The sequence below is a fragment of the Quercus suber genome, unplaced genomic scaffold, assembly GCF_002906115.3.
Source record: "Quercus suber isolate HL8 unplaced genomic scaffold, Cork oak 2.0 scaffold_73, whole genome shotgun sequence".
NCBI lineage: Eukaryota > Viridiplantae > Streptophyta > Magnoliopsida > Fagales > Fagaceae > Quercus > Quercus suber.
Genome location: NW_027069538.1, coordinates 429,561 through 501,649, shown reverse-complemented (window position 1 = coordinate 501,649; position 72,089 = coordinate 429,561). Strand labels below are relative to the sequence as shown.

At 35.2% G+C, this 72,089-nt stretch overlaps 5 protein-coding genes across 5 annotated transcripts in view; 2 read left to right on the top strand and 3 right to left on the bottom strand.

The window, feature by feature from the left end:
* Positions 1 to 2,758, bottom strand: part of LOC112005096 (mediator of RNA polymerase II transcription subunit 19a-like) — a 13,896-nt gene extending 11,138 nt beyond the window's left edge. Inside the window, exons 1-2 of the mRNA XM_065773321.1 lie at positions 2,347 to 2,758; positions 594 to 626 (exon numbers count right to left, since the gene is read on the bottom strand). Of these exons, the coding sequence (XP_065629393.1) occupies positions 594 to 624 (31 nt within the window). The 5' untranslated portion in view covers positions 625 to 626; positions 2,347 to 2,758. The remainder of the gene's footprint in view (positions 1 to 593; positions 627 to 2,346) is intronic.
* A 28,475-nt stretch (positions 2,759 to 31,233) lies between these two features.
* On the top strand, positions 31,234 to 36,521 carry LOC112041011 (BAG family molecular chaperone regulator 3). The gene is made up of 4 exons (XM_065773320.1): positions 31,234 to 31,651; positions 32,533 to 32,789; positions 35,738 to 35,884; positions 36,202 to 36,521. The coding sequence occupies exons 1-4, from the start codon at positions 31,414 to 31,416 to the stop codon at positions 36,340 to 36,342; spliced, it is 783 nt and encodes a 260-aa protein (XP_065629392.1). The 5' UTR covers positions 31,234 to 31,413; the 3' UTR covers positions 36,343 to 36,521.
* Positions 36,522 to 38,047: 1,526 nt separating this feature from the next.
* LOC112041012 (protein BREAST CANCER SUSCEPTIBILITY 1 homolog) lies at positions 38,048 to 45,353 on the top strand. The gene is made up of 14 exons (XM_024073933.2): positions 38,048 to 38,257; positions 38,441 to 38,494; positions 38,597 to 38,667; positions 39,262 to 39,375; positions 40,028 to 40,518; positions 40,872 to 40,985; positions 41,098 to 42,084; positions 42,200 to 42,300; positions 42,786 to 42,972; positions 43,070 to 43,167; positions 43,281 to 43,404; positions 43,489 to 43,654; positions 43,882 to 44,000; positions 44,890 to 45,353. Exons 1-14 carry the CDS (start codon positions 38,199 to 38,201, stop codon positions 45,238 to 45,240), a joined length of 3,036 nt encoding a protein of 1,011 aa, XP_023929701.2. The 5' UTR covers positions 38,048 to 38,198; the 3' UTR covers positions 45,241 to 45,353.
* Positions 45,354 to 47,004: 1,651 nt separating this feature from the next.
* LOC112041013 (F-box protein At3g07870) lies at positions 47,005 to 47,559 on the bottom strand. The gene has a single exon (XM_024073935.1). The coding sequence runs from the start codon at positions 47,557 to 47,559 to the stop codon at positions 47,005 to 47,007; it is 555 nt and encodes a 184-aa protein (XP_023929703.1).
* Positions 47,560 to 57,786: 10,227 nt separating this feature from the next.
* Positions 57,787 to 59,719, bottom strand: LOC112004738 (uncharacterized). The gene is made up of 2 exons (XM_024036973.2): positions 59,405 to 59,719; positions 57,787 to 59,006 (listed from the first exon to the last, which is right to left on the bottom strand). The coding sequence occupies exons 1-2, from the start codon at positions 59,490 to 59,492 to the stop codon at positions 58,147 to 58,149; spliced, it is 948 nt and encodes a 315-aa protein (XP_023892741.1). The 5' UTR covers positions 59,493 to 59,719; the 3' UTR covers positions 57,787 to 58,146.
* Positions 59,720 to 72,089: the final 12,370 nt, after the last annotated feature.

Here is a 72,089-nt window from a genome sequence, read left to right as displayed (position 1 = left end):
ATTATCTTTTAAGTCCATGTCACTTGAATTTTTAAGAGCCATCCACCAGGGAATCTAAAGAAAATGAACAACTTATATGTGCAGGAAGAATTGATAGGTCATTTAAAACCTTCAAAACCTTGTTCTCAAAGCAAAGAGAGAAGTACTCAAGCTTCTTTTTTCTTTTTTTTTCTTTTTTCTTTTTTCTTTTTTTTGAGAAATAGAGGAGTACTCAAGCTGATATCAAAAATTTAGTCATTAATTACAGCCTATTTATACCTAGTAGGTATGATCACATATTCTGCCCAGACATAATTAAGAAAGGGGGATGAATAAGATGAAGAATCAATAAAACCTCCACCAGTAAGTATGGCAGAGGCAGTGTTCATCCCATTGTTGCTCTACTGTGGAGGGCATCACAAAATTATCATTTTAAAATAAATTATTTCCACAGTCTCCTCATATTAGTTCTTTTTCAAAAGTTCGGAAAGAAAATACCATATTTATTTTCCAAAAAAAAAAAAAATTATCATATCTAAAGTATTTAATATCAACAGGAATTTAACTATGCAAGTAAAACAAAAAACCAGATAAGCAGCATAATAGCATCTTACCCCTTCCAAACTTTCTACCTTCAAGATCCATTCCTGTAATGTCAGAACAACCAACAGCTTTAGTTCATCAGTCAATATCGCCGAAAAAATATTAAAAGGGAAAACACACATATATACACACACATACGCATATCTACATGATATCAAGTATATGCCAGTCCAAATTCAGCCTAGAAGTCGGATTACTTAAACATGGTCAAATACATTTGAGCATATATATTTCCATGAAATTCTCAGATGGTGAGACTTATAATTCATTTTATGATTGTGCCACCAAAACATCTACCAAATTGGTGTGGAAAAAAAAATTGGTAAATATGTATGTAGATTATATGTAATTAGCTAATAAGCTTAAACCTGACTCTACATGGCTTAACCCATAGATTACTTCTAGATATATCAAAAGTCCTATAAAGTTGGTTTAAATCACCTACAAAAGAAAAGAAAAGAAAAATAGCATGCTTTCTGGTGCTTACACTATCCAGAGGTAGCTTAACCTCCAGTCCTCCACAAATTTGAAGATCAAAATATGAACGACCAATGTCCTTAGTAAAATAATTTCATCAATGTTGAACTACTTCCTAAGTAAAGTTTTTGATAAGTAAATAAATTAATTATGAGCACAAAGGGGCCGAACATCATGAATTCAAGAAAAACAAGAGGATCTGAAAATTATAACAAGTTTGAGGAAAAAAAAAAAAAACAACAACAACATCATAAAGAGTCTTCAAAAGTAGAAGCTTCAACTCTTAAGTTGTTTTCTAACTGCCTGGGTAAAGTTATCATGAAATTATTAGACATATTCAAAACAATCATAATCTAATCCCTTCTTCTGGTGCCACAGAGAAAGAGAATTTGATACCCACATGAACTGACAGGGATAGATGACCATGTAATCAAGGTTTTTCATTAATAATGATTCATACAAAGCTTACCGATAAACAACCCAACACTATAATATAAATATGAAGTACACAAAAATCTATTTCTTAACCTAGGAGAACACTTGAAACAACAACCCTAACAACAAAGAAAAAATTCGATGTTTAGATAGGCTTGATTTCGACTAGTTGGATATCTAAATTACATTAGGCACAATATTGCTATGAGCTAGTAGAAATCATTCAAAGAACCTCTAACTTTAAACACTAGAAATCCTGAAACCCCTTACTCGGTCATCATTTTGTTCAACCTTCATCATCATTCATCACCATCCTATACTAATTCTTCTTGCTTTTTTCTTTAAAAAAGTGTATTAAAATCAGTAAAAGACAACACACATTTCTATTTCTCTACCTACCATGCTTTTTAAAACTAACACAAAAAGTGTCTTGTTTTATTCTTAACCCCCACATATGCCAACGACCAAAGATGTAAATGACACACCTATGAAGTATACAACCATCTCTAACAAAACACTGCCAAGTTCCAACACAATTACACAACCAACCCACATAATAATAAAACCCAAAATCCACAAAAACATGAAAAACCAATTGAATTGCTGAGAATTAATGTTTCTCGTTAACAAACAAACCATTGTAAAAACATATTCCACATACAAGGAAATCAGATAACACACTTATAACATAAACCACAACAATCTATGACTATGAGAATGACCCAACAAAAATTATCGGATACCCATTAAAAAAAGACATGTATATGACCAAACTAAAGCTTCAAAACAAAAACCCAAGTCTCATAGTTCCTGTTATTGGCTTCGACTGATTCTTATAGACATTGCAATTACCTGGGAAAGACACGGTGGAGTGAAAACTGAAACCAGAAATTGTACAGTGGAGAATGAAAATTGGGAGTGGGTTTACAGCGATCGTTGATGGGGATTTTAATGAGAGGGAACGGAAGGTTTCGAATTTGTGAGAGCAGGAAAGTCCTACAGTTACGTTATGAAGAGGAATTGAGGGAAAACCCTAGGCGGTAGCTTTGAATAGTCTAGGAGTGGCTGATGAAAAGAGTGCAAAGGAGTGGCTGCATCAGATTTTGCATGTTGACTGTTCAGAGAGCTCAACACTGTGCTATATTGCTATAATTTGGCTCCTCCAATGCCCAAATTATGCTCCCAGCAGTGGAGCTATATCCATTTTGTTTAGCTCCATATAAACAGTACACATCTATGTGCACGCTCATGAGAGCTGAAAAAAAAAAAAAAAAGTAATATTTAATTCTAGCTGTGAGATTAAAATAATACTGCTCCTTTTTGTTTTTTTCTCATTCTTTTATCTATTTCTCACTCCGTGCCTCTCTCACTCCACGACTCCGTCTGAAGTTTCATCCTCTCCCCAAAACTCTCTCAAGCTCTCATCCTCTCTCAGTCACTGTGCAATCTCACCATCCCGACCAGCCGTCCTCAAGCTCTCATCCTCTTTCTCACTCCAGCCTGACCAGCCGTCCCAAGCCGCTCTCAAAACTCACTGTCACTCTCCTCTCTCACCATCACTCTCTCAAGCTCCCTCATTCCCCACCGCCGGCCCGACCCAGCCGTCCCAAGCCGCCAATCGCCTCAAACCCACGCCGCTAATCAGAGTGCTTGCTCGTGGATATTGGGTACCTGACTGGGAAACCCAGGGAGCTCTCCGACCCACCCCTATTACAGAGATTTGGGTTTTTTTTTTTTCCTGCTGTGGACTGGTGGTGGTTGTGTTTGTGGTTGTGGCTAAGGAAAAAGATTGGAGATTTGGCTTCTTTTTTTTCTTTTTTTTTCCTGCTGTGGACTATTGTTGCTACTGGTACCGGTGGTGGTGGCTGTTGGTTTTTTTTTTTTTTTAGTATAATATATTATTTTATTGTAGTGGTTATATTATCTTATTGTGATGTGTATATTATTTTATTGTATTGAAAGTTAAAATAGAATTATTGCAATAGCATGTATGTAGGTAAAATAAATAAAGTGACTTTTTGTGTAGCTAAATAGCTAAAATTTTTCTTTCATTGCTTGTGGATGCTCTAAAATATTCTTAGAGCATTCTCATCAGCTCTCTCAAAAAAATGTCATTTTGACACATCAAAAACCTACTTTATCATTTTAGCACATTATTTTACAACATACCATTTATCAGATATTCTATTATTCTATTCTAAATATTAAAATAATATATACAATACATTAAAATATCATTAAAAAAAAAATCAAACAATAATATATACTACACAGCCCCCCACCACACCACTGCCCATAGCACCACACCACCACCACTGTCCATAGTAGCCCACCCCTACAACCACCACAATCCACCACTGCGACAACCATAACCAAAACCAAAATCAACCAACTAACCCACTACCATCGACCACCATAGCTAAAATCCAAAATCAACCAAACCACCAAAATCAACATAACACCACCACCACTGCCCATCCGAGCCCACCCATTGCCCAACCCACCATCAACCATAGCAAAAAAAAAACAAAAAAAAACAAAAACCATAGCCAAGACCCACAACCCACAACCCATTCAAACCCAAGCCTCAAACATCGAATCAACAAACCCATACCCACAATGGCAAAACCCAGACCCACGGCGAGCAAAGCCCACCATCATAGGAGAAAATCTCACCCACGACACACGACAAGCAACAGTGGCGAGCCTGGGCGATCTGTCTCTCGGCGTGGCGAGATCAGCAGGGTGAGATCGGTGATGGCAAGATCAGCGTGGCCAGACGGCGATGAGAAATGCCAGAGGAGAGAGAGAGAGAGAGATGGGTAAGATGGGAGAGAGACATCTGATAAGAGGAGAGAGAAAAAAGAATTAAATAAGCCAAAAGTGTTTGGCTTTCTTGTCCATACGCTCTCATATTTGAGAGCGTATTGTAGCATGTCTCAAAATTTTGAGACATTTAGCACAGCTGATAAGAGTCGTTTTTGTGTTTGATGTGCCAAATGTGCCAAATATTTGCATTTGGCATATTTGAGAAAGCTGATGAGAATGCTCTTACACAGTCAAAAACAAAACGTTAAAAAATTTCTTAAAATATCTCTTAAAATAATCCGTCAACTTTTCTAGTTTTAATAACTAGTCTTATAGCGCATACTTTTGAATTTTTTTTTTTTTTTTGGGTCGGGTCATAATTTTGCATTCTTCCTAAGTTGAAGTTTATGTGTTTTTTTTTTTATAAACTTGAAGTTTATATGTTTGTCCAATAACAAAGTGTCAAAAACTATTTTTCTCAAAAATAAAAAAGTGTCATGAAACTAGTTTCAAAAAATAAACAAATTTGCGCATAAAAATATGAATTAAGTGCTATTAGTATTCATTTTTTTTTTAAATGACCTCATGAAACTCCTAATTGTATCAATAGCTTATAAAATAATATTAATGGGCAAGCATTTTTTTTTTTTTTTTTTGAGAAACTAGTGGACAAGCATGTTAACCTCAAATTGAAATGAATAAAAAATTATGATGACTAAACAAAAATAATAATATTTATTCTCATAATATGTTGGGGAGATAGATACATTGAGAAGACTTCTTGACTAATTAATATAACATATAAAGATATACTTTAACTTAAAAGGCTTAAGCCCAATGGACATTTACTCAATTATATTATATTAACTACTCATTCTTCTCATCATTATTTAATTATATTATATTATATTAACTAATCACAATTTCCTCTCTTTTCGCCTCAACCAAGCATTACATAAATGCCAAGGTAACTTTAGGCTACGTATTCCATTTGTCTCAAGGGGGTCTTGATATTGTAACCTAAATTCATGGTTCAGAACTCTTAGATTCAAAATTGCCTTAACAAAGTTTTTTTTTTTTTATATATGTTTAATCATTTAATGCGAATTTGAACCCCTCGAGTTTTGATGATATTTTAAAAGGAATTTCTCCCACGGTCACAAAAAACATAAACGCTGTCTAAACCATGAGTATACAGCAGATGAGGTGCTTCAAGCTCTCCACCAAATGGCACCACTTACTGCACCAGGCCCTAATAGTATGTCCCTTATTTTTTACAAATCATTCTGGCATATTGTTGGTGGTGACGTTGTAGCATTTGTTTTGGCGGCGTTGAACTTGGGTATTATCCCTAAATCCATCAATACCACATCCTTTATCCCAAAAATTCTGAACCATAAGAAAGTTTTAGATTTTAGGCCTATTAGTCTATGCAATATGTTTTATTAGCTTGTAGCTAAGGTTTTGGTTAATCGTCTGAGATTATGGTTTTCCCTTATGTAGTTTCTGACTCTTAAAGTGACTTCCTCTCAGGCCGCCTTATCACTGACAATGCCCATGTGGCTTTTAAGACTCTCCACTATCATAAGCGAAAAACACAAGGGAAGCTAGGGTTCATGGCTCTCAAGCTGGATATGAGCAAAGCATATGACAAGGTGGAATTGATTTTTCTAGAAAAAAGTTATGCGACATTTGAATTTTGGTGTTAGAATGGTGACAACCATCATGTCATGCATCAAGTCCGTTTCCTATTCTGTGCTTCTCAATGGGGAACCTGTTGGCAATATTAAACCAACTAGATGCCTCCAACAAGGTGACCATTTGTCTCCCTATTTGTTCTTGCTTTGTGCTATTGGGTTATAGCGTCTGCTTCACACAGCTAAATTTGAGGGTAGTATTAGAGGTGTTTCTATATGTCAAAATGGTCATCGGGTTTCCCATCTATTTTTTGCTGATGATAGTGTGCTCTTTTGTCAAGCTAAAAAAGCAGAATGCTAGATAATCCTTGACATATTGGTTGTTTATGAAAGAGGCTCTAGTCAGAAGATTAATAAAGAAAAAACCAATTTACTTTTTAGCTCAAATTTTGATCCTAATCTCCAAACTTGTATACAATAGATCTTGGGTGTCCCTTCTATCAGGAATTATGAGAAATACTTGGGTCTTCTAGTTCTTGTTAGCAGAGCTAAGAAACAAAGTTTCATATATATTAAGGAGTGAATTCAAAAGAAGCTTCAGGGTTGGAAGAAGAAGCTTCTATCACAGGCTGGTAGAGAAGTGCTCATCAAATCCATAATCCAAGCCATTCCAACCTATTCCATGAGCTATTTTAAACTCCCAAAATGGTTGATCCAAGAAATTGAGACTTTGATTCGTAAGTTTTGGTAGGGCTACAGTGGCGACAATAGGAAAATTCATTGGGTAAGGTGGGAGCGTATGATGAAGCAAAGGAGGTTGGAGGTATCGGTTTCAAGGAAATAGAAAAGTTTAATGATGCTCTCTTGGCCAAGCAGGTTTAACGTATGATGATTAAGACTCACTTTGTTATAGGGGTTTTAAAGCCAAATTTTTTCCCAACAGTTCAATTCTTGATGCTAAAGATTCTGCCCTTGGATCCTATGCATGGAAATGCATTTTAAGTGCTAGAGATGTTATCAAAGAAAGGGCGGTGTGGCACATTGGTGATGGTCAGTCTGTCTGTATTAGAAAAGACAAGTGGTTGCCAAAGAAAGCTTATAGGAAGGGTAGCTCACCCATTGCTTCTATCCCCCCTGATGCCAAAGATAGTAGCCTTATTGATGCCAACACAGGAAATTGGAAAGCTGATTAGATTAACCAAAGATTCTTGCCCTATGAAGCTGGATTAATTTTGAGCATTCCCCTAATCATCAAACTCCCAACAAACTGCCTAATCTGGTCCCATTCTTCTTCGGGTTGTTTCAGTACCTGTAGTGCATACAAGTTGCTGGTCTCCAATGCTTTGGCCAACAATGCTAGTAGTTCAGATCCTAACCCCCAGAAAATATTTTGGAAAGGCATATGGAAGCTACGAAGGTGAAGCACTTTGTTTGAAGGGCAAGTAACAATGCTCTCCCAACCATGGACAACCTCCTTCGCCACAAGGTTGTCCTCTCTACCACTTGCAACATTTGTAGAAGCCATGTTGAAGACATTGTACATGCAGTTTAAGGCTGTGAGGGAGTTAAGGAGGCATGGCAATTGCTAAGTTGGGCCAATCACACAGAAATCCCCCCTCCCCTAGATTTTACTAACCTTATCTCCAAGTTTTTGTAGGTAAATGATGATTACAGAGTTGAAATTTTTGCTCTCACACCGTGGCTCTTATGGAACAAACGAAATTTGGTGCGTTTGGGCAAACCAGTTCAACCATTGTAGATGCTACCTTCTTTGGCTGGTGGCATGCTTCAAGACTTTATCAATGCACAAGACCTAGTCCTTGTGCCTACTGTGACTTCCTCAACAAACCGATGGTGTCCTTCAAATCCCCAATACTACAAAGCAAACTTTAATGGTGCTGTTTTCAAGTCGAGCAACATTGCTGGTCTACGAGTGGTTATTAGAGATAGTCATGGTGATATCATGGGACCTATGTTAGTTCATGTCCTTCTCCCTCAATCTGTAATAGAGGTGGAGGCCCTTGCTTGTCGTCATGCTGTCTCCTTTATAGTCGACCTTGGTCTTCACGAGGTGATCTTCAAAGGTGACTTGGGAGTATTGATCTAGGAAATCAATGGCAGACTGTCAAGCCCTTCGTTGTATGGACACGTTGTGGACGACATCCTCCATCTAGCTTTGTAGTTGCGATATTATAAATTATGTCAAGTGTCACGAAATTGTAATAAGGTTGCGGATGGTTTCGCTAAGAAATCTCAGGTTGGGTTAGAATTTAAGGTTTGGGTTGATGACTTACCTGGGGACAGTACCCCCTTACTTTGTTTGATGTTCATTAGTTTTTTAATATGTTTTAATAAAAGCCCCAAGTTTGTACCTTAGACTGGTTTCTCAAAAAAAAAAAAAAAAAGAAAGAAAAGAAAAGAAGAAGAAAAATATGAAGAGCTAATAATCAAGATACAACATCATTCTACATTTCTTTTTTTGAGAAAAAACATCATTCTACCTTGATTAAGTGCAATACATAAACTAATGATCTTTAAGACTAATAAAATATGTAATTTAAAACATTGATTTTATAACTGTGGGGGGTGAGGAACTGAAGAGAGAGGATCATAGAACAAAACCTGCCCGAGGGGTAGAACATCCCAACTATATGTCAGGACAGGCTCAGACCAATCTAGGTAAGGTTGTCAGAGAAATCGAGGAGAGCGACACACCTGACAAGCCCAAGGCACAACTGCCTCTCAAAGGACTGGAGATTGATCACCAAGGCCATAAAGCTGAGAGCCAAGGAAGGAAGGAGAGATGTGCAAGTGAAGAACGGAGGAAGCTTCTTATAGACACCTCAGTTTGCATCGGGTAATTATACTTTAGTCCCCAACCCATTGATAAGCTTGACATGTCTACAAAAGATAATTAAAGTTATTTTGATAGTTTGGAAGTGATCACATCTATAATCACTTTGAAAACGATGCTAAAAAATTACCTTTGCTCACTGTTTTAACAATAAGTTTTGATCCATAGAGCATTGAGTGAGGTTTGTTTCATTGAAAAGTAGACATCTTGGGCTTCAATTTTAACCCAAATTTTGTCTAATTTCGATTAATATTGAGTAAGTTATGGTCATTTGAAGTAGAGCCACTAGAACTATCAAAATTAGGGTTTCTAAGGACGCAAGCGTGCACAGCTCCAAACTTATGTACGTAGGCCGAATTCTAGAAGCCTAGAACTTCATTTTTTTAGGGCCCAAAGCCTCCCTCTTTGTTGGGCCCCAGCCCTTAGACCCTTTGGAATGTCTAAAACCCTCTAAATGAGTCTAAAAATCCTAGTTTAAACATATAAATACAACCTTATGGCATTAAACTCAAACCCTAGTAAGAGAGAGTTGATTTTTCACCTAAACTCTTCCAAAACTCTTTTCTAACTCTGATTTTCTGCACACATAGCCACCAAGCACGTTTTTGGTTCTTCAAAACCTCTCTCTATTATTCATTAAGATAGAAACTATTTTCTAATCTTTTTCAAAACCTTTTTTTCAAACAATCTTTTCAAGAACATATTTTTATTTTGAGTTGCGATTACCTGTGAACTGTTGAATACTTTGATTCTCTTGATTATCATTCAATCTTGTTGTGTAGGCACTGAGAGGCCGGTTAAAATATCAACCAATTTATGTTCCATAAGTAAGGTGAGTCTCCCTCCATGACTCTTCCTTAATTTAGGGTTTTATAACTTGTGTTCTTTGTCTTAATTTGATTTATAAGTTATGAATTCTTAGAAATATGTTTGGCTTTGTTGTTGTTGTTGTTTTGTGTGTGTAGGTGTGTCTTATCATGTTTTGATTGAAGAGTTGAATAATTGGATATATTGATGAACATGTTTTGATGTGTTAAGTGTTGTTCTTGTTTGTTGTTAGATCTAATGCATGTTTAGGAATAGATTTTGTTTTGTTTATCTTTATTTTTTTTATCTTTAATATCTTTATTGTTAGTTTAGGTTGTTTGGTTATATATTAGAAGCATGCTAGATTTTGTTTGCTGCTTGCTTTAAAACTGTGTTTTTGGCCGGTATACGTGTGCATACTTATGTATGTGTATGCATACTAGAGGCATGCATACACATACTTATGTATGCGTATGCATACTCATGCCTAGAAACGCAAATTTAGGGTTCTTGATTTTTTATTTGTTTTGTTTTAATCATATGTTTAGGGCTTGTTGAATCTAGTTTTCACATGTTTAGCATTAGGGTTAGTAGAATAATTCATGCTTTGATTGTTGAATTGATAATGAGGGTTTATAACCTTGATGAACCATATGAACATGCATTAATGCATAGGTACTGAGGTGTTATGGTGCAGCGAGGTAAGCAAAGGTAAGTCATGCATATAAATATGAACATGCATCTTTGAATATGATAATTGGTCTCCTTGATTGATGAATACCATGATGCTAGGTTTGAATGATTGAATATACTTGATTAAATGTCTTGTTGATGCTACTACTTTGTAATGTGCTTGCTGCACTTGGATATATATTGTTAGATGAATGGTAGGGTTGTATGCTATGGATGAGCGTGGGATAGGTGCCATGTTGATTGCTAGATGTATGTTAATGTGTGTGTGTGAGTTTAGAATAACATATTAGATGACCATTTGATGGGATTAGGATTTGGAACACAATAAGTGGAGGCCGACCTATGGGTTAGGTGGGGTTGGGTGTCTAACACATGCCCATCCCTATACCTAAAATCCGGACACATACTCTGGTAGTAGATTAGTCCTTCCACGAAATGCGCTATATTTATTGTTCCTAGACTTAATTTAGGTCACGACTCCATTTTTCTCCTCCACGGTCCACTTGGCCGAGGTGTACTCCCCGCTACACCCACACTTCCGGATAAAGTACCCATCACCTTCACAGTACCCTCACATCTTGCAACATATCCTACCACCTCTAGTAAGGCCTTAATGGGACAAGCATCCAAGTGAAGATCAATGGCTGTCCAAGTAGAGGGTTAAGATGCAATCTATGTAGCTATATAAGGGAAATGGACTCCTCTAGAAAAGGGGGATAGAAAAATTGGAGAGAGAAATATAAAGTGTAATCAAGAACTTTGTAATTGAGAAGTTGATATCATATGAACTAGAGCTCCTCTAACCAGCCCGAGGAAGAATTTATTTAGAATCTTTGTTTTTTCTATTGTTACTCCAGCCTAAATCTACTTCCTTAATTGCATATTCTTCTCTTAATCATCTAACGAAACCAGCTAGGCTTGAAAGGTTGGCCTAGATAATCTACCTCTTTAAATTAATTGTACTAGGCCTCCATACAGCCTCATTTTCAGTGAAGTTGGGCTAGGCTGTTAGTTCTACCCCCTAAAATTACCATAAAATCTAAATATAAATCTAGTAAAAACATGGATCAAACATTCTACTCAACACTCTAACTTGCCAACATAGTACTGATCCATGAGACATGAGTGTTAATCGCCACTCTACAATAAACTTTTTTTTTTTATGGGAACATTCTACACTAAACTTGTACAATATTTTGTTTGCTCTATTATTTTTATCATCTAACTTTTCAAGGGTTTTCAGGATTAAAGATGGAAATCAATCCTCTAAATACACTACTCATATGGCTACCAATTTTCTTGTATAAATAAGGACATCCATTCATAAAGGGCTCTCTCTCTCTCTCTCTCTCTCTCTCTCTAATCCTTTGATCTACATCATTCTAAAAAAACATATATCCTATTCACTTCCTTAGAAAATCATTAACCAAAGAGACTCACTATTTCATTCAAAATACCAATGTTTCATTATATCATATGTGAGCACCCTAAGCATGACCAATGAATGCCACCACATTTTCCATACTAATGACTCTCTTAATAGTAGTCCAATATGGATTTGTCCTAGACAAGGATTTGGAAGTAAGTAAGTAACTTGTGGTTTAGACAAAGATGGGAGTTACCATTTCCAAGAATCACTTTGTTGACCCATATGCAAATGTGCAATTCAATTATACTTTAGGTCCCCTAGAGTTAGGGTGTAGGCTCAGGAAGGTGTACACCTTCCTAAGCCTATACCCCAACTCTATGTGAGCTTGGGAGTCCACATGTAGACACCCAAGCCCACCGAGTCCGATGGATTAGTCTCCATTTGTACTATCTAGTCAGTTCATAGGGCTTCTACTAAGTTGGTTCCCTAGCTTCCCTCTTAAGCATGGAAGATCATAATGAAATAATTAAGTTCAAACAAACCTCAAGAATTAATCATCAGAATAGTTTATTACCTAATTATAGGAAATAGAGAATATGATGAGCTCATTCATGAGGAAACATACACTGGATCTACGTCACATATGAGCATATTTATGGAAAGAAAGTAGGGAAAACTAGGGTTTTGGTTTATGGGCAGCCAATTGTGTACATAAGTTGCATACGTATTGTTTCAAGATGCATATGTATCCTAACCAAAAAAAAAAAAAATCCTAAAGGGATTCTAGCCTTTTACCCTTATTTTTTAAAGTATTTGGCAATATGCCCCTGTTTTGAAACTATATAGGTTCATGCCCTTGTTTCAAAACTCGATTATATGAAAATTGAGTTCCAATCAAAAAACTCGATTGGTATAAAATCGAGTTATGCCTAATCAAACTTGAAAAAAAAAAAAAAAAATTGCATGGAATTTTTTATGTTTGATCGGGCATAACCTATAGTTGCATTCGGATAGACCTATAGTGGCATTTAAAAGGGAACTCAAGCTCCATGAACTTGAGTTCCATTCATTTTTTTTTTTTTTTTTAATTTTGATCGGGTATAACTCAATTTTAAACCAATTAAGTTTCAAAATAGGGGCATAGACCTAAATAGTTTGGAAACAGGGGCATATAGCCAAATATTTTTAAAAATAGAGGTAGAAGGCTAGAATCCCCAAAATCCTAATTTTACATCTATATTACTTAAATAAAAAACAATCTGCAATTAAAATAAAAAATGTAGAGAGGGAAAAAAAGGAAAATAAATGCAAGGAAGAAAAAAAAAAACTAAAATACAATGTGGAATTTGATATATATATATATATATATTATAATTAGATAGCTAGGGGAGGTGCGTTTGAAACTTAAATGTTTCTGTTAAAAACACAAGAATATATCAATTAATTGAGTTATAAGGCTCTTAGCTAAAAAAATGAGGGAAACAAACTTATATTATTAAGAAGTCAAGAAAATCTTTTTTTTTTTTTTTTTTTTTTTAAACATGTAGTTAAAAATAAACTTGTATTTTAAATATATGAAAAAAAAAATTAAATGATTTTTTATATTTTATCCCATGCATATTTTTTTGTACAATGTTAAAGCTATCAAATATAAAAATTGGGACCTTTTATGATAGAACCAACAATTAAGCTACAAAATATTTTTAAATTTTAGCATGTAAAGAAAAAAGATATAAAAAAAATAAACATAAACTTATATTCAAACCATATTGAATAATTTTTTACATTCATTCCATATTTACATGTTTTGTGTCTTATGCTATACACATAAAAGAGAAAACTATTTGTTCTCTTTATGCTAAAACTAAAAGTAGGGTTATAAAATATTTAAAAAAAAATCTAACATGTAAAGAAAAAAATTGTTAGATGAGGACAAATAAATAATATGAGATAAGAGTAAAGATTGTTGGAAAAACACATGGAATAACAGATTTGTATCTCATACAAATACACACAGCGGAATATAAACGGATCTACTTCATTCATGATTGATAACATGCATTATGTAAATTTCAGAATGTAAGAACAAGAGAGCGTACATTGGTGTGGTGAAATTCAAAACAAAAGATTAGAAGTACTTAGGAACACTTTTATTCTTTACTCCAATTCCACTTTACGCCTAAGAAGTGTGGTCTCTCAATCAGTTTTCAATGGAGAATAATCGAGTGACTTCTACTCACACATATACATCATTTCACAATGATGTCTCATATTAAAATTTTGTATGTTTCTCCCTTTATATCTAACTGATTATCTAATTGGGCTGGCCTTTTGGGCCTTTCCAATTGGGGTTTAGTGTGTGGCTTGGAGTGGAACCAAAAGGGAACAAATAAGACTCTAGCTTCAATGGGCCTTGGGCTTTTCTATCAACTCTTGACAAGTCCAAAGTTACCATTAATTATATTTGATGATCGCACAAATCAGTAGGCTGAATGTCTCGGGCGTTAGTGATCAAAGAGCTTGATAATTTTGAAAAACAAACACAAAATCAGAGGTGACCGGGGAAGACCGACCAAGAATCCTCCAATGGTAAAGTTAGTATTTCTGGGATTTCAATTTTTGTGGAAGTGTCTGCATGCCTTACCTTCTCATGGATGAATGCTTATATAGCACACGCTTTGGGACAGTTACTCGTTTAGTAACTGCCCCTAACATTGAGGAACTCGAAAGACTCGGAAGTAACTTCCATAACTGTCATGGAAGTTACCTTATTTGGGCTATTCTCCATAACCGTCATTGGAAATTGACTATGGTAATGAACTTTGACCTTAGTGCTCCGTGATAAATGAGGAGCTTGTCCCAAGCAAATATGAGGAGAAGTGTTAGGAACGCAGGGAGGTCGTCCTTTTCATGGACGAGCATATCATAATGCAGCCCATTTGTTCCATTTGTCCTTCTTCCCTTTGGACGACCTCAATGGATGAGTTTGGAGTTGGTACATTATATTGCACCATCAGTTGAGCCTTGTTCGTGAGTCGTCCAAGGAAATGTGGAGTCCTGTGTTGCCCTTGGATGGATGTGCTTATATTTATGACTAGATGTGCCACGTGTCAAACCTTATTGGTGGCTGGTCACGTCGATTGATTTTTTTGAGAGGCATGCCACGTGGCAGCTTTTGGTTTGGTTATGTTGTTTCAGATGCCAAAATGTGCTGCCTATAAATAGTAGAATTCCTCCGTTACCCTTTACATTTCTAAGATTTTCATTCCTGACACTTCTCGTCTAGAGCTTCGTCTAGAGGTTTCTCTGTATCCATAGTCCTCTTCCGTCTAGAGCTAGATATTCATTTCCTTCTCGTCTTTAGGTTTTCCTTTAAGTTTTCCTCAGAATGTCTAAAACTGTTACTTCTTCGTCTAGCAATAGCACAGAAAAGGCTATAGACAAGTATCAATATACAACCAATTACAGTGGTTCTAGTAATAGTAGTCATAGTAGTAAGGGGAGTTCCACGGACGAGAAATATACCTCTGGTGTTCCTGGGTTTCCTTTAGAAGTTTTCCAAGAGCAACTTAGGAAAACCTTTAGTTCCCAAGCTGGTACCCCATCCAATGTCCCTCCATCTAGTCCTTTGGACGAAGAGGAGACCGTCTATAGTTGTGCAGTAGGTATTCTCTCCAAAACGATTGAGCAAAGGCTTAACAACCTTAGGACATGGTACCAAATCCCGGACGAACTTAACCCTAGGTTGCCTATCCGTGGAGAATGGTGCTGCAATCCTCATTTTGAAATAGGCGTTTATGAGGCTTATTTCTTGGGGGGTCTTAGGTTGCCTTTGAATGCATTTGCTAGAGAGTTGTTAGTTAAGTTAGGTTTAGGCATATGTCAATTCAATCCTAATGCATGGAGATTAATTATCTCTATGCAAATTTTGTGGAGAGAAGTATTTGGAAGGGACCGTCCTCTTACTGTGGATGAGTTCCTCTTCTGTTACAAGCCCTCAGAAATAAATTAATCCCTTGGCTTCTACAATTCACAGCTAGGTAAGAGATTGTAGATTAATCAAGTCCCTGGCCTCGTCTGACAGGAATTGGAAGATGGAATTTATCTTCGTCTCTAATTTTGGTCTGGAAACCTTGTAGACGTTGGTAGGGACCCTTTCGCTCCTTACTCTAGGACTTAGGGAACCTTTATCTTGAAATTACGTCCCTCCCTTTTTCATTTTTCTCTTTCCTTTATCTTATTTTTTATTTGTTCTAACCCTTGTATACTATTTGCTTCACAGATGTTAAATGACCATCCTTAAGCAAATTTTACTGTGACCACGTCCATAGGGCTCGCCTCCACGCCAATAGGAATTTTCACTCTTTGGTTACCTTACGTCGTCTTGCCAAGTGGGGACCTGGTCCTGAACCATCAGACAAGGCTATTGCTCACGAGGTCACAACACGAAGAAGTAAGTTTTCATTTAATGGTCTTTTAAACATTCTATATTATATTTTCCTGATCTATTTATAATTTGTCACTTATTGTTATTCTTATTTGCTAGAATTTAGGAATTAANTCTGGCGCTCATGATCTTTTCAAGATATGTAATCACACATACACCTTTTTTTTTTTTTTTGCTAAAATATATATATATATATATACGTATTTTTTTATCTAACTTTCATTTGTTTTTTTTAGGCTATGTCAAAATTTATGGCAACGTCTAGGCAGGCCACAGGATTGGACAAGACGAGGGTCTTATTAGAGACGAGGATTTAGGAGGTGAGGGAAAAATCTAAAAAATGGGCTGAGGTAGCTGCCAAGGCTAAGGAAGAGACAAAAGAGCTAGAAAACTTGATTAAGGAGTTGAAAGCTGATGTAATGGAGAAAGATACTCATCTTGATCTTCTACAGAAAAAGAACAACGAGCTGAGTACTCTTCTCTCCAAGGCGAAAGAAGATGCAGTGGCTGAATTCAAGGCGTCCAAGCAATACACTGATCTTCTGGACACCAATTATGCAACAGTTTTTGAGGATTTTAGAATGGATGCTATGGAAAACTTCCCTGAAGTGGACTTTAGCTCCATTAAGCTTAACCTGGCTGCTACCAGCTCTCTCCTTCAAACCGATTCCAAGAACATCAATGTGGAAGACGACGCTACTACTCAGCCACTTTAGGACAAACCCAACGCTAATGCCCCTTCTTCATAGAGACGAGACTTCTGCATTTAGATTATCCTTGTATTTTATCTTTTCTTTCTTTCCCCCTTCCTTTTTTTTATTTGATCCATTGTTTTGGATCTTTTCATTGTAACCCAAGTACATTTATCTCGTCCATAGTTTTAGGACGAGCTTATAAACAATTGCCTTCTAGGCTTTACTTTGTAAGGGTTTTTGGGCGTTGGTTGTCCACCCTTTAGTTAGTGAATGAATGCTTATTTTCACAATTTTCGTTTGCTATTAAACATATTGTATGGACGAATGTTTTTACATCAATAAATAATTATGCTCAGGATTTTTCACCTTTTCAAGTATAAATCGTCCATGGATGGTGTTCATTTTATTTGCCCTATATAGGCTTAATACAGCACTGCCTCTCGTCCATCGACTTAACGATTTCTTTCTCGTCTCTGGGCAGGTTGCCACATTTTTCTCATCCATTGGTTGGATGAATCAGGTTTTAGCTCATTTATTGTTTAGACGAAAATACCTTAGGTTCATTTTTTCTTTGCTTTATCCTTATTAAAGAAAGCTTATAGATGTTACATCCCTGCGTCTAGAGAATTTACTCGTCCAAATGATTTACTCGTCTTTGACCTTAGCCTTATTGCGAATGAAATTATAGAGAATTTATATATAAATGTATTTGAGAATTCAAACCACATTCACAATATAAATATCGTCTACAAGTATGGCACATGCTTAGAAGCTAATGCCTTATTCATACAAACATTAAATTCTTGACTTTGTCTATAATTAATTTAAAATTAACACTCTTAAGAAATTAAAACATAACATATAATGTTAACACACCCAACAGAAAAACAAATTAACTCCAAGCTCGTCCAAGGTAATGCTCGTCCAGGCTAATGTCTTATTGATAATACCTCTTTAGGTGTTCAACATTCCAAGGATGCTCCAACTTCCTCCTGTTTAGGGTCTCCAAGTAGTAAGATCCCTGCCTTTTGCAATTAATAACCTTGTAGGGTCCTTCCCAATTATGTCCCAATTTCCCATGAGCTAGGTTCTTGGTTGTCAAAGAAACCCTTTTCAAGATGAGATCTCCTATGTTGAGCAACCTTAGTTTTACCATTGCATCATATCGCCTAGTCATGAGGTTTTTGTACCTCGCTGTCCTTTGTTCTGCTTCTGTCCTTACCTCGTCTATTAGATCAAGACTTAAATAGAGTTGTTCCTCATTATCCTTATCATGATACGTCATCACCCCTATGATTGGCCATATGCACTTCTACAGGTATGACTGCTTCACTTCCATAGGTTAGCTTGAAAGGGGTTTCCTCCGTAGGGGTTCTCACCATCGTCCAGTATGCCTATAGAACACCTGGTAGCTCGTCTGGCCATACTCCCTTTGCCCCCTCAAGTCGAGTCTTGATGATCTTCAATAATGTTGGTTTGTTACTTTTACTTGACAGTTTGCTTGAAGGTGGGCGGGTGAGGAGTAATGATTCTGAATTCTGAAGTGCTCATAGAAATTTCTAAAAAGTGTGTTATCAGATTATCATCCATTCTCTGATATCAATACTCTAGGCACTCCAAACCTACATATAATGTCCTTCTAGATAAAGTTCTTGACATTTTGTTGTGTGATCGTTGTTAGGGGTTCTGCTTCCACCCACTTGGTGAAATAGTCTATGTCTACCACCAAAAATTTCATTTGTCTAGTTCCAAGTAGAAAAGGATCCAAGATATGTAATCCCCATTGTGCAAAGGGTTATGGGGCCATCATTGGGGTGAGATATTTTGACGGCTGTCTAGGAATATTACTAAATCGTTGACATTGATCACAGATCTTGACATACGCCTTAGCATCAGTTTAAATAGTTGGCCAATAATATCCTGTACGGACGACCTTGTGGACAAGTGATCTGGCTCTTGAATGGTTGCCGCACACTCTTTCATGTACCTCCCATTATACATAATTTGCCTCGTCCGGAGCTAGACACCTGAGATATGGCTAAGAAAGCCTCTTTTATATAACATCTCGTCCATAAGAACGTACCTGACCAATCTTACCCTAAGTTTTCTAGCCTTGTCTTTCTCTTCAGGAAGTCGTCTGTCCTTCAAGTATGATATAATTGGGGTCATCCAATTTCCTCTGCTCTCCACCTGTTGTACTTCTGGGATATTTATACTTGATATGTATTGAATCTCATCAAACTTGACCATTACTTCATTTGTTGAGGCTTCTTTCGCTAAAGTATCTGCTTCCACGTTCTCCTCCCTTGGGATTTGAACGAAGTCAACTTCCTCAAATCTCTTCATAAGGCGCATCATCCTGTTAAGGTACTTCCTCATTCATTTTTCCTTAGTCTCATATATCCCATTTACTTGGCCCATGATCAACTAAGAATCTCCCGAGATGAGTATTGACTTTACTTCTACAGACTTAGCCAACTCCATCCATTTAAGGAATGCTTCATACTCGACTTCATTATTAGTTGTTTGGCACTGCAAATGAACTTTGTGTTTCAGTTTATCTCCTTATAGGGATTGTAAAACCACACCTATTCCTCCTGCATGCTGTGTAGACAAGCCATCGACATGGACGACCCATTTCTTATTGTTTTCCATCTCATCTGAGTCATTATAATTTGAGGTAAACTCTGCAATGAAATCTGCCAGGGCTTGAGCTTTTATAGCATGCCTTGGTTGATATCTGATGTCAAACTCACTAAGCTCGACAACTTTTTGGATCAGACGTCCTGTAACTTCCAACTTGTTCATTACTTTCTTGAGCGGATGATCAGTCATGACATTGATGACATGAGCTTGGAAGTAATGCCTCAGCTTCCTGGAAGCCGTTATTAATGCAAAAGCCAACTTCTCTATTTGCGAATATCGTCCTTCCGCTCCTCTTAGTGCTCTACTAATATAGTGCACAGGCTTTTGCACCTTGTCTACTTCCCTCACCAATGCTGAACTTATGGCATGTGAGGTGATTGCAAAGTATAAATACAACTCCTCTCCCAACATGGACGGACTTAACAAAGGGGTCATGGTGAAGTACGTCTTCAAATCTTGGAAAGTTTTCTAACACTTGTCCGTCCATTCAAATGCCTTTTTAAGAACATTAAAAAATGGTAAACATTTGTCAGTAGCTTTAGAGACAAACCTGTTAAGAGCAGCAACTCGTCTGATGAGGGACTGAACTTCTTTGATATTTCACGGAAGCTCCATGTCTAGTATCGCCTGAATCTTATTCGGATTTGCTTCAATTCCCCTATGTGAAACCATAAACCCCAGGAATTTTCCTGATGACACTCCGAAAGCACACTTGCTAGGGTTTAAGTTCATGTTGTATTGCCTAAGTGTGTCAAATGTTTCCTGCAGGTCATCTAGATGCTTGGCCTCGTCCAGGCTCTTTACCAGCATGTCATCTACATAGACTTCCACGTTCCGCCCGATCTGTGGACGAAACATATGGTTAACTAACCTTTGGTATGTTGCCCTCGCATTTTTCAAACCAAAGGGCATCACTTTATAATAGAATAAGCCTTAACTGGTGACAAAGGCTGTCTTCTCTTGGTTTGCCTTGTCCATCTTTATCTAATTATATCTAGAGAAAGCATCCATAAAGCTAAGCAACTTGTGACCCGCAGTGGAATCTATCAATTGGTTAATGCGTGGTAACGGGTAACTGTCCTTAGGGCAAGCCTTGTTTAGATCGGTGAAATCCACACACATTTTCCATTTACCGTTTGCTTTCTTGACCATTACTACATTGGCCAACCAGTCTGGATCGTTGCAGTCAACTTCCATACTTCTTCTTTAATAGCATTGTCCCTCTCAGGAGCAAACATCCTCTTCTTTTGTCATATAGGCTTAGAGGTAGTATACACATTCAAACAATGGGTAATGACACTAGGGTTTATACAGTGTCATTACCCGGCATATCCTCATGACTCCAAGCAAACATATCAATGCTATTTTTCAAGAAACGAACGAGATCCTTCTTTGTCTTCTCTTCCAAATTTGCTCCAACTCTGGTACACCTCTCAGGTTGCTTTCGTCCAAGGAAACGTCTTCTAAGGCTTCGGTGGGCTTAGCCACAATTTTCCTTTCTTTAATATTCATCGTCTGAAACTACTCGTCCATGGCCAACATGGCCAAGTAGCACTCTCTTGTTACCAATTGATCTCCCTACACTTGTTCTAACCCATGCTCCGTTTGAAATTTGACTGATAGGTGGTAAGTAGACGTGACTGCTTTCTAATTATTCAAAATTGATCTTCCAATTATAGCATTATAGAAGGACGATCAATCTACTACCAGGAAATTTACGTCCCTGGCTACCTGTTATGGATATACCCCCACTACTACAGGTAATGTGACAATGGCCACAGGCTGCACCTTCATTCCTTCGAAGCCTACCAAGGGTGAGTTCACTGGTCGAAGTTGATCTCGTCCGAGCTTCATTTGTTGGAAGGCAAGATAATACAAAATGTCTGTCGAGCTTCTATTGTCCACCAGCACTCTTCTAGTTGTATAGTCAGCAATGAGCAAAGTGATGACTATGGCATCATCATGAGGGTGATGAACTCTTTCAGCATCCTCATCCGTGAACGTGATAGCTTGTTCTTTGGTTGTCATCGTCCTTGGCGATCGTCTTAAAAGTTAGACGTTTTGCACTACCTTCAGGTATGTCTTCCTTGACTTGGACAACTGACCTGTTGAACTTCTTCCTATGATCACTCTTATTTCTCCAAGTGGGGGTCGTGAGGTCTCTTCCGCCTTCCCTTTCAACTTCTCGTCCTTGTGATCTCGTCCAAGGAAATTCCTCAACTTTCCTTGTCTAATAAGGTTCTCAATCTGTTGCTTTAAATCATAACACTCGTCCGTGTCGTACCCGTGGTCTCTATGGAAGTAACAATACTTATTCCTATTACACTTGTTCGGATCTCCCTTCATTTTCTTCGACCACTTCAAAGAAGGACCATCCTTAATTTGCATAAGAACTTGCTCAAGTGGCATGTTTAATGGAGTGTATTGTTGACTCTACGCTGAAGGGCCTATCTTCTTGTGTCTCGATCTTTCTTATCTTCTGTTCACCCTTTCTTTGGACAAGGACCTTGTTCAAAGTGGCGATTTGCTTCTATCTTGTCAGCTCTCTTTCTCTTCTTAGCTTTTATTGCGTCTTCTGCATTCATAAAGTTTTGGACCAAATGGATGAGTTCAGCCATGGACTGAGGCTTTTTCTTATAAAGCTTGTGGATGAATAAGTCAAAGTTAACCCCATGATAGAAGGCTGCCAATAATAGCTTGTCGTCCACCTCATCTACCGTCAGGGCTTTCCTATTAAAACAAGTGATGAAAGATCGCAGACTTTCATTCTCTCCTTGCTCTATGGTTAACAGGCTGAACGAGGAACGTTTATGCTTTTGCCCTCCAATGAAATTATTAACAAATAACTTACTTAATTCTTCAAAAAAGCTCACTGTACTCGGGGTTATTTTGCTGAACCACACTTGCGCCGGTCCTTTAAGAGTTGTGGGGAAGACTCTACACATAATCTCATCTAGGACCCTTTAAAGGTGCACTGTAGTCTTAAACGTAGCAATATGATCAAATGGGTCACGCGTTCCATCATACGAATCCAATGAAGGCATTTTAAACTTCAGAGGCAATGGATGGCCGTTGATGGAAGCGGCGAAAGGGGAATCTGTTCGGTGGACTAAATCCTCTAAGAGATTTGCTCTTCTCATGTTATCCCTCATCTCCTCCATAACCTTCCTTATCTGGTCCATCTCCCTCTCCAAGTGTAGCACCCTTCTTGATGTGGTACCCTTTGATTGGCTTTCAGGCTTTACATTTCCTCCATCCCCTTGGCTCTGGCCTTGCTCTTCTCTATAGGCTTCACGCCGTTGCCTCTTGAGATTAATCTCCCTTGTCAATTCTTGGTTCTGGCGAGTTAACTCTGCCATAACGGCTGTTATGGATTGTACATGTTGAACAGAGGATGGTTGCATGGTAAGCGCAAATTGACGATCGCGGTGGGAATTACTAGAGGCATCCCTACTCTCTTAATGGCCTGGACTAGAACCCTTGATCTTATCCGAACCATTGCAGCCTTTTGTCGGAGAAAGGAACTATAGAACTTAAAGATGAAATCTAACAGAATCGCAATTTCCCATAGATGGCGCCAACTGATGATCACAGAAATCAATAGGCTGAATGTCTCGGGCGTTAGTGATTAAAGAGCACTTGATAATTGTGGACGACTAAATTTCTTAGTTCGAAATAAATCAAACAAGTAAAATAGTTTCACAAATGTGACTTTGTATTAATGAATATGTGGTACAATTCTCTATGATTACAAAAGAGTGACCCTCTGATTCGATCTCCTTGAAAGATTTGTTGATTGAAATTGTGTTAATGTGATTTTGATTCGAACACTAAATATACTTCAATTTGCTGAAGAATGGATCAAAGATCTTTGAAATAGAATTACAATGAATCTCTGGCTATGAGCTTGTTAGAAATTCTTTGTTCTTCATGTTCTTTGTATGTTCTTCGTGTTCTTGGTGCATTCTTCATCTTCGAAGGTTTGTGGTGGAAGTTCTTCAGTACTTTAGAGGCTTGGCTTTGTAGAGCTTCATTGATTTATGATTTGTTAAGGTTTTTGGAGACTTTTGAACTTGATTTCAATGAAGTTTGAGATCTAGGCAGATAGTTTGGATGATTCTTCTTCGAATGTTCTTCGTATTTGAAGGTTTGTGGTGGAAGTTATTCGGGGCTTTGGAGGCTGGAATTCGTAGAGCTTCACTGATTTGTAGTTTGTTGAAGTTTTTGGAGGCTTTTAAGCTTGATTCCAGTGAACTTTGAGATCTAGAAAGATGATTTGGATGATTTCTCTTCGAATGTTCTTCATATTTGAAGTTGAAGTTCTTAAAGTTCCTGGAGGCTTCAGAGCTTGGTTCCAACAGAGCTTCTAGACTTCTGAACTCAAGATCTCTTCTCCCAAGATGTCTTGGTGTCTTAGTTCTCCTTCGAATCTCCCTAAATGCTTTAAGTGATCGACACGTGGTGGAGTCTGATTGGTGACACATGTCACAGCCTGATTGGTCCGCTTATGTCATCACTTACACGTACTGGACTGATTATGTCATCGCTTACACGTGTGAGACTGCTTATGTCATTACTTACATGCATTGATGCGTGATTGATTTTTGCATGACACTTGGCAAATTTCTATTGGTTTTTGAGTAGTGATAGCAAAACCTAGCAGCAATACGTGGCGCTTTGTAATTGGTTGTATCTTGTGGACTTGGTAGTGACACGTGTCAGTTTGTGATAGGTCGGGAATTTACCCACTCTACAATAATCTTGAAAAAGCAAACACAAAATCGAAGGTGACTGGGGAAGACCGGCCAAGAATCCTCCGATAGTAAAGTTAGTATTTCTGGGATTCCAATTTTTGTGGAAGTGTCTCCATGCCTTATCTTCTCATAGATGAATGCTTATATAGCACACGCTTTGGGACAGTTACTCGTTTAGTAACTACCCCTAACATTGAGGAACTCGGAAGACTCGGAGGTAACTTCCATAACTGTCATGGAAGTTACTTTATTTGGGCTATTCTCCATAACTGTCATTGGAAACTGACTATAGTAATGAAGCTTGACCTTAGTGCTCCGTGATAAATGAGGAGCTCGTCCTAAGCAAATATGAGCAAAAGTGTCAAGAATGCAGGGAGGTCGTCCTTTTCATGGACGACCTCATAGACGGACGAGCATATCATAATGCAGCCCATTTGTTCCATTTGTCCTTCTTCCCTTTGGACGACCTCAATGGACGAGTTTGGAGTTGGTACATTATATTGCACCATCAATATTTAATACCACTATATAAATATAATTGTATTTTATACTTTATTAATAAATTATATCCCAAGACTTTATTATACATGCAACTCCTTCATAAAATATTCGTAGTAATACAAAGTCATGAATGTAGACTGCCACTTTGAAGATTACTACATCTTAATACTTGAGTACCTGGTTTAATCGTTTAAGTTATTTATTTTATATTTATGAAATCCAATTTCATAAATATATACTTTAGTAACTCCTTATTAAAGTGGTTAGACCTAGCACTCTGAATAACCAAACTCATTAAACTTATCTCAATGGAATATTTTATATCTCCATTAAGAGATTATGAATTCCATCTTGAGAATTTATATTCCATCAACACTAAATATGGCTGCCCAACATACTGAGGTTTTGATTGCCACTTTATATCGCACTCCTGATATATCAAAGCAACTTATACCTCATGATCAGGTCTATTATTCTCTTTGGATTAAGAGTTCATGCAAATAGAAGTCGTGAAATTAATTATTAATTTGACAGTTGTAAGGAGAATAATAAATCTCACAGCAGTCCAGTTCAATATGTTTTAACTCTTAAAACATATCAACATATCAACTAGAAGCTTCTACTTCCATGATCAAGACAAATCATCTTAGTTGATATATTATAGTCATTGCAGATGAAATGTCCAATTTCATCACCGACTACGAACCACAATTCTGAGTTTACAAAAACTTGTGATCTATATTTTCTGTTATTAAATCACATACTATACATCTCATGGACTATATGATAATGTCCAAATATTTATGTTATCATTATTTTAAATAATAATAAAACAACTTTATTAATCATAACACTAAATCATACATAATGTCATACATAGCATCATACAATAAGATTTAAGGGTACTAATCCTAACAAAGATATATTTCTAAATCCATGCCGCTTACCACATATCTTGTTTGCAATAATTCATTGCCCTTTTGAGTGAGAATTATTGCAAACACGTAAACTAGGATTGACTCAAACATATGAAGATGAACTTGTCAAAGACCATTTGTATGTGAGTTTGGTTCACATTGTGCAAATAAATAACAGTGATAGCAGCTAGAATAATAGCAACAATTATAAACATAGGTAAATCTTGAGGTACGACATGATTTTCGCCATTCTTTCATTATGAAAAATAAGAATACTATTATTTTTTTTTAATCGGTGCACTTACAATTTCTACATTTCAATAGTCGTGCCTTCAATTATACTTGCAAGCTAGTGCAATTACCATTTCTAGATAAATCTTTATGTTTTTTAATGAGTTGGCAAATCAGCAAAGGTAGCTATTGGATACTATTGTGAAACCCGCAAATGTAGCGGCTGTTTTTGTTATAGCTGTCAACACATGTCTAACAGATCGATTTGAAAGATGAAAAAAAAAATTATTTCCAAATTTCCTTTTTATTACACCATTCTCTACGCATGCATTCTAGCCCTTAAACCTTAAGGTTCATTAAATATGTTCGTTTATTAGAAAAAGAAAAAAAAAAAAACTTATTATTGACTACCACTTTTAAAAATTGTCGTAAATATTACAACAAATGATGTCCAACTAATATACCAAAGAATTCAATCTTCTAATAGTAACATCAAACTATAAAAACATCAACTGGAATTTAATTACTTGTTAATGAATTTTAAAAAATATGTTTAACATTAACATGTGCTTAAATATAAACTTGTTCCGATCAAAAAAAAAAAAAAACATAAACTTGTATTTTAAATATACGTCAAAAATTAGAAAATTTTTTAAATTCATTCCATATGTACATCCATTTTTGTATTATGCTATAGGCATAAAAGAGGATATGGAGACCTTTTACATTGGAACCAAAATTTTAGCTACAAAATATTGTTTAAAATCTAACAAGTAAAGATAAAGGTTCTAAGAAGATTAAAAAATAAATAAAAAAGGGATAAAACTATACATTTTTTAATATAACTTGTAAATAATAATTAAAAAAGAAAGGAAATGGAAAAGGAAATTGAAAGGGATAAGATTAGTAGATGAAAAAGCCTATATTGCCTGTATCAAAACTCTAAAATATTTATCGATTCAAGCTCTAAAATTTTGAATAGTGTCCAGCATTAGATTTCAAATATGAAAACATTCCAATAACACACAAAGAATGCAAGGAATGAAGTGTTAGTGTATGGTCATTATAGGTGATCACACCATAATTTGGTGCGCCTTCATGTATGAAAATTGCAAGTACTTTACCCGGTGGATGTTGTTACTTCACACAATGCTATATTTATTCAACAAAGAGTTATATATTTTGGATAGGGTTATTACTCTTGATAGAGATATATTTGTTCACTATTGATGCTCTATCCCCTCGTTCCAAATTATTGGTCCTTTATTTTATTTGAGATGTTCAAAATTATAGTCATCTTTGAAAAGTCAATGAATAAATTTCCTAACTTACCCTTTTACTTTATTTAAAATTTCAATGCCATTCTTTTACTAAAGTTTAAGTTATTGAAAGTAATTTTTGAAACTTTTATTTTTTATTTTTAACAAAAGACACTCCAATAAATGATATTCCTTTCCAATTTTGGATATTTTAAACATAACTAATAATTTAGGAGGATAGGGGAGTATATCCTCTGCCAAATTGTGTCTAGTAATATATAAATACTAAAAAGTCTCTTTGTCTTTTGTGTAGGTCCTGTAGGACCTAAAATGTTACATCTATGACCACGACTCTCATGAGACTCTCATCCTTAGTCACCATCAATGTTATCAGAGCCAATTAATGGTTGGTTTTGAATAAGAAACAAAATTCCCCACCACCCTCCTATTCCATCCACCCACCCATTCCAAAAATTTGTTAAAAATAATTTTTGAGACCACTAAGAGACTTCTTGGATCGGTGATGTCAAGTTCATACTATAATTATCATCTTGCCATTGCAACAGCGGATGAAAAAACATCATAAGTCACCATTAGAGGTGTTCCTTTTATCAGTGATATACACCAACTACATGAAGATACGTTTTAGAGGATAAATATTGGCAAGGTTTCAAGAACAAGCAAGACTGGAAGAAAATAATCCGCAAGTATCATCAATAATGATTTAATGAAGTAAGAATGAAGAAGATAACAATTTTCCAATTTTTTTGATTGAATCGGATCTTGAAGAAGGATCTGAGATTTTTTTTTTTTTTCCCTTCTGCTGCATGCATTGGAGAGTGAAGTAACTAGAGCACAAGCATTGGGGTGTAAAGCTCCCGAAATTGCTATTTTAGGAACTGAGAACCCAAAAAAGTGATCCAACTTGGTATGTATATCTAAAAAAATTTAGCATACGTGAATGGTAGATACTTATATTTACAAACTACTGTCCACAAGTTTGTAAATACAAAATAATATAATTTATTCTCTCTCTCTCTCTTAGGGATAATTGAATTGTTTATATTATTTAATGCAGTAGTTTATATTATTTTAATAAGTTATATGTAAAAGTAGAAATTAGAATGTTTGGTGATTTGTAAAATGGGATAGTAAGCACTAGTATCCGAAGATCCCAAAAAAAAAAAAAAAAAAAAATAAAAAAAAAAAAAGCATATATTACATCTTCAAACACCACTTATCTATTTTATCAACCCATTTTACAATACACTTTACATCTTAGTTTTTATTTTTATATAGAACCCAATAAAATAATATAAACTACCTAATAAAATAATAAAAGATATCATATATACAAGAATAAAAAGACTATGAGAGATTAAAATATTATATTTTTGTTTACAAACCTATGAATAGTATGGTTGCATATATGCAACCTTACTGTAACAAGGATGGAAAAAGTTTTGGCTTTGCATACCTGGATGGAGCATGATTTTAAGGTTTTAGGGGGGAAATAGCAACTGGAGGGTTTTTACACACTTCCAATGCTAGTGTTAAAATAGATAAAGTAAGTTTTTAGGATGTAAAATAGAGACTGTTATGCATCCCCAGATGTTAGTGCTAAAAAAATTTAGCATATGTGAATAGTAGATACTTATATTGTGTCACCTGTACAATATGTCTAATTATTTATTATATATTATGTAATTTTGACATAATAGTAAATTCATACAAATTGCTTTATCCATCCTCTTACTTTTTTCATAAACCAAACAAATGTATTTTCTATCATTTCGTGAGTTCCAATTAGATTAATTGGTAAAGTTTTTTAATGGTTGAATAAGAAATTTAAAATTTAATTATCGCCTACATAAAAAAATAATTTGTGTTTTAGTTTGATTATAAAGAATATAATTATCAGAAAAAACATACGCCATAAGTTAAAACTCGATAAAAAAACAAAAGAATTTTCTTTCATTTCATATTTTGATTTTTTTATTTTCTTTTTTGTGGTAAACTTACTTTTGATTTCACCCCTACTAACTTCAGGCTGTTAAAACCTTGCTAACATCGGCATTTTTAAAGTCAACAAACACATTAATGTCAAAGAGTTCATCACTTTCTGATTTCACAGTGCTAACTGCAGGCTGTTAAACCTTAATTATCCATTCCTAACAAAATCACAACTCTAAGCAACATTATGCTTGCTGTGATGCTATCAACACTCCCTACACCCTACGATCAATTTATTTTTTTATATTATTATTTATTTTTTTTTCTGATTTTAGCAAACGAAGCAAAATTGGTACAACGGTACAAGTACAATTACCATTCTCAATTCTCAACCTGGAGAATGATGATTACTAAAATACATTAATTAGTTAATCTCTTTCCATTTTTCTTGGTTACCAAACAACCTTTTTTACCATCGATGGTAATGATTGTTACCTTTGACTATTTTGGAGGGAAAATAATGATGTACTTACTTTATGCTTAAATGACCATAGTACCCACGTTAGAGATTGAAGTGATTTCAATAAAGCTAGGGATAGTGGGATACAACAACATTTCAAAATTAAAATACACACATGAGCCCACCACAGCATGTATTTTAATTTTTTTTTAATGCTAATTTGGAAATGTCATAAATTGTTGTGAATTTTTTATGTGTCATGACTCATTGTGTTTATGAGCATAAATAATAAGGTTTTGGCGATATTGTGCGTGTTGACTTGACAGGAGAGGTGAAGAAGGTTCTAACAGATGAGACAGGATTACAGCCAGATGAACAGAGAGTAATGTTTAGAGGGAAAGAGCGAGAGAATGGCCATTACTTGGACATGTGCGGAGTCAAAGACCGTTCCAAACTTGTACTAATCCAGGACCCTTCAAGCATCGAGCGAAGATTCATTGAGATGCGTAGAAATGCCAAAATCCAAAATGCTTATCGTGCCATCTCGGACGTGTCCATGGAGGTCGATAGGCTGGCGGAACAAGTAAGCAAAATCTCATTTCCTTTTTGCATTATATTTTATTTTTTTAAAAGTTTGCACTATATATATTTATTTATTTATAGTGTGGTATATTTTTGTGCTTTAGTAAATAATTTTGGAAAACTAAAATTTTTAAATTCTATAGTTTAGGAGTGTAACTCATTAAGTGATGAAATGGTGTAATTTTAAATTTAATAAATTAAACTTTGAGATATCAAAAAATAATAAATAAAACTATAAGATCATATTCAACCTCAAACACAAAATCATTTTACTTAAATGAGTTAATATTTTGATTTAAAAGATATATTAAGATTTAATTTGTTACTTTTTAAAATTTTAAATTTAATTTGTTATATCCCATCAACTAATAATTTAAAATTATTTTCCTTAAAAAAAAAAAATTATCTTTATCTCAGGCCTAAGGAAATTATGCTTCATTATGAACCATGATACTCGGCAAAAAAAAAAAAAAAAAACTAGTTAATCATTCATTGTTTCACTTTCTACTTGTAAATTCAAGAGACGATTGTATGTCTTTTTTAATGTTTATATAAATTTAACTTTATTTTTTCAACCTAGTTTAAAATAATTTGTTANTATCAACACTCCCTACACCCTACGATCAAATGACACCCATTTCACCCAACGGCTGTGATAATCCTATCATGCCCAAACCCTCATCTGAAAATCACATATCACTCTGTATAGTATGACCCACAAATAACTTAACTTATAAACCTTTTTTTCCATTTTCAATTCCTCCCCATATGAAAATGAAACCTATTAATTAACTTAAAGTCTTAAACCAACAACCACTAAACACCACAAAAAAAAAAAAAAAAAAAAAAAAAATCCCCATCTCACCAAAGACCGAAACAGTCATCACCCAATTGAAACCGGCCACGTGTACAAGTAACACTTCTCTCGGATCCTTCCTTAGACTGTCGGCAACCTCTCTCTGCTTAGCTGTCACTGCAAACAATCTCACACGCACAAACACGTGGTGCTCTTCCCATTGGTCAATCATTTTCCAAGTCATTTTTCCATGTGTTTCTAAGCAAAAAAAAAAAAAAACTTCTCTTCTTTTTTTTTTTTTTTCCTTAAAGAAAGAACATTTATAAAACCCCACATCCCACGTTAAAACTCTAGTTTGTGTCGGCAGAGAACACCACCACACTCATTCATTCATGCCTTAGATATTTTTCCTTTCATACTTCCTAGAACAACTAAAAAAAAGAGAAACACAGTTTGGGAAAATATTTTCCGGGAAATTAAAATCTCTGGGGTTTCTTATTGGACCTGACAATGATGAAGAAAAGGTCAAATGGGTACGGTAAAATGAGCGAGAGCTCAACCGCAACCACGACCTCTATGCCTAGAATTGAAGAAGAAGAAGTTGAGTGGGAGATGAGGCCAGGTGGAATGTTGGTCCAGAAAAGAAGCGACAATGTTAAGGACCTTCCAGCAGCTCCAAATGTACGGCTTCGTGTTGCTTATGGTGCCCTCCGCTACGAGATCTCGGTCAATTCTAGTGCCACTTTCGGTAAGATCAGCTCCACCGATCTGTCTTTGTTATTTATTTATTTATTTTTTCTCTTAAAGTCGTTATTGTTTTGTGTTTGGCTGCTGAGAAAGTAGAGGAAAGGAAATGACAAGAGTGAAAACATATATAATTCAACAGTTAGAAAGTGATATCAATTATATTCAATTTCATGATCAGTTTATAATTTTTTAAAATTAATTTTGTTATAGGCTTGACATTTTCCATATGATAATGTGTGATATTACTGTTTTTGATTAATCACGTTATGGAAAAGAAAAGGTAGGTTTGGAACGAAAAAGTAAGCTTAATATTTATAATTACGACTACGTGGGGTTTGTTGCATGGTTATTGCAATTAAAGATCTATTTCTTCTTTTCTCTTCTTGAATTTATTTTTTTATATTATTATTTATTTTTTTTTCTGATTTTAGCAAACGAAGCAAAATTGGTACAACGGTACAAGTACAATTACCATTCTCAATTCTCAACCTGGAGAATGATGATTACTAAAATAACATTAATTAGTTAATCTCTTTCCATTTTTCTTGGTTACCAAACAACCTTTTTTACCATCGATGGTAATGATTGTTACCTTTGACTATTTTGGAGGGAAAATAATGATGTACTTACTTTATGCTTAAATGACCATAGTACCCACGTTAGAGATTGAAGGTGATTTCAATAAAGCTAGGGATAGTGGGATACAACAACATTTCAAAATTAAAATACACACATGAGCCCACCACAGCATGTATTTTAATTTTTTTTTAATGCTAATTTGGAAATGTCATAAATTGTTGTGAATTTTTTATGTGTCATGACTCATTGTGTTTATGAGCATAATAATAAGTTTTGGCGATATTGTGCGTGTTGACTTGACAGGAGAGGTGAAGAAGGTTCTAACAGATGAGACAGGATTACAGCCAGATGAACAGAGAGTAATGTTTAGAGGGAAAGAGCGAGAGAATGGCCATTACTTGGACATGTGCGGAGTCAAAGACCGTTCCAAACTTGTACTAATCCAGGACCCTTCAAGCATCGAGCGAAGATTCATTGAGATGCGTAGAAATGCCAAAATCCAAAATGCTTATCGTGCCATCTCGGACGTGTCCATGGAGGTCGATAAGCTGGCGGAACAAGTAAGCAAAATCTCATTTCCTTTTTGCATTATATTTTATTTTTTTAAAAGTTTGCACTATATATACTTATTTATTTATAGTGTGGTATATTTTTGTGCTTTAGTAAATAATTTTGGAAAACTAAAATTTTTAAATTCTATAGTTTAGGAGTGTAACTCATTAAGTGATGAAATGGTGTAATTTTAAATTTAATAAATTAAACTTTGAGATATCAAAAAATAATAAATAAAACTATAAGATCATATTCAACCTCAAACACAAAATCATTTTACTTAAATGAGTTAATATTTTGATTTAAAAGATATATTAAGATTTAATTTGTTACTTTTTAAAATTTAAAATTTAATTTGTTATATCCCATCAACTAATAATTTAAAATATATTTTCCTTAAAAAAAAAAAATTATCTTTTTAAGGATTCCTCATATTACCAAGTAAATAAATCATTTATATAATATTAAATATTTTTTTAAATTATGTTTTTAAGACACTCCTTAAAGACTTTTTTTTTTAAGTCAAATTAAACAGAAATATTAAAAAAAATGAAAAAGCAAGTGCATTTTTACCTTTTAAAGAACATCAACATGTTAGTAATACAAAATTTTTTACAAATTTTTTATATGAATAGTATCAATAATAGGTCTATAAAATTTAAAAATGATGTTATTTTAATTATAAATTGAAACATTAATAAATTTTTGAAAAAAAAGTTAAAAATAAGAAAAACATAAGTTACAACTCATAATTAATCCTTTCAATATTCCAACAACAAGTGGATCCAATACACACCCTATTTTTCAATAAAGTGTACACTACTATATGTAGTGTATGATTGGTGATTGACTGATTATTGGCTTTGTTTGTGGCTGGTGAATATGGGCCGTTAGATGTGTGGACTGTGGAATTGTGGGATTTAGCTGGAGCGTGATGTGGGGTCTTACATGATAATTGGGCATAGAATCTTAACAGGCAAGTTGCGTTTTGGGGTGGGGCCCACTCATTCATTTGGTGTAGCAATTAGGCTGTGGCCTGGCCTGTGGGGCAGTGTCCCCGGCCACCGGTTGCATTGTTGGACTATAATTATTAAAAAACGGAGAGTGAAAAATCGGGTATGGTCCCATGGACCACACGGCACCAGTCTCCAATCTCATTCCTAAGTTTGGATGGTACTGGACTGGACCACCATGTCTGCTTATAATCGAGACTTTTTTTTCAGATTGTCATTATTGTCATTTGCCAGGTATCAGCTGATTTTCTAATGGGTTGCGTGGCTAGTCTTATTGTTCCTGTACATTGGATGTGACCACGAGAGTTCACGTGTCGGTTTGGTGTCATGTTCAATGCACATGAGCATTGAATGGAAGTTTCGCCGTTTTCTAATTTCATTAGCTTTTAAGGCACTAATTTGGTTGCACCTTGCATCTTTAGCTGTGTGTTCCTTAGCTAACTTATGGATTATTGATATCCGTGACTAATAAGAGTAAGAGTCACGTCATTTATCATATCTCTTGAAGCAAGTTGTATTATAAAGAAGTGTTAGATCTATATAATAATCAATAATAACTTATTAACTTAACAATGGCGACAAATATTAAGTTGGTATAAAGCTTTAATATTCATTTAAATCATTGTTATATAATATGATAGATTCATAATGTCTCGTTTTAAAATTAGATATTACACATTTTTAATATTATTGTTAAGAGTTTGGGTAAGATTTTCTTCTAAACAATAACCCTTAATATAAAAGATATAAAAATTAGTGTAATGAACTTGTTCCAAGAACCTTCGATTATATGTTGTAACAAAAGAAACCAGTTGAAATAGTTTGTTTTGTAGAGAACATTACCATATTTACACGCATACTTTTTTTTTTTGGCTGAATACATGCATATGTACTTAACAAACCATCCCAAATCAACTCATTACTAGGGGGGAAAAAAAAAAAACAAACTCCCAATGGTAATTTCTTTCCATTCACCACCTCTCTCTCTCTCTCTCTCCACAAACCGACTTTTGTTGACTCTCTCTTACTTTTTTTTCCTCCTTCCAAACGGCTTTTATGCTCTAACCAGGCATATTTTCACTTAATCTTTCAAGTGGATTCTGAATTTGGGCTTTCAAATGGGGTATGTTTTTTTGGGGTATGTTTTTTTGAATGAATGTTTTGTTCATAACTATTTAAAATTGTAAGGAACATTAAGACGGTTTTTTTGACTTATTTTATGATTGAAACCAAACAAGAAATATTTCGGTTGTTTCATTCATAAAGGAATAGAAATTGTAACTATGGTTCCATTAGGACCACTATTCTCTTACCCATGTTTTTTTTTTTTTTTTTTCAAGAACAAAGAAATAGAAAAAAAAGGAAAAGGATAATCAGGTACGAGTACTTGTTAATAACACTTGCTTACAGAAAGAGTGGCTGAATGAATCTGATTTGTTGTACATTACTAGTTAATACCGGTAACTTATGGTCGGAGTAGCTCAGTGGGATCTGATTTACTGTAAGTATTTAATCGATTTGATGTTTGCTCTGAATGCGACCTGCATTGCACGAGTAATTAATCTTCAGTACTCGTCAATGTTCCCTGTAGAAAGTAGAAAAATGGCATTTACATTAGTCAGTCCATAATGAGGTTGTTGCATAGAGTTTGAAAGAATGGAACTAATTCTGGAGACTACAGCACTCTTAATATTCACTGTTCTCCGTATAAAGTAGAAACATAGCATTAATCTTGATGTTCAATGTTCCCTGCACAAAGTAGAAAGTTAGAAATATTGCATTTACATTAGCCAGACCATAAATGAGGTGGTTTCATTAAGTTTGAAAGATTATTCAGAAGGTTGTTTGAAGTTTATGTCATATCATGACTTAATATGCTTTCTCTTATTGATAAGAAAATCATTTGTTAACCATATGAAAATAATTACTTTTCTCTTCAATAGGTCTCTGCCATTGAAAAGTCCATCTCAAATGGGGTTAAGGTACCGGAAGTTCAGATCACGACATTAATTGAGATGCTTATGAGACAAGCAATCAAGCTAGATAGCATTTCTGCAGAAGGAGATGCTTCTGCTCAGAAGAATTTGCAGGTAGTTACCATATCATATTATATTTTGCTTCTTTCTCCTCTGCATACTACTTCCACAATGGTACTAATCATATTATTGTCCTTCTCTCTTGTTCCCTAAAGAGATAATATTGCACTGCCTTTAGTAATATACATAGATATGCTAATTCACCTTACCTTAATGCCTTGCTTCACTGCTATGTTTCAATCTGGTGTGAATTGTGTGATCTTCTATATTGTTACCTGAAATGCACAAGTTTAGTTGTTCATTGACATCAGTAGTGCTACATATTATGCCCTGTATATAGGTAGCTGATATTAATGATATTCATTTTGCAGGGTAAGAGAGTGCAAAAGTGTGTTGAAAGCCTTGATGTGCTGAAGATATCAAACGCAAAAGTAAAGCCTGTTATTGTCACGACCAAGTGGGAGACATTTGATCCTCCGCCTTCGGCACCCCAATGGGAATTTTTTGATTGATCTCTCCCCAATGTTTTTATTTCTTTCTCTTCCTTAATTCACTGGAATGTACTTATCTTGGGAGGAATATAAGCGAGCCGCTTGCTACATTACTTGTACTTACTAGCCCATCCCTCCTCCCTATCAACTTTGCCCATAAGCATTGGTTGTGATATATACATAATAAATTCTTTTTGTCACTCTTGGTCCTCTACAAGTAACTACTAGCTATCCATGCAATTATATGTTAATAAGATTAATAGTAGGTTCTAGTTACCTTAAATGATAAAGTATGTTGCTCTTGAATAAGGGACTACGATTCAAATTCGACATATATAAAAAACCAATTAGTATTTTAGCTTGATGATAAAAAAAATAATCATTAAGGGGCGGACGCCTTAAGTTCAAATTCTATCATATATATAGAAAATCATAAAATTCAACCTTAAATTTAGTAAAATATAACTTCTAAGTTATATGAGAGTGTGAATTGTTGGAAAATATAGCAATATAAATAAGTTTTAATTCAACAAAGTAAACCTTAAAAAATTAGCAATAAAAAAAATAAATAGATAGAGTTAAAAAGATTTCACAAATTATAGAATCATGCAAATAACATGTCTTTAAAGGTTGATTTGTGTTACCCGAAGTAAAACTCAATGCGAATGACTCTCTTGGCTGAACAATCATCCAAGATTAGAATATAGTAATTTCTTCAAGTTGGACGCACACCCAAGCAAGAGGAACAAAGAACAACCTTATTTGTCTTTTCTTAAAACCAAAAATTAGAAGCTGAAATTTTTGTGGAAAATAGTAGAAAAATAGGAGTGGAACAAAGGGAGAGAGATGTAATTGTGAGGAGCTGAAAAATTCTGAAGAGAAAAAAGTGGAACAAAGGGTTTTATAAGCCAACACGGGGAAGACTAGTGGGCCATCTAATGGGCTAGACCTCCAACAATTATTGTGTAGATTTGATGGCCAACGGGTGGCTAAGTCACTAACTAATCGGCTAAGCCAAATTTGGGCTAAAAGAAAGAAAGGGGAAAACCTCCAACGGTCATTGTGCAAATTTGGCGCCCAATAGGATAAAAAAAGAAAGGGAAAAGGATAAGGCCTAAGAAAGATATAACAAATCCAAGTTTAAGTCAACACCTAATCCATTATATTCTAAGTTAACATTTAAGTTGTGCAATAGTTTATAAACACAGAAGAAGACTCATCTCTAACCAATATATATTTTTTGTGCAAGTGTTTGAAACACAACCCACTTCAACATGAATATATTGGTATGGTTTTCTCAATTTTCTTTAAGTTATCGTAATTTTTATGATTTTTAATTATCTATTAGAAAAAAAAAAATCCAAAAAAGTGATCCAAAAATCTCATACACGTTTCAAGGGCTTGTCCTCAACTCCTATAGGCTATAGAAGGCTGGCCCAAAAAAAAAAAAATCCCAAAATCATATGTCACCTCCATACATGATTAAATGTAAACCACAACGAGTTTAAAAATATAAGGAAAACAAAAAAAAGGTTTTGAAAAGCATACTATTTTAACTGATTATAATATTGCAATTTTGCAAATGCAAATTTCCCATATTTAAAAGTTGTTCTGTTTTCAAAACCCCCCCTATAGTTTACTAATTTACCTTTTTACCAGCCAACAGCAAAATGAGGCGCGTTAACTTGAGAGGTTTTGGCGGGTCAATAAAAATTCAAAAAGCAATTAGAATCATTTTTGTGAACAAAATAAAAGCTCCCCATCGGCGTTTCATTCATTTCTCTGACCTAAAATCTTTCAATTTTTGCATTCTCTAAACTAAGACTCTTCTTCTTCTTCTTCTTCCTTAACTCTCTGTCTCTCATCGGAGCAAAAAAATGGGTGATCCGACGGCCCACCTGGAAAAAATGGGCAGAGAACTCAAGTGCCCCATTTGGTATATCCACTCTCTTTTTTCTTTACCAATGCCCAAACCCTTAATAATATTATTGTTGTTTTTCAAAATTTTCTGAGTAGCCAAACAGACACTTTTTTAAATTCTTAATTTTAATTAGTGTATTTTGTGGATATCTCAATTTGGGATCCCATAGGCTGAATTATCTCGCGTGTTATTTTGCAGCTTGAGTTTGCTAAACTCCGCGGCTTCACTTACATGCAATCATGTGTTCTGCAAGTGAGTTCAATCTTTCTGGTACAGTTCAAATGGGTTCAATTTATTTATTTGGTTAAATTAATTGAAGCTAATATTTTTTTTTTTTTTTCTGATTGTTTTCAGTTCGTGCATTTCGAAATCGATGAAATCGGGCTCCACTTGTCCGGTTTGTAAAGTCCCATATCGGCGTAGAGGTATGAGACTCATGACTTTTCAGTTTTATCACAAGGGCAGTTTTATAGTTTTAGTCATTTAATGTCATGAACATGATCTGTTTGTGTAAAGTACCATAATGATTTTGGGGAACATGTTGGCTTTGTGGCTAATTAGAGATAGAACAATAAGATGGGAATGTGGAAAATTAGATATGGTTTAGCATTAAGCCAATATAGCCCATGGAGATGAGTAAAAGTTCTTGGATGTTGATAGATTATCCAATTTTGCAAAAGCTTAAGCTGTTAGAAATCGGTGAATGCAATTTTTAAATGGGAGGTAGAGTGGAGAAAATTTTCAAACTCATGATCATCTACTTTGGTACAATTATAAATTACTAATTGTTTCAAAATTTTAAGATGTTAGAAAATTTTGGATTTTATTAGTTAACCATTATGCTTTTGTTGGTAACATTTGGTTAGCAGTTTGGAAGCATTGGATGTGTAATATTACAAAACTTTGTTTTTGTTGGTTGTGTTTTTAAAGTTATATTATATGGCCTTTTCCACTGGCTTCAGTGCTGCTGTATTTGTTGTTCGGTTGTGTTTAGTGCTTATGAATAATTTTTGGTGCAGAGGTTCGTCCTGCTCCTCACATGGATAACCTAGTGAGCATCTACAAAAGCATGGAAGTTGCTTCAGGAATCAATATATTTGTCACTCAGAATGCATCTTCAAATAAATTATCAGGTTGAATTTCAGCACACACGTGGCATATGAATAATGCAAAGTATACATTGGAATCATTCAGCTGCTATTGGATTGAATAATAGAGTGTAGGGATTTAAACTTTAAAGACATTGACATCGTCCAGATGCATACAGATGCGTTAAATTTTACATGCATGGATGGTTTCTATCACTGAAACTCACATATGTATATCTTATATCTTTTGGCAATATGTTTCTTAGTTGGACACTGTTCATTGTTCCTGTGCTTTCTTTTGCCATAAAAACTCTCTGATTCTTCATTTTCATGAGCTATGAAGATTGTCACTATGTTTTAAGTATGGCACACCATTTGGACCATGTGACATATTCTCCCAAAAAGAAATGGTTGGAGGGTCAGTTTACAATTCAATCCCACAGGAGTGTGAGTTCTACTTACATATGAAATATCTTGCGAAATGATAATGAAGGCGTTAATGCAAAAGGAGACTTATTTTTACAAAAGAACAATATGAGATTCATGCAAATTTTTGCAGTATATACTAGTCCAAACATCAGTTTGTTGCCTTGTACAATACAAGTCAGATATACTTATTCTGTCACCCATAAAATTCAATTAATATGCTGTTTTTTTTTCTTCTTTGTTGTTGTTGTACCATTTTCTTATGTTGCAGATAGAGAAAAGCAAGCTGAAGGTGATGACAACCATGGTGAACAAGTTATGATAGGAAATTGCCAGGATATTGCAGAGAAACAAAATACCTTGAAAGGAAAAGGGTCAAGAAAAACATTTAAATCCAACATGAAAAACACTAGTTCTTTCTCTGTGAAACCTTCATTTCCAACCAAGAAAAGGGTTCAGGTGCCACAGTGTCCTCTTTCAGAAACCCCAACAAGGCTCTCAAAGTTTGAAGGTCAATTGAGTGAAATTGCCAAAGAAGATCCTAAAAGAAGTTCAACCACTTCAAAGGAGAACTCTGCTCTAAATGACAAGGGAGAACCAGTGCTTTTACCTTTCTTTTGGTTGAGAGAGGATGACAATGCAGAAAAGTCAAGTCAGCATACTGATGAGAGTCACTTCATGGATCTGCCACAGCTAGATGCTCCTGCCTTCAGTGATATTAAAGACTCAGATGATGAAAACCCTTCCAATTTGACCCCAACTGTGAGTACTTAGTTTATTATGAGATTGGGAAACGTTATGAGTAATATTGTTTAACTAACTTGGCAAAATATTATCAGTACTTATTATGTCTGATAAATTCTAAGTAGACTGGTTCTTGATTTTGAAAAACTCTCTTAGATTTTCTCAAATTTGAAAAATTAGCCTATTTGTTCTTCCTGTAATTCCTAGTGAAACTATCTCTGTATGTGATTTGTCATGGATTGTGCTATCTCCAAACTAAAACAGGTTGATTTGATCAAGTTATTTGCAGTGTATGAAGTTTCTTCACCATATTAGCTTCGATTGTTTGATTCCATATTTTTGTTTTCTTATGTTTTGCTAATATAATGTAGGGGGGATTGCATGGAAAATGCTCCACTGTTTCAGATCTTTTTGATAGTGAGATGTTTGAATGGACACAAAGACCTTGCTCTCCTGAACTTTGTTCAAGTCCTTTCAAGACACAGGTATTGGTATCATTGTTTGCAGCAGTACATTTTACCTCATACATTTGTTCTTTCTCTTAAGACCTCTTTCTTGAGTCATTAGTCTCTTACTAAAATTAGAAGTGAAAAGCAGGTTGCAAATGTGGAAGAAATTAATGGAATTCAAGAAAATGAGGTAGATGTAGCCTTACAAGGTGTGACTGCTGGTGAAGAACAAAGCACTGAAAATGCAAAATGCGTGAATTCTAAACAAGGAAGTGTTACTGCAGATGAGCTGTCCAATGCGTCCTCTCCCAGAACTAAAAGTTCCAACGATCAAAACGAGAGCAATAAATCTAACAAGGGTTGTAAGATTGGGAAGGCAAGTGAAATGACCCGAAAGAAGCCTGCCAAAAGACATACAGATTCAGATTTTGAAATTTATGTTGATTTGAATAAAGCATCAGAAAATTATATCCAAGAGCCAACTCATGATAATAAAAACAGTTTAAAGTTAGATGAGACAAGGAAAAGGAGAAAGAAGACTTGTTTTGGTACCAGTGCAATTAAAGCAACACCTAAAAATGTTCATGCTGTTTCTGTGGGAACAGAAACTCTGAAGCATGGTAAAGAAAGCATGGCAACCGAGACCCCTGCTTCAATAGGTAAGAAAGAAGGCAGTGATGAAAATTCCACCTTGAAGAATGCTAGAAAAGGGCGTAAGAAGATTGATTGCTTAATAAGGTCTGAGAAACAGAAGCTTGATTCTGTGAAGGACAACATGCTTGAAGAAATATCTAATATTGAAAACCATAAAAATAAGCATAAAATCCCAGAATTGGCCCCTGTATCTAAGTCTGATGCTCGAGAATTGAGATGTAGGAAAAAGATGAAAGCTTCTGCTGATGGCATTTTAAAGGATGATTTGGTCAATGACAGCCAAAAAGGTCATACTTATGTTTCTGCAAAGGAAACCCAAATGAGTGAAAAGACTCTATGCAATCCTGATGTCAAAGTTCAGGATGATTCATCAGTGGTGCAGAAGCTACCTTCTCGGATAAATGAAGTAGTCTTACGGAAATGTGAGACTGTTTCTAAAAAGTTTCAATGTGCTTTCTGTCTTTCTTCAGAAGAATCAAAGGTATCCTGTACTCCCTCGATTTTTTTTGGCCACATGATTGCCCTTTTTGTCCTTATATCTACTTTAATTTATTTTGATCAATTAACCAGCAATTCTATTTGCAAACCAAATGCAGGCTTCGGGAGAACTAGTGCACTACTATAATGGTAGGCCTGTTGTTGCCGATCACAATGGAGGATCTAAGGTCATACACTCACATAGGAATTGTACTGAATGGTACTAAAGATCCTTCACATTACCAAAAGAATTGATTTCAAATTTCTGTCTTTGCTTGTTTCCATGGTGCTGTCTTTTTGTTTAGTACTTATGAGTCTGTGTGGGGGTTAGATGAATTGCCATCTTGGAGCAAATAATAGCTTCTTGGATTAGTTAAATCTTTTAAGTTGCATGGCTCTTGATTAGAAAAGAAAAATCCAAAGTAGTTTTTGAAATTATTTGTTTAATAAATTTATTATCTGCTGTCTATGCCAAATATGCTAGTGAAAAATCTCAGGTTGTTAGGATGAGGATAAGCTATTCAAGTGTTTATTTATTACTTGTTACTACTGAGATGAACTTCAATAGGGTTATGTGGTTTTTTACCATGACTAGTGTTATGATAAGATCAATCTTAAAAACTTGGTTCTCTAGTTTAATGTCCAAATATTTTATGACTTTAATGTTGTCAATCCTATTAAAGGTATTCAAAACTATAAATGCAGGGCCCCTAATGTCTATTTTGAAGATGATATTGCAATTAATCTAGAAGCTGAATTAACTAGAAGTCGGAGAATTAAGTGTTGTTGCTGTGGAAATAAGGGGGCGGCACTTGGCTGTTATGAGAAGAGCTGTCGCAAGAGTTTCCATGTTCCTTGTGCAAAGTTGATCCATCAATGTCGATGGGACACTGTAAGTGAAATACAGATTCAAGTGCTATTTAATATTTTGTACGAAACATTTTTGTTCAAATTTTTTATTTTATTTTATTCCTTGTCTCTTGAAATAGGATAACTTCGTCATGTTATGCCCTCTTCATGCCTCTTCTAAGCTTCCCAGTGAAAGCCCTGAATCTCAAGGAAGGAGGAAGGAATGCACTCTTAAAGGGTACCTTTTCCATTAAGTGTTCAGTAACAGACACAAATGCACCCCACTCTCTGATTTTGGCATTACATCAGAGCATTTCTTACAATTTCTCCTTTTATGACTTTTCTTTTTAGGCGATTATCTCAATGTGATCTTGTTGCAAGTAAAAGTGATGACATTACTGGTAGAAACTGGAATTCTTGTGGATCCCAAAAGAAATTGTTTCTCTGCTGTTCAGCTATCACAACTCCAGAGAGGGTAAAACAGAATCTGCTTATATTGTTTATTTATTTTGTGAAAGAAATCTGATTTCCAGTATTTCCTTGATGGCTGGAATTGCAGGAAACTGTTTTTGAATTTGAGAGATTATCGGGAGTTACAGTTTTGAAAAAGTGGGATTCGTGTGTCACCCATGTTATTGCATCAACCGATGAAAATGGGGCATGTAAAAGAACCCTCAAAGTATTGATGGGTATCTTGGAGGGAAAGTGGATACTGAATATGGAGTGTAAGTACTATTCAGAAACCTTTTGGTAAATGAGTGTAAGGACTATACCTTCCTTTCAGAGTGTATTCCCTTTAAGAATTAGACTTCTATATTTTTACAGAGCATAAAGCATGATATGTTTTGGAGCAATCTACACAAATATTTTTTGCTGAGTCATAGATACAGACGTGTTTTACGTATATAATATAGATGTGCTTATGCTTCCTTCTGTGTATGTGTCTGTACAGGGATTAAGGCTTGCATGAAGGTCATGCAAATTGTTGATGAGGAGCCTTATGAAATTACTGTTGACATTCATGGGATCAGAGATGGCCCTCGACTTGGAAGACTAAGATTGCTCAACAAGGTTGGTTGCTTCTTGCCCTAAACTGTAATGGCGATGATAGTTCCTTAGACACTCCTCTAGAAGATGTAAATCTCCTGTAATTTTCATAAATTAACAGCATGTAAGCATACTCTAATTGTGATTCATCTAAAATAGCTTTTGTCTTGTTCTTCATTGGCCATCTTTAACACTCCATGTTCTAACAATGAGGAGGTTTTTACTCTTAACTTTTAATTTACTTAGTACTAAAACTTAATGGCTTGTTTGGAAGTTTAGAGAGGGAGGAGAGTAGAGGGGAGTAGAGGGAAGGGGAGTAGTGGGGAGGAGAGTAGAGGAGAATGATTCATCTCCACCTTATTTGAATGTTTTTAAAATTAGTAAGGGGGAAGGGATTAATTAGCCCTTCCCCTTGTGTAATTTTGTTAATATAATAAGGGTAAATTAGGTAATTTACTTAGTCAATAGTTTATGTACTCTACTCCCCCTCCAAATCTCTCCAATTTGGGGGAATTAAAATTGGGGGGTTAGAGGGAGTCCAAACCCCTCCAAACTTCTCCAAACTCCTCCAAACTCCTCCTCCTCATCCTTTAAAAAACTTCCAAATAAGGTAATTGTATTACTCTCCCTCCCTCTACTTTACTTCCCCTCCTTTTTTAAACATCCAAACATGCCATAAGTCTGGGAGGATTCTTATTATTTAAAGACATTCATATGGTTATTGTGTTCACTGTTCATCCCTCTAAGATGCAAATAATTCTGAAATTAGTTACCACTTGCATTTAAACTGATTTACATGATTGAGCATCTAATCAATAAAATGAGAAGTGTGTGCATTTGCACAAGTCCGTACCTGGTTGTGTGCAAAAAATGTGAACTTGCATCTTTTATTGATAAACACTTTTACATGCAGCAACCAAAGCTTTTCGATGGGTGTAAGTTCTATTTCATGGGAGATTTTACACCCGAATACAAGGGATACCTACAAGACCTTGTAATTGCTGCTGGAGGAACAATTCTGCATAGAAAACCTATTTCAGAGGTTCAAAAAGCCACGTTATCTGGCTCCTCAACATGTCAAACCTTCATAATTTACAGTATTGAGCTGCCAGATGAATATGATCCTAGCAAGAAAACTACCACTATCAACCGCAGGCAGTTTGATGCAGAGGCCCTGGCAAGTTCAACTGGAGCCAAAGTAGCCAGCAATTCATGGGTTTTGAACTCAATAGCAGCCTGCCATTTGCAAAATCTCGCCGAGTAAAAACCTCTTCCAATTCCAGGAGCCTTGTACATGTTTAAGAAGCTTATTCCGAACTTTATATATATCCTTTTCTTTCAAAATTTTGTTGACTTTATATATCTTCTTTCTTACAATGCTTGTAATCCCTTGCATTCGCACAAATGCATTTGAGATAAAGTGCAATTAGATACATGTTAAAGGTTGCACCTAACTTCGAATGTTAGTTGGTAGAGCATGTAACTTCGAATGTTAGTTAGTTATTAAACAAAATGTAGTTTGTTGATTTAGTTGGCTTTTACTTGACATAACTTTTGGTATTGTGATGCAATGAATTTATTAAATATCTGATATTTTTTTAAAAAAAGTTAGAAAATTGAGTTTTTATAAAATATATTGATAAGGAAAAATCTTTTATTTAGGACTTCATAAAATTTTCATTGAAGTTTGAATTTGAATTAATAGTAAGTTTTGGTAAGAATATTTGGTATAGTTTGGTTTTGTTTCAAATGGGTTGGAAGTAGTTATGAATGGATTTGAATTCATAAGTTTAAATTGTTTGGAAGTATTTTTAAAATGGAGGGATACTTGGCATAAAATTAGAGTATGAAAAATTTAATTGCAATGACATTTGACACAAAATAAGTCTAATTAGAATTTAATTTAAAACTGATGGGAAAAAACACATTAGTTGAAATTGGGTTTAATGAGGGATAAAAGATTTTTATCCATGAGTAAACATCTAAGTAAGGTTACTTAATTTTACTTTATTATTTTCTTTTTCATTCTTTTCACTTGCATAAATGCATTCCATTTTTTTATGATCATTTCATACCATTCATTTTTCATTCGCTTATAAATTTCTAAATGAAGCCTAAATGAGCATTGGGCAAAGGAATTAGATACTAATTATAACAGGGTTTGACTTACTTTCAGTACTTTTTAAAAATGAATTTCCTTTTATTTTAATGAGAGATTGTCACATTATTTACTAACTAAATAAAATGTAGAGATCTAAACTTACAACCATTTGTCATTGTATATTTAAAACAAAAGAATATGTCAAGTTAAAATAGTACTAGAACTAAGCAAAACCCATCATAACACACAAGCAAAACCCCAATTACGTGTGAACGAAGCATATGAAATCAATCATCTTGCATTTAATTTAAAATATTTCTAATTAATTGATAAATAATTTGACTCTGAAAAGACAGCAACACAAGGAGAAAAACAAAAGCCTCAAATCATTACTCTCAATGAAAACTAGAAATTGATAGTGGGCTACCCATGAAAATTAAGACATTCGTTTCAAGACCAATTCCTGGAATTGGGATGTTCCTTAGCACACCAGTCTCTAGGTTATAGGAAAGAAGATTTTCATTTTTCCTTAATAGTATTTGGCCAAGCTTGCATAGCCCTATAACTTCAACTAGTACACCACGACGATATTGCCTCTCAATTTGGGATTTTAGATCAATTTTGTATTCTTTGACCCATTCTTTCTTTTCATATTCCTTCATTACCCATATGTCAATGTGTATTAAAGTATTCAACCATAGCCGAGTGATCAACTATAGCCAAGTTTCCTCCTAGATCAAGCAAATATCCAAGGCAATCATATTTGGGTGGAGAAATCAAGCCAAATTCTTCCTTCCTAACATCAAAAGAAGCAATATTCCCAATGGCACCATTATATTTACGAGGTCCTTCCCAATGAAGAGCTCCGCATGCAAATATAGGCTTTCCAACTAAACGGCAAGGAGGACCTTTGCTAAGAGGCCTCCATTAGCTTGTACCAAGAGTGTAAACTTCAGCACCCAACTTGTAGCATGGTTTTTCATCAACACTTTCGCGTAAGAAAACTGCAACAACAACAATGTTGTATGTGTTCTTTTGATGATCGAACCAGAATCCATATTTTCTACTGCCTAGCTTAGGAGAGGCTGAAGATGGTGGCAGTGGTAGAACTTGTTGCCTTAGAGGATTAAACAAAACCAAGAATCTATCATCATAACTTTTTGAAAGGCAAAGCAAACCATTGCAACAATCCTCTAGGTAGCATGTCATTGATTTTGTGAACTTTGCAACTAAATTCAAGTCAGCGTTCAAGAAGACCCCAACATTTGTAACTTTTGCATCTATTGGTTTTTCGTTTTGGGTGTGATGATCGAGAAGTAGGATTTTGGGTTCTTCAACACAACGAGAATGGTGCATGTAAGCAAGGTATGGATCATCAATGATATTGCGCCATTGTTGAGAGACGGATCTGAATTTGAGAAGTGACTTGATGGGTAGTCGTGAAAAGATTTCGAAGAGGACATCTGAGGGAAACTTCACCATGCTTGTTTACCATGCAGTCGGTGTAGAATGCATGAGTTTGAGAAGGAAGACGGTGCTAATCTAAACTTTCGCTAGAGGTAAAAATATACCGAAGTTACTAACAATGTATTCGATGGATTGAAGGAAATATTAGGGCTGTTTGGTTAGGGTATTTAAACAATAAATTTTAGTGTTTAAACAACAATAATACTTTCTTAAGCAAACAGTCCTAAAAAGTTACCATGACTGTTGAGTAGAGTTGTGGTGTGCTTTTGTGTTAGAATCTCTTTCTCTCTCCCCTGTGTATGTTTGTTTCTCAAAAAAAAAAAAAACTAATAATACTTTTGATAGATATTTCTATAATACTTAAACACGTATGAAAATTGAACAATAATAATTAAACACTATTATCAAACGGGCCCTTATATAGTAACATAACAATATTTGGAATTTTGAGAGTTCTGATATGATTCTAATACAAATAAAAAAAATCTCCTTAGAATTTAATTATTTTTGAGTTCAAACGTGACTCAATTTTATGGTGGAACTGGCCTACACGATTCAAATTATTCAATATAGTCTTTTAATGTGATTCGGATACGACTATCTCCTTAGAGCATTAGCATTGGAAAATGCTAATGCTACTCTATTTTACCATTCCAAAACCTCACTTTATCATTATAAAGTCCAATTTTACAATTCCTCCTACATCCCAAACTTCTATTTCACTCTTTTACTCATTAAAATATTATTTTTTAACCTTTCTTTATTATTTATTTCCAACCGTTTTTTCCTGGGCTTTTCAACAGTCTCACACACACACACACATAGCCACACACAGAGCAAACCCATTCAAACCCACACACAGAGCAAACCCATTCAAACCCACACACAGAGCCACACACAGAGCAAACCCACACACACAACATCCCATCACCATACACACACCAATCAAAAAAATCATCATCGGAGCAAACCCATTCAAATCCATTCAAAAAAAATCATCATCGGAGCAAACTCATTCAAAATAAATATCCCCAAAGCCACCGGAGCAAACCCATTCAAAAAAAATCATCACCGGAGCAAACCCATTCAAATCCATTCAAACAAAATCATCACCGGAGCAAACCCATTAAAAAAAATCATCACCGGAGCCACCGGAGCAAACCCATTCAAAAAAAATATCCCCAAAGCCACCATCAGAGCTCGCCATCAACTGATCCCAGCCCACCGATCCAAACCCAGCTCGCCGATCCACGCTAATTCAACCTCAAAAATCCAAAACCCAGCACCGGTGCACTGAGAGAGAGGCCGTGCGATGAGAGATGAGAGAGAGGCCGTGGGAGATGGGTGAGAAATTTCGGCAATGAAGCTTCAGAGATAAGAGACCAGATGGAGAAATAGAGAAGGAAGAGAGAGCAGAGAACAGAAAAAATGAGAGGGATGAGAGAGAAATTTCGGGTATAAAAAGGAGTAAAATATTAATTTTTTTTTGCAATACTGTGAACAGTGCAATTCTATGTTTAGAATTGCACTGTAGCACTATTGCAAAAAAAATTGCAATAGTGTTGTTTGCAATCCTCTGATGCAGTTGGTTTTAAGACCAAAAATGCTAAATATCTCTTAGATATGGCTTTAGCCAATGCTAATGCTCTTAGGTTAGTTCGGCTATTTCCCTGATCGTACGTGCCACATCGGTGGGTTGGTCCAAGCTTAGGGGTTGGCTTTTATGTGTCTGTGATTCACTCCTTCAATTTGGGCTGCTTATGGGGGTTGGGTTAGAACTTAGAAATATATATATTTTTTCTTGAATATTAGTTGGGCTTTTTTTTTCTTAAGTTGGGCCTAAAGACATTTAAAAAAAAAAAAAAAAAAACTATTACCGTACACTTCTACACATTTTTTTGCCACAACAGTTTTATTATGAGAGATGAAAAAAATAATGGTTCCATGTGATAATGACAATCAATATATATATTTTTTTTTGGAGAGTGAAAAGTGTAAATATTATTAATGCAAGTAAGCCAAATAAGCTTGTACAAAGGATTGAATGCGTTGTGGAACATCTTCCATCTACACTAAAAAAACTGGTATACTAATAGCATATCTAGTCAGACTATGTGCTACAAAGTTCCCTTTTTTTTTTTTAGTATGAGAGTAAAGCAATTTTTCAAATTTTTGGGAAAATAACCTCACATCCTCCAGTAGCAGACCTGTTGGAGATAATGGTTGTTTAACCTCTCTCAAAGCTTTTGTAACAGCCAAGGAGTCCCCTCAAGGATAGCCCGCCTCACACCCATCTCACTAGCGAAGTCCAGAGTTGTTGCTGCCACCATTGCTATAACCTCCATTGCACTACAACCTCCAGTGCATGAGCCTAAAACCAACCCGTTCATATCCCGGACCACCACACCTATTCCTGACTTGTTTTCCATTGAAAATACCGCGTTGTCGAAGTTTATTTTGACCAAATTCACTGGAGGAGGTGTTCAATGAGACTGAGAGCTTTGACTTTGATTCTATACCTGAGGTTCGGTGTCCCGGAGCTTGGAACAATAGTCATTCAAGGAGAGTTTTGAGACCTCGGCCACTTGGTGAAGCGTTGTTGTAGGTGCTCGTACACGGACTTGGTTTCATTGGTTCCAAACTGTCTAGGCTGTAAATGCGAAAGCTCCAGCTGCTTACCTTCCTCAACTAACCACAATACCAAGTGCTTGAATTTAGTGAAATCAACTGAGCTACGGAAATCCCATAAGGTCCGATCTGCCCAAACGATATCAACCTCTACGTAGGACCACAACGCATGCAACGGATCCTCAATAGCATCTTTGCACTGTTCGCATATGGGGTCAGTGATAATGGTTCTTCTCACCAAAGCTTGCTTTGTCGGCATGGCATTGCAATAGGCCCTCCATATAAAGGTCTTTACCTTCTGAGGCACACGCATAGCCTAAATGGTCTTCCATAACTATTTGTCCCTGAGTAGTGGTACCTTGTCTGTATCCATCAGCACTGCTTCTTCATTGAGGAATCTGTAGCCCGTTTTACAGCTATACTTGCCATCACTTAAATAAGGCCAGTATAGCACATCCTCCTTTACTGTTCAGCTTAGTGGTATTTTTTTAATCAACTCAGCATCTTTCTCCACAAAAAGACCATTCCCTAAGTCCGTATGCCACTGCCTTGTGTTTTGATCAATTAGGCAGCTCACTGTATTGTGTTCAAAGTCTTCAATAGGGCATATGGGTAAAAGCGGAGGATGTTTTCTTGGTAGCCACCGGTGCTGCCATATGTTTATTTTCTCACCGTTTCCAATCCTCCATCTTGAACCCCTTTGGATGATATCCCTCCCTACCAAAATACTCTTCCAAGCGTAAGACCCCATCCTTGAATCTAAAGCTTCCATGATTGTTGTTTTGGGGAAAAAACGTGCCTTGAACACCTTGTAAAAGAGAGAGGTTTGGTTGTGCAAAAGTCTCTAGTCCTGTTTTGCTAGCAACAAGTCATTAAACATATTTAGATCTCTAAACCCCATTCCACCAATTGTCTTGGACTTTGTCATATCTTCTCACCTCACCCAATGAATTTTTCTTCGGTCTCCTTGTTGCTCCCACCATAATTTCTTAATTAAAACTTCAATTTCATTGCACAAGCCAATGGGTAGTTTAAAACATCCCATTGTATAGGTGAGAATAGCTTGAATAACTGTTGGGGTTTATGTCCTACAATCCAATTTATGGGCATGTTATAAATAATTAAATAGTTTAATTATATGAGACTATCTATTTATGATCTAATGGGACATTATCTTAGTCCTCGAGATGCATAGTATGTGATTTATGTGAAAAGTCACAAAAGATATAAATTACAAGTTCTTTGTAAACTCAGAATTTTAGTTCGTAGATGGTGATGAAATTGGGTATTTCATCTGCGAAGATTATAACATACCAACTAAGATGATTTGTCTTGATCATGGAAGTGGAGACCTTTAGTTGATATGTTGATATGTTTTAAGAGTTAAGACATATTGAATTGGACCGCTGTGAGATTTATTATTCTTCTAACGACTATCAAATGAATAATAAATCTCACGACTTCTATTTACGTCAACTTTAAATCCTGAGAGAATAATGGACCTGATCATGAGATGTATGTTGCTTTGATATATCAGGAGTGAGATCTATAAGTTACGGTCAAAACCTCAGTATGTTGGGCAGCCACATTTATTGTTGATGAAACATATATTCTCAAGATGAAATTCATAATCTCTTAATAGAGATATAAAATATTCTCTTGAGATAAGTTTAATGAGTTTGGTTATTTAGAGTGTTGGACTCAACCACTTTAGTAAGGAGTTACTAAAGTATATACTTATGAAATTGGATTTCATAAATATATGATGAAAAATATAAAGGATTAAACTGGGTACTCAAGGATTAAGATGTAATAATCTTCAAAGTGGCAGTCAATATTTATGACTTTGTATTACTACGAATATTTTAATGAAGGGGTTGTATGTATAATAAAGTCTTGGAATATAATTAATAAGGTCTAGAGTGCAATTATATTCTTATAGTGGTATTGAATATAATTAATGGTAACTTTGGACTTGTCAAGAGTTGACAGAAAAGTCCAAGGCCCATTGGAGCTAGAGTCTTATTTATTCCCTTTGGTCCTATCTCAAGCCACAAACTAAAACCCAATTGGGTAGGCCCAAAAGGCTAACCCAATTAGATAATCAGTTTTTATTTAATAAGAGTTATTAAAAAAAGAAACTACTAGAGTATTTAAAAATGTACATATCAGAAAAGAAACCAGTTTTTCTCCACAAGGAGAAGAAGAAGGATTTTTTCTTTGAGAATCTATGTACAAAAGACTGATTGAGAGACCGCATATCCTGGGCACCATGTGGAATTGAGATGAAGATTAAAGGTATTCTCAAGTTTTGGTTTTAAATTTCACAGCATCAAGGTATGCTTTCTATTATTTGTTCTAGAATTCAAGGTTACATGTTATCTCTCATGAATGAAGTTGATCCATGTTTGTTGCTTTCGTTGTGTGTTTTGTATGAGATACAAAACCAGACTATCTAATAATAATTGGCTTCAACAAAACTTCCCTACCCTTTTGAGATAGTAATTTTCCTTCCAACCTTTGCAATTTTCTCCACATCCTCTCCTTGATGTAGTTAAAGCTTGTTTTTTTTTACTTTTACCCACAAAGGAAGGGAGACCCAAATACCGCTCATATTGCTTAATTTCTAGAACATCTAAGGCCACCATAATCTCATGCTTCTCTTCGGTGGAGGTGCACTTGCTGAAAAATAAAGATGTTTTGCTCCTATTAACCTTTTGTCTCGAAGCTGCTTCATACATCTCCAAAATCTCCAACACCTTGTCACATTCTTCCATAGTTGCTTTGCAAAAGAGAAGACTATCGTTTGCGAAGAGCAAATGAGTTAGTTTGGGTCCTCTCCTACAAAGAGAAAAACCATGTATGTCACCATTACTTTCCGCTCTCTTTATAAGTCCATTCAGCCCTTTAGTACAAAGCAAGAATAGAAAAGGGGATAGTGGGTCACCCTGTCTAATCCCACAGGTAGGTTGAATCAAACCACATGGTTCACCATTTACTAGGACCAAGTAGGAAACTATTTTCATACAACCCATAATCAACTGCACCCACCTTTCCTTAAACCCCAATTTCCTCATGAGTTGTTCAAGGAAATTCCAATCTACCTGATCATAAACCTTACTCATAACTAGTTTAATTGTCATAAAACCATGAGTTCTAGACTTACAATTTGGTAAGCTATGTCGGGTCTTAAATGCCACCAGGATGTTATCAGATATCAACCTATCTTTTGTGAAGACTGTTTGGTGTTCCATTATAATGTGTGGGATTAATTTTTTCAACTGATTTGCAAGGACTTTTGAATAGATCTTATAAAGAACATTACAAAGGCTAATTGGGCGATATTGGTGAGCATGTTCAGGATTATGAATTTTGAGAATGAGAGCAATAAATGTATGATTTAGAGGAGTGGGTAAGATACTTGAATTTAGCCATGTTAAAATGGAAGAAGTGATGTCTTGACCAACTGTGCCCCAAAAGTGCTGGTAAAAAAGTGGTGGCATTCCATCCGGTCCAGGAGCCTTGAGGGGTGCCATTTGCTTTATGGCAGTAGCTACTTCTTATTCACTAAATTCATGGCCTAACATATTATTCATATTCTCATCAATAATTGTAGGGACACATGACAACACCTCCTGATACCCATTCGGCTCACTTGAAGAAAAAAGGGCCTTGAAGTAGTCAACCAACACTCCAGCAATATCACTTTGCTGGACACGCCAATTACCTTCCTCATAACTAATACCCTCCACCTTATTTCTTCTATACCTTTTTGTTGCACGAGCTTGTAAATATTTTGTGTTGCTATCCCCATTCCTTACCCAAAGTAATCTTGACCTTTGAGCCCACATAGTAGACTTCCTATCCAGCAACACATCAATCTCTTTCTTTAGCTGTCTAACCCAAAAATTATTCCCATTGGCCATGGCTGCTTCTTCAGCTTTTACTAGAAGCTCCTTCAATCGGACCAATTCTCTTCGTACATTTCCAAATTTTTGTCCCACCAAATCAAATCCTTCCCACATTTATCAACTTTGGCCAAAACATCTCCATTAAACCCGAAAGCTCCGTCACCTTTCCATGCCGAAAAAACTACCTCCTCACACCCCCTATTTGACAACCACATCTTCTCAAATCAGAATAGTTTCTTCTGCAAAGGAGGATCCAATCTTGATAGTACAATATGGAGAGGAATATGGTTTGATGAATCACACCTCAAGTGATGAACTTTTGTACTTGGGAATTTTAAAAACCAACTACTAGTAGCCAAGCGCCTATCAAGTCATTCCCAAATTGAATTACCATTCTCGAAATGCCTACTCCAAGTGTATTTTGAACCCTCATAACCCAAGTCTATAAAACCACAATAATCAATAACTTCTTTGAACAACTACATTTGGGTATGTGATCGCGTCGCACCACCCAATTTTTCATCTTGTCTGAGTATTTCATTAAAATCACCACAACACAACCATGGACTCTCCCTTCTTAAGCTCAAATTCCGAAGTTTTTCCCATGCCTCATTCCTTTTTGTTGTTTCAGGTTCACCATAAAAACAAGTGAAACACCACTCGCTTTCCATATCTTTATTTATTATTGCATCTATATAGTACTTATCCGACCCTTTAACTGACAAATTGATTGAAGATCTCCAATAAAGAACCAGACCACCACTTCTGCCCACTCTTGAAACCACCCATCTATGATCAAAATTAATATTTCTTTGAATGAATTCTAGCCTTGCATTGTCTGTAAGTGTCTCAGCTAAAAACACTATAAAATGATCTTTTGCCTGTACAAGTTCTACGAGCTCTCTTCCTGTATGCAGGTTCCCAAGTCTGCGACAGTTCCACACTAGGCAACTCATTGATGCTGGCGGGGCTAACTGTTAGCCTCCGCCAATATAAGATTTGTTTGAACATCATCTAGCAAAGCTTGAATACGTTTAGCAGGCAACCCAAACTTTTCTTCAGCTCTTTCAGCAGTTCTTTTCTGACCGGAGATTCTCTGCCCTTGCCCTTTACTTTGAATAACATTGGTGCTTTCTCTAGGTCTTCATGTCCATCCAGGAAGGATACATCTATTTTGGCTTGGCGATGAAACCCTAGTTGCATTAGGAGGTGCACATGACTTGCTTAGTGTCTCATGAGAATCACTTAACTCCTCACGTGTTTGAGCATTATTGGAAACCTCAGCCGACTCAAATTCCCCAACCCTACACAACTTCTCATTAAAATCATTAAATGCTGGATCCAAATTATTAGGCTCCAATAAATCTCCTACAATCGTGGGATTCGTTGGACATGATGAGGTTGTATTGGTTTTTGGTGCTGACTTAACTCCAATAAATTTGTTACGCATTGATGGGGCAATAACTGACTTCGCATAATGTCCCTCCCCCTCATTTACTTTCTCCGGTTTGTCTATCTCGTCAGATTGTGGTGGTTGGCCTGAATTCCGGTCTGGAGTTGCGGTGGAGTTGGCCTTCTTTTTCTCGGCATAGTAACCAGAGACTTGAACTACGTTCCTCCTTGTCACTACAAATGGTGGAGCTCTAAGGTATGGGCCAAAAGCTCTCTATTCAGCCTACAAAATTCCTTCACTCTCAATCCAGAGGTCGCAATCCCTGTCATCGTGTGTTAGATGACCACACCAATAATAGATGTTGGGTAATCTCTCGTGCTTGAAAGAAACCCACACTTCTTTCCCATTGTTTAGAGAGATAAGGTGACCACGGCACAAAGTCAGAGAAAGATCAATGGAGACCTGAAGTCGTATGAAATTCCCAGCATCAAACACTATGGTATCCGATGGTTTTGTGACCTCTCCAACCACCTCACATATTTTGATCCCTGCTTCAAAACTCATGTACTTCAGCGGAATGCCATGAACCTGAACCCAGAGAGTAGTTCTATCGAACTTAATGTCCTGTGAAGGTGCGCTACCATCGTATCTCTCCATTACATTACTACCAAGTGCTTATCAAAGCTCCAAGGTTCGCTCATCAGAATTCTGTCAACATCGCTCTTATTATCAATCGTGAATAGAAGTTTATGGTCACCAAACCTCTGGATTTTAAAACCGTTTCTAGCCCTCCATAAAGGCGTAAATGTTGATAGCCCTCTTTGTCAAAAACTTTGTAGCTATGGAATACTCTGTTGTACTATGATCAGTTGTAAGCTTACATCCCGGCCTTCTCTCTCCGAGAGAGTTAGCCGTTTCCAAGATTGTGCCAGATTGTCCATAGTGTTAATTGCCTCAACTATTTCCCAAATCCCCTAAAAGAGAAACCAACAAACCTAGGAAAAGCCTTGCTATTCCAAGGATACTACTAAACACCTTCAGTGAAGGGACGATCAATTCTACTCTGTGAAGGAGATGAAGAGCACTTACTCCCTAGGACAGAGAGAAACTTTTGCTAAATAATCGTGTCAAAGTGTATGTGAAAATAGGTGCCATTAATATTATTGAAAAGAAAAACTCTTTTACGACTTAGGAAATTAATTGTGAACATTATTCACAAAATCTATGATGTCTAATAGAGGTCGGACGATACAATTTATCCCTATTTCATTATAAAGAGTTTGTACAGAAACTACTAGGTTTGTGGATGTCAATTATGTAGAGAATCTTGATTCAATGAGTTCCATTACATATTGTGTGTTTATGTTTGTTGGTGGTCCAATTTACATGAAGTCTAAGCTCCATGAAACAATTATTCTATCCCACCACAAAGGCATAATGTTATGATTTAGGCAAAGGGAGGAGATAAGCATACATCAGATAATGAGTGAACTGATAGGAATTGATGGCTATCTGATTAATTGTTATTTCAAGTTGTGGATTAGGATGAGTTGTTAGGATTGTTATTTGTTGATTAGGATGAGTTGGTTAGGATTAGTCAGTTTGAGCATTGCTTGGGCTTGATCTACGTTACTCCATATATGTTGAAGAGATAGAGCGTAGTGTACTCCACCCATTAAGAGAGTGGATGGTACGTAGTATTTGATGTTAGGTATCATATGATTCTTATGACGACATCTACACGCTATCTTTATGATGGTTTAAGAAAATAAAAGCTAAAGGTGAAGATTTGTTATGGTATGATTTGTTCTTGTGTTCAAATTGCATAGCAAAGTTTTCTCTTTTCGGCAGCTCGTGAATGTGGGCATCTTCTGAAAAAAAAAAAAAAAAAAAAAAAAAAACACGTCATCCTTATCCCTACATGTACTTTACTTTTGTTTTCTCCTGGAGTTCAACAAACCCATATTTACAGTGCAGTTACAAAATCTAACTCTTAGGAAGAATGGCTTGAATTGGAGCCCAAACAGCTAAGGATATGGTCCATATGGATGTTGGAGTTATGTCCTGCTTTTGAGCTCCAATTGCCCTAAAAATGGTTTGCAGTTCCACATGCAGGTACTGTATTAAAATGCTTACTTTGTCATTTAGTATTTAGAACCCCTATAATTATAGTTATCTACCATATAAATCTACACTGCTTTGAGATCATAAAGAAAAGTGTATGGATTCCAGGCAGTGAAATAACAGTAATTTAGGAGTTTGAAATTTGGTAATTCTTTGAAGAGCAAGTGAAGAAACTAGAGAGCTTCCTGGAAAAGCAATATCAAGTGCCCATCTAGAAGAATTAAGAAGGGCTTTGTTAATTTCCCTTCAAGAAGACAGGGAAAGAGAAGAAAATTTTGGAATTATACAACTTTCTAGGGAACTATATCAGGTATACAGTGAACTTAATCTAGAAACCTGAACTAGTCAATTGCACATTAACAACAATGTGCCATGAGTCTCCTTTGACACCTTACAGTTGCTTCCTTCTTATTTTCTATAATTCCAAGGTAAATACTAGTGTTTTTTCCCCTGTTTCGAAGACTTATAGAAAAAAAAAAAAAAAAAAAAAAAAAAACCAAACCAGGCATGCCTGGTTTTTATAGCGGATAATAATACCCTTTCTTCTCATGCTAGAACAGAAGGCTTACTGGCATTGATCCCAGCTTTCGGTTTGACACAATCACTCTTCTTTTTGTGACCGTACTTTGTTATTTTCATATTAAAGCCCTCAAACAAGTGCTCTAATGCTGAAATCTCCTCTTCAACATTATCCACTGGTTGTTTATTCTTTGAGGAGGCCATTCGTTGCTTCAAGCTGCATATTCTATCAAGGCCAGCTTTAACTTCCATCCCCATTTCTTCCATTGCTGCAAGAATAGCAATGCTTTCTTCTTTTGTATCTTTAAACTTTCTCTTTAAGGATCGATACGCATCAAGTGACTTGAGTAATTTCTCTGCCAGCGTCTTGTTTCGCTCTAGAAGAGATGCATTCCCCTGAGCCTCCATCCCGCCAGACTTCTTCTCTTTGTGTTCTTCTTTGCAAGTTTGCAATTTGCCTAATAAAATCTCATTTTGCGCTTTAAGATCATTAGTAAGTTCCTCCATGCCATTCAATTCTTGGACCTTTCTTGCAAGCTCTGATGCAATAATATCCTTCTCCTTTCCCAAACTTGAACACATTACTTCAAGGTTCTTTTGTGCTGCCAAGCTTGCATTGAGTTCTTTTCTTAACCTTTCTTTCTCATCAGTTACTGGATCTTGTGACTTTTTGTCCTTTGGAGCATTATGCTTAACATCTGTGTGGCACCGCCTAAGCTCCTTTTTCTTTCCAGAAGATTGAAAATTTTCAACCCGGGATTTAACATCATCAATGATTTTTATCATTCCGGCCACCCTATGCAGCATGCGTTCGTCATTGTCTTTTGTGCTTGCCTCATTATGATCTTGGATTAGTTTTAGTAGTAGCTTAACATTCGTTGAAACACCTAAAACATTGTAGGGGATCATATAAACAACATTTAGTTACTCCAATCTATCGTGGAAAAAAAAAAAAAAAGACTAACTAATATATTTTATATTGTTTCTTTGTATATGAAGAAGTAAGATGGACAAATATATACTTTTTCATCCATTTAATGAATGTTAAAGAATCACAAATGATAATGGAAACGATTAAAGTAATTTCATCTTTTTTTTTTTTTTTTTTTTTTAAAATTTTTTTGTTTATTATAAATTTGCATCGTAGTCATGATGAATGCGGTGATAGCTAGGTTTCTGCAATGATGTATGTTTTGGATTTACATAGCACAAAATTCTGCAAAATTCAATACCAAGAAATATCTATATACAAAAAAAGAAAAAGAAAAAGAAAAGAAGAAATCACCTTCTAAACTACATTCTTCTGGATTTTCGTTATAATTTGTCGAAGGTGGTACTAGGTCCGGTGATGAAAATGCTCGAGACCAATTCATATTCTTACAGAAGATGAAGGAAAAAGGATCTGTGAGAGAAAAACCTGTGGCCTAAGATATAACCACTAATTAGGAAATGGAAGATAATGATGAATATACAGAAGAAAAGGGTATGTATAATTAGAGTTTACTATCACTCTAACATGTATTGTGAGATCCAAGAAAGAGAGATTGCTTTTGCACTCTCTCTTTCTCTTTTCTTCTCTCTTACTTTCTGACTTTCTCTGTTCCTGCCTGTCATATTCTATATGTTTAGTTATTTCTGGTTGTAATCAAGCGCAATTATTGGTGGTAGTTTGACTTTATTATTGGCTCTCGTTGCTTCTGACTTTTTTTTTTATTACAAAGTGATTGGATCCTCTATTGTGGATATTGTTTGTATTAAACGTGATCCGTAATTTTGCTTGTAAAGTTAGCACCCATTTGAGATTCGTTCTACTTTTAATTAGAAATACATGTGTCATATACCTTTATACATGATATTTATTTATTTATAAAGAATTTCGACCTATTATATGTATTTGTGATGATTTTGGTGTAGGCCGAGATTGAATCTTAGATTTTTTATTCAAAGATAAGAGACTTATCAATTGAACTAACTGGTAGCCACAATGTACATGATAAGTTAATACAAAAAATGCATATTAATCTTAGCTTTTCCATAGTAGGAGTAGTCCATTATGTGTTTATTTGATTAAACTCTAAATTGCATATAAATCATTGCAGTCTTTACAAATTTTCACCATATTCAAAATGTTGATTATCATATGAACAAGATCATTATGCTGAGATGATCTTTTTCTTTTGGTATGATTAGCTGTATAACAACTTTTTTAAAGAAACTATGGTTGACGAAAACCTTTTATTTAACTAGCACTTTTTAATGTTTTTAACAGAGGTATTTAAGATTCAAATATTTAATCTTATTATTGAAACTAATGATTTAAAAAAAAAAAAAAAAAAAACCACCTATGGTATGTTAATCTTGTATTAAATGTTAGTATAGAACTCATCAGAGTATTAAACTATGTTGGGCACATAGTACCTAACATGTTTGGCCACTTAGTTTCCAAGTCCTATGCCAATAGATTCATGGCATCTTTGACCAGATTTAAAATCAAATCTGGGATTTAGCCCCCAATCCGGCCATGCATGTGGGGGTCAAGCGCAACACACGCTCCTGGATGTGGATTCTAGGTCTGTAGTTGTATTCCTTGCTTTAATTTCATTGAAAATTAAATTAGCTAAACTACAAATTGACACCTCCCCATAGGCTTATTTATCCCTATTTGAATGAGGGGCTGAACTAAAATTTTGTATGAAGTACAAACTCTCTAATATGTTTTGTTCAAAGTACAAACCCTCTAATATCAGCATTTATTATTGACAACCACTATCGATCGCAGTAAATAACAGAACATTTGACAGGTTAGCGTAAATTGCAGCAATTATAGTAGATTAAAGCCTACATGATTATTCTAACTTCAAATCAAGCAGGAAATTAGATCAAACATAAACAAACACTTAAATCTTGCATCAGGCTTCATTAATATTTAATTTAATAAGATCGCAAATGCGAGGGAATGTGCAGAATAGCTGTGCAAAGGATTTATATATAATTAGTTAGGCAACGCTTGAAACTATAAGGGAAATTAGACATCTCGAGTTTTAGAAACTCGAGTTCCATGCAAAAAAATTTTTAGTTTTATCTCCCATATAGTGGCGTTTTTAAGTCCTATAGTGACGTTTTAAAGCCATATAGCGGTATTTTCCTACAAAAATTTTTCATTAGTTTTCAAAACCAGGTTCAGGGAGCCCTATAGTGGCGTTTTTAAGCCCTATGCTGACGTTTTAAATCCCTATAGCGGCGTTTTTCTGCTAAATTATTCTATAACTCCATTTTTAAGTCCTAGAGTACCGTTTTTCGAACTCAAGTCTTTAAAACTCAATTTTCATGTGCATTTTTTTTACAGATCAAGACTTAAAAACTTGATTTTTATCTTGAAACTCGAGTTTTAGACACTCGAGATGCTAGTTTTCAATATTCTTTTGCGAAGTGACAACTAACTAAATTTTTTAATATTTATTGTTATTTAGAAAAAAAATTCTGCAAATGCGAAAGGAACTTTGCAAACATCATTCACAAGTTTCTTACTAACGATTTTGGTTGTTTTGATTTTATTGGATTTTCATAGAAGCTTTTTTTTTTTAAAAAAAAAAAATGTAAAACAACAGAACTGGATATTATTGATAAGGAGTGCTTAATTAATAAGTGGATACACTGACCTATATATGATTTACAAAATTAAGCTAAGGATGCCATTCAATCAATGAAATGTATCATAGTCAAATAGAAAACTTAAGTGAATTTCCTTTAAACAGCTAGCATGCCAGATCTCTATGGATATGGGCAAATCCAAAGGACATGAGCGACTGATTCATGTATTTTTTTTTTTAATAAAAGAAAAATGCTTAGGGGAATGGAGCAACTCTTACGCACCTAAGGCAACTGCGAAAGAGGTGGGCACCATCGCACTCACTAATAAAGGTGGGGACACTCGAACTCAAGACCTGAGTCTTGTTGGCCCAAATCCCTTATCACTAGGCCATTTGCTATGTTGGTGTTGATGCTCGTTTTTGCAAATTCATACCCATAAGCTCATGAGGAAGAAAGCTCCATACAAAGAAAAGCCCAAAGGCCCACCAAGAAGACTGAAGAGCAAGAAAGGAAAAAAGAAAACAGAAAAGAAACAAAAGCCTAGACTTATACCTAGGCTGAGAGAGAAATGCATGGGAAAGTGATCTGTAACAAAATACAGATCTATTGCAAAATACAAATCTTCAGTAGAATGACTTTGGCAGAATAAGGCAAATTGGGTCTAATACCCTTTTGATCCTATAAACACTACTTGGCCCTCAAAGGCCCAAATCCTTTTGTATAAAAGGATAGGAATGAAAACTAATATGAAAAAATATGATAGAAAGAAACAAGGAATGGTTAGCAGAAGGAACTGCGTGAAGGAAAAAAAAAGTCAAGTAAAAGGAAATGACAAACATTGTAGGAAACGTATGAAGAAATAAGAGAAGGCCAATGGCAGAAAAAATGTGAAGGAGAAAGAAAACAAAATCGGAAAAAGACAAAAGAAAATAAGGAAAGCCCAAGAGCCCATACCCTCTTCCACAAAGAATAAACACGGGCAGAAGAGATACATAGCAGGATGAAACAAAATCAATTTGCAATGGTAGAAACATCGTGGGAATAAAAGAAGACAAAAACAGAAGATAGTGGAGTAAGCACACAAGGGTCGGAGCACCACCAACTTGTATTTAGCCAATACAAGGGAGGTGGGCTCACGATCAAGGGATTGAGAGGGTCTGGTTTGGTGGTGGGGGGGGGGGGAGAGAGTCTATTTTGGGTTTCAAGCTAGAGTTTCTTTCAGGAAAATGCCTTGTTGGGATGACATTTTGCCCAAAAGAGGTAGTAGATGGTTGGACCATGTGATGCACGCCATAGAGTTAGGTAGTGAGAGACCCAAGTCCTTATCCATTCAGGCAAGGAGGGAATGACTTATAGCAAGAACAAACAAAGAGAGATTTTGTCATGGAATGAATAGTGGAAGAAAGAGAATGCATTGAGTTTACCCAGTAGTGGTAGTGGTTAGGCAACCAATGGGTTGGTGGGTAGTCTTGAAGGGATGTCCACAACAAGCTAAAAACAGTTGGTAAAGCCCTAGGGGTAAAAGGGAGAAATCCCATGGAATCAGCCCATTATAAAGAGGGGCAGTAGCCATAAATGAAAGGGGGAAAAAAGAGGGAGAAAAAAAGGGACCCAAGGGAAGAAAGTAGTGAAAATTGAGAGCGAAGTTACTGAGAAAAAAAGGGGAAGAAAGAAAGTGGTAAAAAAAAAGGAGAAAACACAACAAAAATAGAGGCATGCATCAATAAACTATCTTTTCCCTTCTTTAGTAGCAAACCCACTCTATGGAATCCTAAAAGCAGTAACGAGTAGCCATTTAGGCCCATTCCCCAAAATGTATAACTTTAATGGCAGAAGCCTATAACAAAGTTGTTCAAGTTGGGGTATGGGTTCCTTCTTGGTTCACTTCTTGCGAGAAGATTCAATATTTTATCTTTTTCATGAATATTTACATTTGTTCTATTGTAGCACATTTTTTCATCATATTTGCTACACCATTTGTCCTGCTGCGGTATCTTTATTTGCTATATTGGTTATTCTACTGTAACACATTTTTATCATATTTGTCGTATTAGTTGTTATGCTAGCTAAACCTTTTATGCTAAAGCTTTCATTTTTTTTCTTTGTTATTACGTGCATTTCTTTTGATACGAATTAATCATTATTCTGCCATACGTATGTGTAAACATTGTAGTTCATATTCTGTAAAATATATTTTATATATGTATATGTGAATACGTATAAGTATATATGCGAATATATGTATGTATATTTTTGAGAATATGCTAACCCATGTAAACTAACATTCGCTTGATGGGTATTTTCTTTGGGTTTTAGACTTTGTGTGTAGAAAGTGGAGAAGTATTTCTATAGTAGAAAATGAAGAGTAATCATTTATGTTGCAGAAAAGTGTAGAAAACTTTACTGCACAGCAGAAAGTTAAGGAAAGTTAGTTTCGTAACAGAAGTTGGAAAAATGTTCCTTTTCAATAGAGATTGAGAAAGGTCACTCACGCTGCTAAAAAGTGCGAAAAATTTATTGCATAGCAAAAAGTTAAAAAAAGTCAATTCTGAGGCAGAAACTGGGTAAATGTTCCTTTCGCGGTAGAAACATGGAATAAGCCTAGGTTGTAGCATCATCTATTGGACTTTGGACTCAATATTTGCTCACAAACTGGCAGCGGCAGAATGGGACCTTGGAGCCCATTTTGCGGAAGTGTCAGCCCCAACTTCCTTCATAGAAAAAGCCTAGACTAAACGTTGTTTAATAATCAAGACACGTGTCTAAGGTACAGGAAGTGTAAAAACAACTCTCAACAATTAGAAGCTACAGATTAAAATTTCATGTTCTTAAAAAAAAAAAAAAAAAAGAACTTGTCAAAATATAATTCTCCTAAAGTCATCTTCATCAAAAAGGTCCATTATAAAAAATTCTTGCCATGAATTCGTAGTCATGAGTGGAATCATTGGGATGCCGCAAGTTTCTAATCCGTCCAGCATATCTTATTCCTAAATTTCCTGACAGGGAAAGGGTGACATTGAAACATTTCCTTATGTCAAGTTATTCAAGGTGAGGACAACCATCAAGTATGGCTTGCAAGCCATCATCATCATACTCCTCATCACCCTCTATACCACAGCTAGTTCCATTTTAATTATTTCAAAAGAGGACTGTTAGGACATATGTGTTTTCACTTGTTAAGAACATATGTCACTTATTTATGTAAATTGGCTAATCCTTTGACAAAACGCACTCTACTTGTAATTGGGTAGTTCTAGGTGTTTTTAATACTTCAAGAAACAATGTTTTAAGATTAAATGTTGAAGTCATCAAGTCTGTCCAAGAAAAACAAGCTGCAGTGCAAAATCATTAAAGCTCGACACTTGCTCGATAGCTCCTCGACACCTGCTATCTGTCGAGATTTATAAAATCAGATTTTCTGATATGATTTCTTGGGATCCGTGAATATGTTTTTGGGCCTTCTTTTCTCCTAACCCTAAACATATAAAAGGATTGTTTTAAGAGACGTCAAACTGTACACAAGTTGCACAAGCATTGAGCAAACTCTGTTCAAGCAATTTGTGATCAATGATGAAGTTCTTGACCTAGTTCATCTTTTCTGAAGAAGTTGCTGTGTATTTGCACCAAAGGGTTTTATGACCAAGCATCTTCCTGATCTTCATCGTGCAGGATGAACTGAAGAACTTTGCAGCCAACCTCTCCTTCTAAGTTGGTGTTTGAAGTCGCATACTAGGATCCGCACATTGGTTAGTCACGTACTGGGGAGCCGTGCATCAAAAGGGGGAACTGTCACTACAGATCAAGTCCAATTGGGTATTGGGGTAAGGGTTCAACTGTAAGTTGGTAAGGTACTTGAGATTCTTTTACTTGTAACCGCTTGATTTGATAATAGTGGAGTTTTGGGAGTGGTGACCTGAAAATCACCTGGTGGGGTTTTTGCCGCAAGGGTTTTCCTCATTCGTAAACAAATCACCATGTCTTTTAATTTTCGCTGCATATTTAGTTTTTGGTGATTTGTTTGTGCTTCCACGCATTTGCATGATAAATTGATTGATTAATAACTTTGCTAATAAATTAATTAGTTTAATCACAATGGGTCATTCAGTTTGTGGCCTATCAAGGACAACAGCGTCTCAAAGCTTCCACAATTTCTTTTGACAATGAAGAAATTGCCATGTCTAGCTCCTCCAATAATGGAAGCTTTGCAGCCACTTCACTCAATTTCTCATTCGTAATGTAATAGCAACATACAAGACGAAGGCGACTTAGTTGACTTGTACTACAAAGACACCAAAAATGAGATAAAGATTAATGAACCAGCAGTCATAAACAGATAAGTAAATACAAAAATATGGAAGAATTTTGCACCTGTAAATTCAATATTGGAGACAAATAGCTTGAACCCACCACATAGATTGTGAACTGCAGCGACCCATGAGGGTACCAACGTATTGGTGTGTTGTTTATTTTCTATTGTACACACAAAAAAATGTTCAAAGAGTAAGAAAGTCAGCGGACGCATGGTCACAAGTACTTGGATTGATAGCTTCAAGCTTCCTACCTGAATTTGAGGGAATTCTAGCTTGAACCAGCAGTCATAAACAGATAAGTAAATACAAAAATATGGAAGAATTTTGCACCTGTAAATTCAATATTGGAGACAAATAGCTTGAACCCACCACATAGATTGTGAACTGCAGCGACCCATGAGGGTACCAACGTATTGGTGTGTTGTTTATTTTCTATTGTACACACAAAAAAATGTTCAAAGAGTAAGAAAGTCAGCGGACGCATGGTCACAAGTACTTGGATTGATAGCTTCAAGCTTCCTACCTGAATTTGAGGGAATTCTAGCATTTTGCTCTTAATTTTTTTTTATTTGGCAATTTACCCATATTTCAAAACTATATAGAGATATGCCCCTGTTTCGATACTCGATTACCTTAAAATCGAGTTTAAATGAAATACTAGATTCGTAGAAAATCGAGTTATGCCTAATCAAACTTAAAAAAATAAAAAAAAATAAAAAATAAAAAATTGCATGGAACTTGAGTTCCATGCAAATTTTTTTTATAAGTGTGATTGCCCCATATGCAAGGAGGCCTATAGTGACGTTTTTAATCCCTATAGTGACGTTTTTAAGCCCTATAGCGGCATTTTATTGCAAAAATTTTTCATAAGTCTCATTGCCCCATACCAAGTTTAGGGAGCCCTATAGTGGTGTTTTTAAGCCATATAGTGGTGTTTTTAAGCCATATAGTGGCGTTTTTAAGCCTTATAGTGACGTTTTGAAACTCGATTTCCCTAATTTTGAGTTCCATGCAATTTTTTTTTTTTTTTTTTGATCGGGCATACTCGATTTTCTACGAATTGAGTATTTCATTGAAACTTGATTTTAAGGTAATCGAGTATCGAAACAAGGGCATATCCCTATATAGTTTCCAAATAGGGGCAAATTGCTAAAAAAAAAAAAAAAAATTAAGGGCAAAAGCCCATTTTGTCCCTGAATTTGAAGCTATCAATCCAAGTACTTGCGACCATGTGTTCGCTGACAGCATAAGCAAGCTTAACCAAATATCAAAAGCAACCAAACTATTCCAAGTTTGTAACTACTCTATAGAGAGGTAGTTTGATCGGTCAATTTTATTGAAGTCACACGACAAATTGTTGGATATGAAAATAATTTGTCAATTGATAATTGGTTACCCCCTAAAAAAATGATAATTTGTTCAATGTGCATTAGTTGTCCCCAAAAAAAAAAAAAAAAAAGAGGTTCGATGTGGTTGTAACAAACCATATAACCACCACATACCTTTGGCGTAATGGTTACTCTACAAGTATAAATAATTGTGAGATTTGGGAGGATAGAAAATACCAAAATAGATGCTGAGTTGGTATTACCGAAACATAGTATACTTTCTCCATTTATAGGGCGGTAAATGTGGTCTAGGAGGGAAATTTGTAGTCTCCTACTCTCCTCCTAATATAATACTTTATTTTATTTTATTTTTTCTATATTTTTTTGCTAAATTCATTAAAGAACTAAAAAGACACATTTCCAATTTTATCATTATGCTCAAGCCCTATTAATGAAGAGATATACCCAAAAAAAAAAAAAAAGGGATTATATATATATATAAACTTTTTTTTGCTAAATTCATTAAAGAACTAAAAAGACACATTTCCAATTTTATCATTATGCTCAAGCCCTATTAATGAAGAGATATACCCAAAAAAAAAAAAAAAGGGATTATATATATATATATAAACTATTATTCAGCGAAGAAAACTTAATACTTCTTGGAGTTCAAATTCTTTACGTAATAATTTATTCATTTACATAACATTAGTCCATAAATGTTAAAGATTTAAATGTTATTATGACATTTCAATCTTTAAGACGTCAAGGCACCCTCATGTGCTCATTGATACGTTGGTGGACCTCTATGATATCAATGATAGGCGTTTTAAAATCAAAGGTGACCTATCATTTACGTTTAGTTTGGAGGATGTTCTCTTCATAATTGGCTTGCCTATCGATGGCTAGCCAGTTATCGGTACAAAAGTGAATAGTTCAAATTTCTGTAATATATATGTTTGTTTATTTAGACCCCTTAAACCAAATTGTTTAATCTAATATATTAATCAAGTGATTACTTAGATTAATCATTCAAATCTAAATTAAGCAATAATAAATCATATTGTGTAAAGTAGAGGAAAGTAAATAACATCACGATATGATGACCCAAGAAAATCGATGAAACGAACCGTTTCAAGGTAAAAATTTATGAAGGATTTGACCTAACTATCCTCAAAGTAAAATAAATTCACTATAAAAGAATTGAAGTTTTTACAATTAGATTTAATTCTAAATCTATTGTTACCTCATATAGTAATTTACTAACATGACTATGTGCAAGCTCCGAATTCACAAATTTCTTATCTTCTTGGATTTACACCAACACAAGCAGCCTTTCTTGTGACTTTGAGATCCCACTCAAAGGTTTCAGATCACCATTAGTAATTCTCTTGATGCAGCAATTATGTTCTACCAACGCTTGATTGTAGATCTTACTCCAGTAGATTCTTATGTAGTTAGAAAGTACAAAACCTCTTAGATCTCACAAAGAGTAACACATAAGTCTTACAAAAGTCTGAAAAACATAACTAGGGTTTCCTTTTTATATGTGGAGAAGTTGGAATGACACCCTAAACATTATCGCGGGCTTGGGCCTGGTTTAAAAATCTTTAGAATTTCTTTTCTTGTGATTTTTGATTGGTTGAGTCTAATTTCTTGATCAATTGAGCAAGGCAGAAACTATCTTCCTTTTTTTTGTAGTCAGCTAGACTTGAACCTTGAAACAAATACTTTTATGCATTGCCTAACACCTAGACTAGACAGGTTTTGTTCTCGGTTTGCCAACACAATAAAAATATGATTCTAAACAAATACACCTAAATCTTTAGAACCTAACAATATATTTAGGTGACAAATTTAGCATGTGAGAAATGACATGTGATTTATCCTAAAATGACATATAAAAAGATGACATGTGATCTATCATAAGGTGGCATGCGGAAAAATGGCATGTATCTATCCTACATGTATCTATCCTAGGATGACGTGGGAATACATTAACTTTTTATAAGAATCAATCTTATGATGACATGTGAATGCATGACATGTATAATCTGCCCTATGATGACATGTGAGCATGTAGGCATGTGAAAAACACATGGACATGTGAACAACTTATTTTAGAAAACAAGATTAAAAATCATTCCTAAACATGTGATAGCATGAAATATACTAAGGAGAATGGATTATTGGATTAAGTAAAGCTAACCTCGCTCCAAAGCATAGCCTAATAAATGCAATTTGGCAATTTCTTTTCCCAAAGTATTTTATTTCATGCAAAAACTGAAAAAGATAGAAATATATTAGGTTCTAAAAGTTTAGAACAATTGGCAAACTATAAGCACAAACTTGTCTAGGTATAGATCTTAGAGTCTATAGAGTTTATTACACAATGTTCAAGATACTGCAAGTCAGAATACAAGAAAAATGAAGCTACAGGTTCAAGAATTTGAAACATGTCAAGTTTGACTGATCGAGACTATGGTTCGACTGATCGAAAGACAGGTTCTGTAGAATATAATTAAAGCTCAATAGCCCATTGGCCCATTAAGTGATTAGGGTTTCAGATCTATTTCATTAAGTATTTAAAAGAAACCCTAGGGCACATTTTGAGATGACTCTGGAGGTGCTCTTGTGAGATCTAAAATGTATTGTACTTTCTCTTTTTAAAGTCACTATAGGCTAGATATCATTCTCATATCATTAGAATCGGTAGATCTAAAATTGCTGCTACAAGATCAACAACTACTGATACTTTAAACCTTTGAGTGGGATCTCAAAGTAATAAGTGTGGGAGCTTGTGTTTAGCAAATCCAAGAGAGAAGAGTTTGTGGAGTCAGAGCTACATATAGTTGTGTTAGTAAGTTCTACTAGAGGTAGTATTAGATTTAGTTGTTAAATCCTTTATAAACTTCCATTCTTTCTAGTGAATTTGTTTACCTTGAGGATAGTTAAATAATATCATTGTGTTTTTTACTTTTCTGTTGTGCATGATATGATATATTATTGTTTAACTTAGATTTGAATAATAAACCTAAGTATTAACTTGGCTAATTCATTAGGTCAAACAAATCTGATTTACAGGGGTCTAAGCAAACAAACAAAATACAAAGAACACAAAGATTAAATTCATATGAAATCTAATAAAAATGTCCTTTGACAAATTTATTAATTTTTAAGGAAAATATTTTATTTTGGCATCACACGAAAAGAGCATTTTTTGTGACCTCAAGGGCCTTGGCACAATTTGGAATTTTTTGGTGGTATCAATGAAATTTAAGAAAGTTTGGGGTTGGATGGCAATTTTGCAAAAATTGTGGGGCCAAAGTGTGATTTAAGGAAAAACTCAAGGTCAAAACAATTTGGAATTTTTTGGTGGCGTCAATGAAATTTAAGAAAGTTTGGGGTTGGATGGCAATTTTGGTTTACATATATAGTGTGTTGCTTTGTTTTTGATCCGTTAGATTTAATGATGTATCTTAATTTGTCCTTTACATCTCGTTGGTCACATATGTCTACGCATTCCCTTTTTTGGACCCTATGTATGGATTTATGCATTAACTCTATAGTTAAGGACAAAATTGGGAAATGCCCCGTTTGAGCAAAAAAACCAGCATTATACCCTCTTTTCCAAACTAAATAGGGAAATGCCCTTCTTTTGTAATTCGATTTTCTCAAAATCAAGTTATAAAAAAATAAAAAATAAAAATTCTAGAGCCCTATAGCGGCGTTTTTAAGGACCTATAGTGACATTTTCAGGACCTATAATGACGTTTTGTAACTCAACTTCCATAAAATCGAGTTATAGGCAATTTTTTTAATTCTTTTTACCTATAACTCGATTTCATAGAAATCGAGTTAAAAAACGCCACTATATGTTCTAAAAACGTCACTATAGGCTTCTAAAAAACGCCGCTATAGGGCCTAAATCGATTTTGAGAAACTCAATTTTCAAAAGAGAGGCATTTCCTTATTTAGTTTGGAAAAGAGGGCATAATGCTGGTTTTTTTGCTCAAACGGGGCATTTCCCAATTTTGTCCCTATAGTTAATGTCATAAATACATAGTCCTAAAGTAAAATGACTTAGGAAGATAGCATATTTTTTAAAGGACGAAACTTAGTTACAATGCTTAGGTGTTATTCCTTAAATTTCATTTTCAAAAGTCAGCTATGTAGCATCACTAAAATAAAAATACACTTCCATCTCATAAAAAATAAAAAAAATAAAAAATCACATAGCTGAATCTTAAGAGAGAAACCTAAAAAACAGCACATGTGTATTGTATCTAAATTTTGTCATTTTTCAGACTAAGTTTTCAAAATGTTTTCTCCAAATATATTAGTTGCCAAAAACCTTTTTCACCAAAATTTTAAGGCTTTTCAAATTAAAAACTCATGGGTACCCTCTAGGGAATTTTCCAACATAAAAATACAAAACCCAAGAGATTTTCATCATTTTCCTTTTTGGGATTTTTCTAAAAATCAAAACTCATAAGAACTTTTACCCTTTTAATTTTAGAAAAACGTTCAAATTAAAGGCTCATGATATTTTTGTCAAATCCCTTCTAGGGAATTTTATCAAATTTAAAAGCCCATGAGATTTTCACAATGCTAATATTACATCATGTAGCAGTATCTAATATGTAAACAAAAAAAAGTTCTAAGAAAAGTTCAAAGGGATTTTCACAACAAAAAAGTGCTAATATGCCAATATTACATCGTCATCGTGTAGCAATATTAC

Coding starts and splice junctions, on each gene's coding strand:
- LOC112041011 (XM_065773320.1), top strand. CDS start 31,414: ATGATGAAGAAAAGGTCAAATGGGTACGGTAAAATGAGCGAGAGCTCA. Junction 31,652..32,532: donor CAATTCTAGTGCCACTTTCG/GTAAGATCAGCT, acceptor TTGACTTGACAG/GAGAGGTGAAGAAGGTTCTA. Junction 32,790..35,737: donor TCGATAAGCTGGCGGAACAA/GTAAGCAAAATC, acceptor TCTCTTCAATAG/GTCTCTGCCATTGAAAAGTC.
- LOC112041012 (XM_024073933.2), top strand. CDS start 38,199: ATGGGTGATCCGACGGCCCACCTGGAAAAAATGGGCAGAGAACTCAAG. Junction 39,376..40,027: donor ATCTTCAAATAAATTATCAG/GTTGAATTTCAG, acceptor CTTATGTTGCAG/ATAGAGAAAAGCAAGCTGAA. Junction 43,168..43,280: donor AAGGAATGCACTCTTAAAGG/GTACCTTTTCCA, acceptor TTTTCTTTTTAG/GCGATTATCTCAATGTGATC.
- LOC112041013 (XM_024073935.1), bottom strand. CDS start 47,559: ATGGTGAAGTTTCCCTCAGATGTCCTCTTCGAAATCTTTTCACGACTA.
- LOC112004738 (XM_024036973.2), bottom strand. CDS start 59,492: ATGAATTGGTCTCGAGCATTTTCATCACCGGACCTAGTACCACCTTCG. Junction 59,007..59,404: donor AGAAGAATGTAGTTTAGAAG/GTGATTTCTTCT, acceptor ACAATGTTTTAG/GTGTTTCAACGAATGTTAAG.